Raw genomic sequence first — 72,089 nt, 5'->3', positions numbered from 1 at the left:
TTTTGTTCTGCTTAGTTGTAGTCTACTTACCTAATTTTCAGTTTTTTTTTTAGTATTTGTGTGCCACAACAGGACATATGAATACAAACGGGGAGAATAGTTGCCAAGCGGGCCACTCAAGAGGTGGTGTTTTTCATCAAGATGACATTGATGATGCTAATAGTGTTTGCAACTCTGCCAATATGGGTGAAAGTTGCATGCCAGAAGCTGACGGAAAAGTAATGTTCGAAGTTACCAGCGCAACACTCCAACTCATACACTCACGAGGTTTATTTGGAGGGTTAGAGCATGAAGATCCGCACGAACATGTACGAAGCTTTGTGGAAGTGTGCACCCCTTTATCATTCAAGAACCTATCTCAAGAATCCATACGGTTTTGCTTATTCCCATTATCATTGACTGGGGGAGCTACTAAATGGTTGGTTGAGCATCCCAATAATTCCATTAAATCATGGGAGGAGCTGGTTATGGCATTTCACGAAAGATTATTTCCTCCATCAAGAATGATAAAGCTGAGAGATGATATTTAGAATTTCAAGCAAAAGGAGGGTGAACCAATTCATGAGTCATGGATAAGGTTCAAGAGATGTTTGTGTAAGTTCCCAACGCATGGACTGCCAGGTGAATTGTTGCTCCAATACTTTTACTGCAGTCTGGACTCAGTTAATAAAAGGATAGATGATCAATTGGCGCAAGGAGGAATAATGTTACAATTTGAAGTGGCCTCATTTCTCCTAGATGGTATGACTAAAGTAAACCAGGCATGGTATACCAAAGATGATCAAGTTTCCCCACTATGTTGCTGGTTAACGCAAGAACAGATTGAAAAAGAAAGGGAAAGGGACAAAAACATCAAGAAGATGTTATCTCAAATGGAAATCCTACAAGAACATATGAACGGGACACGTGGAGTATTTTGAGTTGAGGAGGGTTCTTCTTCCGGTTACTCAAGATCGGGGGAGAATAAGGTTGGAACTCCAGAAGATACAAGGAGGGTTTCCACCCACGCTATCAATCGCCGGGTGGAAATCAAGGTTGGAATTATTATAGTGGTGAAGAAACAAGGAGATGTTGGCAAGATGGGGCTGAGCGGGATGATCAAGAAGAAGACCATACTTATTTGAGTAGCCCAAAATCTAAAGGGAGTGCAACTAGTCCTAGGGTAAATCATTTGTTATCGCGCATACTCGATAAAGTTGAGAGCTCTGATGATTTTCGAAAAGGGATGAAAGATGACTTTTCATCATTGAACTATAAAGTGAATTCTCATGTTGATGCTATCAAAATGCTGGAAGGTAAATTGAGTCTATTATCAGCTCAATTAACGTCCAAAACACCGAGGGACTATAGTGAAAGAGAGATAGATGTGGTTATCCGTAGCGGTAAAGTGACAATAGGGAATGTGATGGGAGATGAGGATCCTCAAAAGCATGAAGAGGGTCAAGGTGTGGAGGAACAAGATTTACCTATTCTACGAAACCTCACTAAAGAACCATAGGAGGAAGCAGAGCAACAAGTTCAAGTTCCAAAAGTCATACACCCTTTACCCAAGATACCTCCACCATTTCCCCAACGTTTGAAAAAGAAGAATGAAAATGAGAAGTTCAAAAAAAATTATCAGTATTCAAGAGCTTATCTATTAACCTCCATCTGGTAGAAGCATTGTTGGAAATGCCGGGATATGCCAAATTCATGAAAGAACTGGTTACAAAGAAAAGGAGGTTGGACAATGAAATGATTGAGGTGCCTCGTAGTTGCAGTGCAATTTTGACAAATGATTCAATCACTAAGAGAGAATATCCTGGGGCATTCACAATCCCGTGCACAATTGGCATGCTCCAATTCACTAAAGCCTTATGCGATTTAGGAGCAAGCATCAACCTGATGCCCTATACAATATACAAGCAACTTGGTTTGGGTGAACCAAAGGCAACCCCAATGAGGCTCATTATGGCTGGTCGATCAATCAAGCACCCAGTGGGGATACTCTATGACATATTGGTGAAAGTGGATCGGTTCATCTTTCCAGCTGATTTTGTGATTCTAGATTGTGAGATCGATGCTGAAATCCCCATTATTTTGGGTAGGCCATTCTTAGCTATTGGGAGAGCATTGGTGGATGTTGAAAGCACGAAATTGATGTTCTTTATGAATGATGACGAAGTGACTTTCAATATTTGTAAATCCATGAAGCAACCAAGTAATATCCATGTGGTGTCTACTCAGGATGCGATAGATGAGGCAGTGGCAAGTGTAAGTCATTTAATGCATAAATATGAACCCCTTGAATCTGTACTTACCAATTATGAGGAATCCGAAGTTCAAGGTTACGAGGAAGGGGTAGCTGCTTTATCAGGATTAGGAGAATATTCAAGGAATCCAATCAAGTTGGATATCGACCTAAACAATAGAGAAAGTCCCCCTGCAAAGCCATAAACAGAAGAACTGCCAAATCTGGAGTTAAAAGCCCTACCATCTCACCTCAAATACGCCTTCTTAGGAGCCAATAATACTTTACCGGTAATTATCACCGCCAATCTTCTTGAAGGGTAGGTGAAATTTCTCAATGAAGTACTACGGAAGCATATAAAAGCTATTGGATGGACAATAGCCAATATAGTAGGAATTCCTCCCGGCATCTGTACTCACAAGATTCGGCTCGACAGTGAATGAAAACCTAGTGTAGAACATCAACGAAGATTATACCCTCCAATGCAATAAGTGGTAAAAAAGGAGATCATCAAGTGGCTAGATGCGGGAGTGATCTACCCTATTGCAGACAGTAAGTGGGTAAGTCCGGTGCAATGTGTACTGAAAAAGGGAGGTATAACCATAGTCCCAAATACAAAAGGAGAAGTTGTGCCAACAAGACCAGTGACTGGGTGGAGAGTATGCATGGACTATCGAAAGCTTAACTCATGGACCGATAAAGACCATTTTCCAATGCCCTTTATGGATCAAATGCTTGACCGATTATCAGAAAGAGGGTGGTATTGTTTTTTGGATGGGTATTTCAGCTACAACCAAACTTTTATTGCACCGAAAGATCAATAGAAAACCACTTTTACTTGCCCTTATGGAACATTCACATTCAAAAGGATGCCATTTGGGCTATGTAATGCCCGAGCAACATTTCAGTGTTGCATGAAATCTATTTTTGCAGATATGGTCGAAGACTCTATGGAGGTGTTCATGGATGACTTCTCAGTCGTAAGGGATACATTCGAAGAGTGCTTGACTCACTTAGGATAGGTACTCCTAAGATGCGTGGAAATGAATCTGGTTTTTAATTGGGAGAAATGTCACTTTATGGTAAAATAAGGTATTGTTCTTGGGCATAAGGTGTCGCAAAAGGGGCTGGAAGTTGACAAGGCGAAAATTGAGGTCATTGAGAAATTACCCCCACTGATTTCAGTAAAGGGTGTTCGCAGCTTCTTGGGGCATACAGGATTTTACAGAAGGTTCATTAAAGACTTCTCAAAGATTGCACTACCATTATGCAAACTCTTGGAGAAGGAAGTGAAGTTCCACTTTAATGATGCTTGTGTAGCTGCATTTCAATGTTTGAAAGAGAAACTAATATCCACTCCGATTATCATCAGCTCTAATTGGTCCGAATCTTTTGAGTTAATGTGTGATGCTAGTGGTATGGCACTGGGGGTTGTGTTGGGGAAAAAGCGCAACAAACTATTCACCCAATCTACTACGCAAGCAAGACTCTAAATAGTGCCCAGCAAAATTATACAATCACCGAACAAGAGTTGCTTGCAGTAGTTTATGCATTTGAAAAATTCAGGGCATACTTGTTAGGCACCAGAGTGATCGTGCACACTGATCATGCTGCACTCCAGTAATTGGTGGCAAAGAAAGATGCAAAACCACGATTGACCCTACTATTACAAGAATTTGATTTCGACGTAAAGGATCGAAAAGGATGCAAAAATCAAGTGGCTGATCATTCATCAAGGTTGGAAGCAAGGGCGAATGTTGATCATGAGTTTGACATAAACGACTCTTTCCCCGATGAACGGGTGTTTGCAATATCCCTCAACATATGCCGTGGTATGCAGATTTTGCAAATTACATTGTGTGTGGGCTGATGCCAGATAAGTTGACCTTTTACCAACAAAAAATATTCATGTTTGATGTTAAAAAGTACTTTTGGGACGAACCATACTTGTTCCGAGAGTGTGCTGACCATGTCATCAGAAGATATGTTCCAGAAGAAGAAGTGGTAGAAATTCTCCATGCTTACCATACATCTCCAGTGGGAGGTCACCATGGTGGCATTCGCACCACTGCTAAAGTTCTCCAGAGTGGATACTACTGGCCATCACTCTACAAGGATGCACATGAGTTTGCAAAGAAATGCTCTAAATGTCAGCAGCAATGCGGAGTGTCCAGAAGACACGAATTACCTCTCACTCCTATTTTAGAGGTCGAGTTGTTCGATATATGGGGGATCAATTTCATTGGCCCATTTGTGAGCTCGTTTGGAAATAAGTATATCTTACTGGTTGTAGACTAGGTTTCCAAATGGGTGGAAGCCATCGCACTTCCAAACAACGAAGGAAAAAGCGTTGTCCAATTCCTGAAGTGCTACATCTTCGCAAGATTTGGCACTTCGAGAGCAATCATTAGCGATAGGGGATCTTACTTGTGCAATAAGTTGTTCTCAATGACACTGAGTAAATTTGGGGTGAAACACAAAGTGGCAACCTTATGTCATCCCTAAACAAGTGGCCAAATAGAAGTGTCAAATCGGGAAATAAAGAGCATCTTGGCAAAGACAGTGAATGTCAATAGAACTGACTGGTTTAGGAAACTCGATGATGCACTATGGGCATATCGAACTGCTTACAAAACACTTATCGAGATGTCTCCATATCAGTTGATTTATGGTAAAGCTTGTCATTTGCCTGTAGAGTTAGAACACAAAGCATTGTGGGCACTGAAAGCTTTAAATTTAGACTGGTCAAAAGCTTCAAGGGAGAGAGTAGAGCAGCTGAACGAACTGGATGAATTGAGACTCAGATCATATGAAAGTTCAGTCATCTATAAAGAGAAGATGAAGAAATGGCATGATGCTCGGATACTCAAGCGAGACTTCAAGGTAGGAGATTGGGTTTTGCTATACAACTGGCGACTTAGACTTTTCCCCGAAAAGCTCAAATCCAAATGGTCTGTACCATTTAAAGTCACGCGAGTGTTCGTCAATGGTGCCATAGAAGTTGAAGATCAGGAAGGACCTACATTTACAGTGAACGGTCAACGTTTGAAATTGTATCTAGGGGATTGTCAAGAGATTTCGTTGGTTGAAGTGGTATATTTGGAAAACGCCTGAAAGAGTTGATGTGTCATGTCGCGATGTTAACCAATGCGCTGTTTGGGAGGCAACCCAAAATCTCTTTAATTACTTTATTTTTATTATTGTCAGTACTTATTTCCTGGTAATAGAATGGTATGTTGTTGGTGCAGGTGAAAGTACGCGAATGTTTGAAAAAGGAAAATAAAGGATGGCAAACAATAGATCCTATCGACTAGTCGCCGAAGGTGTCAGCGAATCCGACCTTATCCGCCATTTGACTCAAGACATCGTCAACACTGTAGCCTGTAAAACTTGACAATATTTAGAGATTATCTGTGAATCGCCGTTTGGACCATCACAATGACTGAAGACTCTGTAAAACTCGGCGAGTCGAATGCTCACTTATCGAATCGCCAAGATCTTCGGCGATCAGAACTAATGTCACCAAGTGAGCAAAAAACTGTATCATCTTTGCTAGCCAAAGAGAACCAGAGTCAGGAGAGGAACACACCGGGCATTGATTCCCAAACACATGGAGCGACGGCTTAGTCAAGATTATCTCCATATCTCTCTCTTTGTCTTCCTTAAATTATCATGATAGATACTTATTACTTGCATTTGAGGAAAAATGATTTTATTTGTGGTGGGGCGAGGCCCACCTTGCCTACTTGTTATGGATATTTGTGTTGTGTTTACATTTGGGTTGTTTTGTTTTTAAATTTTGTCAACACTGTTTTTCTGTGGATGTTTGAGCTCATGGCTCCCTTTTGTTTTTAATTACAAATGATTTTTGACCCTTTCAAAAAAAATTAAAATTTTCGCACATTTTTGCCACCCCTCGTGAGCTGAATGTGGTTGTTCTTTTGCAAAAATTTGAGTCTCAGTTTCGATCAATACCGATGACTTGAATAGTGCTCTCAATTGAACGAACATGAATAAGTGCCTATGACGAGACCAAATGAAGTTGCATAAACAATATGTGAACTCTTTGCATCTCGTTGTGATTAGCCATTTATCAAATTGATTCTCTTGTAATGACCGTTGCACACTAGCGAAAGTGTGTAGTCTTGTTTGACTCAAGTGTCAATGCCTTGTGTGATTAGCTTGCTTTGATCCATGCATGAATAAACCTAGAATTTGCCCCGTTAGTCTAATTGATTAGAAAGGTGTCCTCTTGAGATGATCTTAGGCAACTTTAAAGAGTGTGAGCCAAATTTGACATATACCTCTTTTGTGGCCTACCCGTGAGCGTGTGAAACTCTTTTGAACACCCTTTGACCCTTACCTTTCTTTGGAAGAACCTTGATGAACCCTAGACCTTACTTGACCCACTACCTATAATCCTCTTGATTTGTGGTTTAAGCGAATAGCCAACTTAGGCCAAAAGCCTAAGTTGGGCGTATGGTGAAAAGGAAACGGAGAAGTCAAGAAGTGCAAGAAAAGTCCCCTTACTCATGGTATTGCATAAAAATGGAACCCCTTCAAAAAAATGTGGAATAAAGTACGAAGGAAATCGAGTTTCAAGCAATCCATGGAGGTGAATAAAAAGGTGACTTAGAAGCACTAGAAAAAGAATTGATAAAGGAAAAGAAGGGAATGTCTTGAGAATACCTCATCTCACGAGGAAAAGTCACTGAGTCTAAATGACCATACCTTTTCACTCATCCCAATTACAAGCCTTAGAAAGACCTTTTTGATCTTGAGTAAGCCAAATTGAAAGTCGATTGGAAAATAAGGGCAAACATATGGGTGAAAACATGTATTGTGTTCCCTTTTTTAGTGTGAGCATTGCATCTGATTCCGGATCTTGAATTGAAAAACCTCTGTGTGTGGATATGGAATCATTCTTTATGTGAAGGCATTTAGATACATTTTGTTGAGCTTGAACTTGCACAAGTAGCAAGTATTGCGAGTATGAGAATCTTTGGTAATGGTGTGCCACAACTTGAATCTTTGAGTACACAATTGATCCTTGCATAAGTAAATTGAGTCTTGCTGTGTGCATTCATGATTGAGTCTTGTGTAGCACTGTTTGAGACACCCTTTTTGAATGGCTGAACTTAAGTTTGCTTGAGGACAAGCAAATGTTTAAGTTGGGGTGTTGATGAGTCCACAAATTGGACTCATTTAGGGCTTTATTTTGATAGAAATAGTGTCCTCGAATGCTTATTTTATCTCAAAATCTGATGAAAACTCTTAAGTTTTAGGTATTTGAAGTTTTAGCGGAAGCATGAACACTTAAGCGCAAAAAGGAACAAAAAGACTGAAAAGAGAAGAAGTTGAAACATGAACTCTGCCAAGCACACTTGGCGAGTCGCCAAAGGGACAGATCCCGCCCTTTGTTCCAGTACGCGAAGCCCTGAAGGAAGAGGATCAAAAAGGCGATGAAATGAGAAATCGACGCTTCGCCAAAAAGTTCCTCGAAGCAGTACTATACCGCCTAATGGTCCAAAACATGAAGATGCTGAAGGCAAGCACGAAACAGTAATGAGACAGAAAAAGGGCAAGTCGCCGAGTCATTCGGCGAACTCGACTAACTTCGCCGAGCTATCCGCCAACACTAATTTATGATGGCTATAAATACTAAACTCTTTATTATGTTTTATGAGCTGGAATCATTATTAATAATTTACAATAGAATAGAACGTTTTTGGAATATTTTTCTCTCAAGTTTGGAGAGGGATTATGGGGAGACTTAAAGAAAGAAGGATTGCATCTTCCCCAAGTTGGAAATGGGTCTTCTCTATTCTTCTTCCTTTGCTTAAATCAAGGTTTAATTTCTTATACCCAGTTGATTTCATTATCATGTTAGGTGTATTTTGTTATTTCTTGATGTGTGGCTAAAAACCCCCATTCTTGGGGTGTAATTTAGCAAATATGTGTTGATATTATTGTTGGGTCTTGCTTGCTGATAAGTTAGATATATTTTAATGGTGATTTCACCTAGTGGTTGTGGTTTAATTTAATGGGTTTGTAGTTGCAATTACAAAACCACCCATGTGTTTTCGGCTTGCCCGATAGGGAGGTCGCGAAACCAAGACCGCTAGACTGATGGCCTAAGGAATGGGTCACATGAGGTTCAGCAATCAGCTCGAGAGAGTGAGTGGGGTAAGCCGTAGCCTGGCCTTCATGCAGAAAATGCGTATCCGAGCGAGCCCTCATCCTGGCTGGTCCCCAAGCGAACCCTCATCCTGACTGACTACAAGCGGAAGACTAACTTAAGCATGCAACAGCTTAAAACTGAATAAAATTCAATAAACTCAACTTTTCAAAACTTTAACTCAAATGAACAACTTATAATAATATAATATATTCAACTCGCCATAAAATAGGCAACTTAAGTCTTTAAAACATTTAATAAAATAAATGAATAATACATACTTCTCAACTATATTGACTATCTATGAAGACTCTAACTGTTAGAGATGGAAATCGGGACAAGACCCACGGCATCCTGACTAAACTGAAAAGTAAATGAAATCCTCCGAAAACAAGGAGGCTCACCATAGCTAACTCGAACTTCCAGATGTATCAACGAAGCTCCTGTTGATAACCCTGAATACATGTGGCTGCATCATGAGAAGATGTAGGCCAAATGGCTCAGTACGTGGAATGTACGAGCATGTAAGAGGAATTCTAAACCATAAACATAAGCTTGAATCTTGATAGAAAAAAAAAAGAAACATACTTACCTTTTCTCAACTCACTCAACCCAAGAATAACATACTTAACTCAAAGATTAGATACTCGACTTCAATGTTATGATACTAGACTCAAAGATTAGATACTCAACTTCAAAGATATGATACTCGAATTGAAATACTCAACAATGGATACTCAACTCATGAATACTTAACTGAACTCATTTCATTATAAAGCAATTTAAAACAAGTGCAATATAAAGAAAAGGAAAATTGTTTAAAACATGATGTCAACTCATAATCATAAATTAATAAAAGACATACCATGCTCCCTCTCAAAGTCTACCTGTGCAATGCATGAATGAAATCCCATACACCCATTCATATTAAGAAGAACCCCTTGAGGAACCATGCAATTACTGTTGTGGGAGTTTCTCTAACCGACAACCATCACTTAAGAGTTATAATGATGATACAACGATCTACCTCATGCTGCCAGCGCATCCTATACCCGGCCAAAGGTATAGGACCTGAACTACTAAGTGGATCCACAAGTCTATGTGAAAAGAATTCATCTAAAAAGTATAACCCTTTTCTACCCATGATGGCTACATGGTTTATGGGGGCTGATAGTTGTATGAACTGTTCCCCATATCAGTGCTCAATACTACTCCCAAAATATACTAGCTCTTTATGTTTTGAAAACATACTCTTTTTGTGATTTGAGATTAGTGCTCAAAAACGTAGCTCAAAGGCTATCTTGGAAATCAAGGTTTTCCTTTCTTATTTAAATGTGAAAACATTTTAAATCTCTTTGGGAATACTTAGTCCCCAAATACTTTTGAAGAAATAAACTTCAACTTTTACTCTTTACTGAACTCAAAACTTAAGTCTTAAAACAAAGTTAATATATTTGTAAAAGACTTCTAAAAATATGGTTCATGCCGAATTATGGACGTGAATGACTCGATGCAAAGTTTTCAATAACCATAGATAGATCTCAATACTTGGAACTCAAGAACTTCAATGATACTACTAATTTCAAGAATGCTCAACTCAGAGTGTTCATGCGGAATTATGAATGTGAATTACTCAACTCAGGGACTCAAAGATACTTCTTATCTCAAGATTTATCGACTTATAATGTTCATTCGGAATTATGGGAATGAACAACTCAACTCATGGACTTCATGGGTAATAGGTAATAGTCCCATGATTAGGATTATAATCTCGGAAGGGTTAGGAACTCGATACTCAAGACTTAGAACTTGAAGATACTACTTTTTTCAAAGATACTAAACTGATGGAGTTCATGCGGAAGTTATGGGCATGAACGACTTGACTCAAGGGTCAAAATATCTATATGGAACTTAGGTATACGACTCTTGTCATTCTCATTCATATAGTTACTTCGCAAAACTTAACTCAAATCTATGGTGGATATCAAAGGATTCACAATTGAACTCAAAGACTTTCTTGAACTCTACTCTTAACACTCTCTTGAATGTGAATTATGAATTCAAGAGTTATGGTTTATTATACGAAAGATCTAGGCGATAGTGTAGACTCATGAATACATTATTCTCACTCTCATACTCACTTTCTTAAGTCTTGAAACAAGTTATTAGAATTTGTAGAAGACTCCTCAAAAAGACAAAAAGGGATTTTCTAAAAAGTATTTGAAAGAAGTCCCAAAACTTGACTCTCAACTCTACCTTGAATGTAATTTATAAATTCGAGGTTGTGATTTGTGATAGGAAAGGTCTCATGATGTTTTGGAATGATTTTAGATAGTTAAACATGAGAAACGGTTGAAAGACACTGTCTACGGAGCAAGTCCGCAACGCGGAGATGATTTAAAATGTTTGCTGGAAATAATTTTTGAAATAGTGGAGTCCGCGACGCGGAGAGAAAAATTTCACCCTGAAGGAACAGGTCCGCGACGCGGAACTGGTACCTGTTCCTTGTCCAACGTTTTCTTCCTCGCTTTCTAACCCCAATTCGCCTAGAATCGAACGATTTCTTCCCCAATCACTTGGATTCAATTATTTAACATAAGTACACTCTAACCTACTCAATACTGCCCTCAAAAACTCACTTACATATCAAGAAATAATCAAAACCCCAACACAACAAGATTTAGAATGAACTTCAAGAACACCTATCAAGAACTCATCAAGAACTCTAATCTTTCAACTTCAAGAATGAAATTTGCGCTGAAAATAACAAAATTAGCATGTGGGTGAACAAACCCAGAACTATGGAAGCTTACATACCTCTTAGGGATCAAAACCATCGCGAAAATCCACAACAACGCACAAGAATCTCGACAAACGCTTGATTCTCTCCTCTTTTCTCCTCTTTTCTCCTCTTTTCTCTTCTTGAACTCTCAACTAAAACCCTAGGCGTATATTAGGATTACAAAACTAAACCTAATAGGATTAGACCCCTAAAATATTACTAAAAACGAATTAAATCTGATTGGGTAAGGAAAAGACCAAAATAACCCTCACTATTTTCGGCTAACTTTCCTTAACTAGGCAGCCTAACTTCAAAAGGCCATATCTTACTTATCCGAACTCGAAACAGAGCTAACTCGGTGGCGTTGGAAAGATAATTCGAAGACCTTTCCTAAGGTATCTGGTACAACACATAAATATTCCTGAGATGGGAGTTATGGTTGTCTGAAGTCGACCTAAAACTCTTACTAGAATTTCAGATTTTGCTATTTCCAATTTAGTTCATTTTGGAACTCAATGTGCTACATCTAGTGACCTGACCTTAATACTTAATAAATTTTTAATTCCTTTCAAAATCTCACTCACTACGAAGAACGGTTCGAGTCTTAGTTTGACAATTTTTCTGGGGTGTTACAATATCTCCCCCTTGGGATCATTCGTCCTCGAATGACGACTGGACTGGGTATGGAACGAGGTTACTCTTACTAAGGTCTGAGTATAATGGTATACTCTTTCTATATTCAGTCTTAACCCAAATCCTTAGATTCGGATTCAATACCTCTCTATAAGGAATCTCATCCCAAACTATTACTCTCTACCACCATATTGGGCTCATATCAAGAACCACCAAATATTTAACAACACCACATTCAAGATTTGTACTCCAACAACTCCATGGACTGCTACTAACCAGCTCCTTAAGGAATTCTCAACACTTGACTTGATTTCTCATCTTATCATCTCCCCCCTGGGTCTAAAGCTAACACTTGAAGGTTATGGAACTATTCCACATTGACAACTCAATTATGCTATCTAGGCACACATGGAAAATTATAACTTAATTGGAACCTCATCTGGTAACGTACCATCTCGGCACACTTCTTAATGCTCTTGTTAATCTTGTGACTTAGCCAAAGTTCACTGCCCTTATCTGAACGTTAGGGTCTCTCTTGTACCACCCATATATATTGCACCTAATCACCTTGATTTATTCAAGTCTTCTAGATCAAATCTTAAGACTAACATCATCTCCCTCATGTTACCATTCCTTTTATCATGGCACTCATCTCAAATTCAAGGTTAATATTTATGACTAAACCCGAATATCAATATGATTGCTTGCTTACTATACTAACTTACAACTACTAGTACAAATTCAGAAACACTCATCCACTAGGACCTTATAACAAATTGTCAATCCTTACCTCTTAGTCTTCATACTTACAACTACTATCACCTTCGACTTCATAACATAAGTACTATTCACTCATTCATTATATATCAATGCCTAATTAGTCTTATTACACTTTGTATGTTATCGGTTCTCCCTCAAAATCATAACCCTAGCTTAGATCTATAACCTCATGAATACTGTTTCTCTTCTATTCACCACTTACACTTAGTCATTTCCTACACAATGACACTTCATCACCAACTCCTTTCTAGCTACAACACACTCTACCTCCTATGATGGAATCTTCACAACTCATCACTTCTTAGTCTACCCATAAGGGAAAACTCCTCATTACTAACTTACTAGGTACATTACTATAGTAACATAGCTTGTCACAACACTATCTCCCTTACTTAGATTACTAAACCTCTACGTACTTTCCTCTAACTCTGGGCTCTTTCACTACTACTGCTCATGATCTTGTAACTCATGCTACCTTTTCGGTTGAAAATCATACCCAAGCTCTAAACATAACTCCTCATAAGGATCTCAGCTGAAAAAAAGATAAGGAAAACAGTACAACTCACTTTTACCTCAAATGCATGATTCAAATGAATATGGGTGCATTCTTCTAAAATTGAACACTTAACTTACTCTTGGACTTCCCTTAAGCCCCTCTGGAGTCTCATGAATTCCTCAAAACTCTTGCTAAGAATAACTCATCGACAAAGAACTGACTCTGATTTTCAACCACCTCTAGTATAATGGGTAGTCGAATGATTCTGAGAAACACATGAGTATGGATAAATCTCTATGACTTAGCTCTATGGCACGATTAAGAGTATGAAAAAACGAAAGCTTTTCTTAAATGTCTGCAGTCTCTCACTTATAAAAGTGGGGCCCTCACAACCATAAACAAGATCCTACTTGACATGGCTTCATAGACACCGTAAGACACTTGAACTCTGTGCTTTGGTACCAAGTTTGTCACGACCCGAGTCTACACCCTGGACGTGGTCGGCGCTCAAGAACCATTGTTGGTCCCCAAGCGAACTCTCATCCTGGATGACTACAAATGGAAGACTAACTTAAGCATGCAAAAGCTTAAAACTGAATAAAATTCAATAAACTCAACTTTTCAAAACTTCAACTCAAATGAACAACTTAGAATAAAATAATATATTCAACCCGCCATAAAATAGGCAACTTAAGTCTTTAAAACATTTAATAAAATAACTGAATAATACATACTTCTCAACTAAACTGACTATATATGAAGACTCTAACTGTTAGAGATGGAAGTCGGGACAAGAACAACGACATCCTAACTAAACTGAAAAGTAAATGAAATCCTCCGGAAACAAGGAGGCTCACCATAGCTAACACGAACTTCCAGATGTATCAACGAAGCTCCTGTTGATAACCCTGAATACCTGTGTCTGCATCATGAGAAGATGTAGGCCAAATGGCTCAGTATGTGGAATGTACAAGCACGTAAGAGGAATTCTAAAGCATAAACATAAGCTTGAATCTTGATAAGAAAAAAAAAGAAACATACTTAACTTTTCTCAACTCACTCAACCGAAGAATAACATACTCAACTTAAAGATTAGATACTCGACTTCAATGTTTTGATACTCAACTCAAAGATTAGATACTCAACTTCAAAGATATGATACTTGAATTTAAATACTCAGCAATGGATACTCAACTCATGAATACTTAACTGAACTCATTTCATTATAAAGCAATTCAAAACAAGTGTAATATAAAGAAAAGGAAAATTGTTTAAAACATGATGTCACCTCATAATAATAAATTAATAAAAGACATACCATGCTCCCTCTCAAAGTCTACCTGTGCAATGCATGAATGAAGTCCCATACCCCCATTCTTATTAAGCAGAACCCCTTGAGGAAACATACAATTACTGTTGTGGGAGTTTCTCTAACCGACAACCATCACTTAAGAGCTATAGTGATGATACAACGATCTACCTAATGCTGCCAGCACATCCTATACCCAACCAAAGGTATAGGACTTGTACTACTAAGTGGATCCACTAGTCTATGCGAAAAGGATTCACCTAAAAAGTATGACCCTTTTCTACCATGATGGCTACATGGTTTATGGGGCTGATAGTTGTATGAACTCTTTCCCATATCAATGTTCAATACTACTCCCAAAATATACTAGCTCTTTATGTTTTGAAAACATACTCTTTTTGTGATTTGAGATTAGTGCTCAAAAACTTAGCTCAAAGGCTATCTTGGAAAATCAAGGTTTTCCTTTCTTATTTAAATGTGAAAACATTTTAAATCTCTTTGGGAATACTTAGTCCCCAAATACTTTTGAAGAAATAAACTTCAACTTTTACTCTTTACTGAACTCAAAACTTAAGTCTTAAAACAAAGTTAATATATTTGTAAAAGACTTCTAAAAATATAGTTCATGCCGAATTATGGACGTGAATGACTCGATGCAAGGTTTTCAATAATCATAGATAGATCTCAATACTTGGAACTCAAGAACTTCAATGATACTACTAATTTCAAGAATGCTCAACTCAGAGTGTTCATGCGGAATTATGAACGTGAATTACTCAACTTAAGGACTCAAAGATACTTCTTATCTCAAGATTTATCGACTTATAATGTTCATGAGGAATTATGGGCATGAACAACTTAACAAATAGACTTCATGGGTAATAGGTAATAGTCCCATGATTAGGATTATAATCTCGGAAGGGTTAGGAACTCGATACTCAAGACTTAGAACTTGAAGATACTACACTTTTCAAAGATACTAAACTAATGGAGTTCATGTGGAAGTTATGGGCATGAACGACTTGACTCAAGGGACAAAATATCAATATGGAACTTAGGTATACGACTCTTCTCATTCTCATTCGTATACTTACTTCGCAAAACTTAACTCAAATCTATGGTGGATATCAATGGATTCACAATTGAACTCAAAGACTTTCTTGAACTCTACTATTAACACTCTCTTGAATGTGAATTATGAATTCAAGAGTTATGGTTTATGATACGAAAGATCTAGGCGATAGTGTAGACTCATGAATACATTATTCTCACTCTCATACTCACTTGCTCGAGTCTTGAAACAAGTTATTAGAATTTGTTAAAGACTCCTTAAAAAGACAAAAAGGGATTTTCTAAAAAGTGTTTGAAAGAACTCTCAAAACTTGACTCTCGACTCTACCTTGAATGTGATTTATAAATTCGAAGTTGTGATTTGTGATAGGAAAGGTCTCATGATGTTTTGGAATGATTTTAGAGAGTTAAACATGAGAAACGGTTGAAAGACACTGTCTACGGAGCAAGTCCGCAACGCGGAGATGGTTTAAAATGTTTGCTGGAAATAATTTTTGAAATAGTGAAGTCCGCGACGCGGAGAGAAAATTTTCACCTTGAAGGAACAGGCCCGCGACGCGGACCTGGTACCTATTTCTTGTCCAACGTTTTCTTCCTCGCTTTCTAACCCCAATTCGCCTAGAATCGAACGATTTCTTCCCCAATCACTTGGATTCGATTACTTAACATAAGTACACTCTAACCTACTCAATACTGCCCTCAAACACTCACTTTAATCTCAAGAAATCAACAAAACCCCAACACAACAAGATTTAGAATGAACTTCAAGAACACTTATCAAGAACTCATCAAGAACTCTAATCTTTCAACTTCAAGAATGAAATTTGCGCTGAAAATAACAAAATTGGCATGTGGGTGAACAAACCCAGCACTATGGAAGCTTACATACCTCTTAGGGATTAAAACCATCGCGAAAATCCACAACAACGCACAAGAATCTCGACAAACGCTTGATCCTCTCCTCTTTTCTCCTCTTTTCTCCTCTTTTCTCCTCTTGATCTCTCAACTAAAACCCTAGGCGTATATTAGGATTACAAAAGTAAACCTAATAGGATTAGACCCCTAAAATATTACTAAAAACGAATTAAATCTGATTGGGTAAGGAAAAGACCAAAATAACCCACACTATTTTCGGCTAACTTTCCTTAACTAGGCAGCCTAACTTCAAAAGGCCATATCTTACTCATCCGAACTCAAAACTGAGCAAACTTGGTGCCGTTGGAAAGATAATTCGAAGACCTTTCCTAATGTATCTTGTAGAACACAAAAATATTCCTGAGATGGGATTTATGGTTGTCTGAAGTCGGCCTAAAACTCATACTAAGCTTAACTTGCAAAATTTCAGATTTTGCTATTTCCAATTTAGTTCTTTTTGGAACTCAATGTGCTAAATCTAGTGACCTGACCTTAATACTTAAGAAATTTTTAATTCCTTTAAAAAATCTCACTCACTACGAAGAACGGTTCGAGTCTTAGTTTGAAAAATTTTCTTGGGTGTTACAATATCTCCCCCTTGGGATCATTCGTCCTCGAATGACGACTGGACTGGGCATGGAACGGGGTTACTCTTACTAAGGTCTGAGTATAATGGTATACTCTTACTATATTCAATCTTAACCCAAATCCTTAGATTCGGATTCTATACCTCTCTATAAGGAATCTCATCCCAAACTATTACTCTCTACCACAATATTGGGCTCATATCAAGAACCACCAAATATTTAACAACACCACATTCAAGATTAGTACTCCAACAACTCCATGGACTGCTACTAACCAGCTTCTTAAGGAATTCTCAACACTTGACTTGATTTCTCATCTTACCATCTCCCCCTTGGGTCTAAAGCTAACACTTGAAGGCTGTGGACCTATTCCACATTGACAACTCAATTATGTTATCTAGGCACACATGGAAAATTATAACTTAATTGGAACCTCATCCGGTAACGTACCATCTCGGCACACTTCTTAATGCTCTTGTTAATCTTGTGACTTAGCCACACTTCACTACCCTAATCTGAACGTTAGGTTCTCTCTTGTACCACCCATATCTATTGCGGCTAATCACCTCGATTTATTCAAGTCTTCTAGATCAAATCTTAAGACTAACATCATCTCCCTCATGTTGCCATTCCTTTTATCATGACATTCATCTCAAATTCAAGGTTAATATATATGACTAAACCCAAATATCAATATGATTGCTTGCTTACTATACCAACTTACAACTACTAGTACAAATTCAGAAACACTCGTCCACTAGGACCTTATGAAAAATAGTAAATCCTTACCTCTTAGTCTTCATACTTACGATTACTATCACCTTCGACTTTGCAAAATAAGTACTATTCACTCCTTCACTATATATCAATGCATAATTAGTCCTATCACACTTTGAATAATCTGGGCTCTCCCTCAAAATCATAAGCCTAGCTTAGATCTATAACCTCATGAATACTCTTTCTCTTCTATTCACCACTTACACTTAGTCATTTCCTACACAATGACACTTCATCACCAACTCCTTTCTAGCTACAACACATTCTACCTCCTATGATGGAATCTTCACAACTCATCACTTCTTAGTCTACCCATAAGGGAAAACTCCTCATTACTAACTTACTAGGTACATGACTATAGTAACAAAGCTTGTCACAGCACCATATCCCTTACTTAGATTACTAAACCTCTACATTATTTCCTAACTCTGGGCTCTTTCACTAGTATTGCTCATGATCTCGTAACTAATGCTACCTTTTCGGTTGAAAATCATACCCAAGCTCTAAACATAACTCCTCATAAGGATCTCAGCTGAAAAAAGGATATGGAAAAGAGTACAACTAACTTTTAGCTCAAACGCATGATTCAAATGAATATGGGGGCATTCCTCTGAAACTGAACACTTAACTTACTCTTGGACTTCTCTTAAGCCCTTCTGGAGTCTCATGACTTCCTCAAAACTCTTGCTAAGAACAACTCATCGACAAAGAACTAACTCTGCTTTTCAACCACCTCTAGTATCATGGGTAGTCGAATGATTCTGAGAAACACATGAGTATGGATAAATCTCTATGACTTAGCTCTATGGCACGATTAAGAGTGTGGAAGAAGGGAAACTTTTCTTAAATGTCTGCAGTCCCTCATTTATAGAAATGCGGTCCTCACAACCATAAATAACATCCTACTTCACACGGCTTCATAGACACCCTAAGACACTTGAACTTTGTGCTCTAATACCAAGTTTGTCACAACCTGAGTCTACACCCCGGAAGTGGCCGACACTCAAGAACCATTGGTGGTCCCGAAGCGAACCCTCATCCTGGCTGTCTATAAGAGGAAGACTAACTTAAGCATGCAAAAGCTTAAATCTAAATAAAATTCAATAAACTCAACTTTTCAAAACTTCAACTCAAATGAATAACTTAGAATAAAATTATATATTCAACTCGCCATAAAATAGGCAACTTAAGTCTTTAAAACATTTAATAAAATAAATGAATAATACAAACTTCTCAACTATACTGACTATCTATGAAGCCTCTAACTGTTAGAGATGGAAGTCGAGCCAAGACCCACGACATCCTAACTAAACTGAAAAGTAAATAAAATCCTCCAGAAACAAGAAGGCTCACCATAGCTAACTCAAACTTCCAATGTATCAACGAAGCTCCTGTTGGTGACCCTGAAAACCTGGGTCTGCATCATTAGAAGATGCAGTTCAAATGCCTCAGTATGTGGAATGTACGAGCATGTAAAAGGAATTCTAAAGCATAAACATAATCTTGAATCTTGTTTAAAAAAAAAGCATACTTAATTTTTCTCAACTCACTTAACCCAAGAATAAGATACTCAACTCAAAGATTAGATACTCGACTTCAAAGATTAGATACTCGACTCAAAGATTACATACTCAACTTCAAAGATATGATACTAGACTTGAAATACTCAACACTGGATACTCAACTCATGAATACTTAACTAAACTCATTTCATTATAAAGCAATTTAAAACAAGGGCAATAAAAAGAAAAGGAAAACTGTTTAAAACATGATGCCAACTCATAATCATATATTAATAAAAGACATACCATGCTCCCTATCAAAGTCTAGCTGTACAACGCATGAATGAAGTCCCATACCCCCATTCATACTAAGCAGAACCCCTTGAGGAACCATGCAATTACTGTTGTGGGAGTTTCTCTAACCGACAACCATCACTTAAGAGCTATAGTGATGATACAACGATCTACCTCATGCTGCCAGCACATCCTATACCCAGCCAAAGGTATAGGACTTGTACTACTAAGTGGATCCACTAGTCTATGCGAAAAGGATTCACCTAAAAAGTATGACCCTTTTCTACCATGATGGCTACATGGTTTATGGGGGCTGATAGTTGTATGAACTCTTTCCCATATCAATGTTCAATACTACTCCCAAAATATACTAGCTCTTTATGTTTTGAAAACACACTCTTTCTGTGATTTGAGATTAGTGCTCAAAAACTTAGCTCAAAGGCTATCTTGGAAATCAAGGTTTTCATTTCTTGTTTAAATGTGAAAACATTTTAAATCTCTTTGGGATTACTTAGTTCTCATATACTTTTGAAGAAATGAACTTCAATTTTTACTCTTTACGGAACTCAAAACTTAAGTCTTAAAACAAAGTTAAAACATTTGTAAAAGACTTCTTAAATTATGGTTCATGCTGAATTATGGTCGTGACCGACTCGATGCAAGGTTTTCAAGAACCATAGATAGATCTCAATACTTGGAACTCAAGAACTTCAATGATACTACTAATTTCAAGAATGCTCAACTCAGTGGGTTCATGCGGAATTATGAGCATGAACTACTCAACTCAAGGAATCAAAGCTACTTCTCATCTCAAGATTGATCGACTTATAATGTTCATGAGGAATTATGGGCATGAACAACTTAACAAATGGACTTCATGGGTAATAGGTAACAGTCCCATGACTAGGACTATAATCTCGAAAGGGTTAGGAACTCGATACTCAAGACTTAGAACTTGAAGATACGACTCCTTTCAAAGATACTAAATTGATGGAGTTCATGCGGAAGTTATGGGCATGAACGACTTGACTCAAGGGTCAAAATATCAATAAGGAACTCAGGTATACAACTCTTGTCATTCTCATACTTACTTCTCAAAACTTAACTCAAATCTATGGTTGATATAATAGGATTCACAATTGAACTCAAAGACTTTCTTGAACTCTACACTTAACTCTCTCTTGAATGTGAATTATGAATTCAAGAGTTATGGTTTATGATACGAAGAATCTAGGTGATAGTGTAGACTCGTGAATACATTATTCTCTCTCTCATACTCACTTTCTCTAGTCTTGAAACAAGTTATTAGAATTTTAGAAGACTCCTCAAAAAGACAAAAAGGGATTTTCTAAAAAGTGTTCGAAAGAACTTTCAAGACTAGACTCTCAACTCTACCTTGAATGTGATTTATGAATTAGAGGTTGTGATTTGTGAAAGGAAAAGTCTCATGATGTTTAGGAATGATTTTAGATAGCTAAACATGAGAAACAGTTGAAAAACACTGTCTAGGGAGCAAGTCCGCGACGTGGAGATGATTTAAAATGCTTGCTGGAAATAATTTTGAAACCGTGGAGTCCGTGACCTATCCGCGACGCGGGGAGAAAATTTTCACCCTGAAGGAACAGGTCCGCGACGCGGACCTGTACCTGTTCCTTGTTCGACTTTTTCTTCCTCGCTTTCTAACCCCAATTCTCCTAGAATCGAACGGTTTCTTCCCCAATCACTTGGATTCAATTACTTAACATAAGTACACTTTAATCTACTCAATACATCCCTCAAACACTCACTTACATCTCTAGAAATCATCAAAACCTCAACACAACAAGATTTAGAATGAAGTTCAAGAACACATATCAAGAACTCTAATCTTTCAATTTCAAGAATGAAATTTGCGCTGAAAATAACATGATTGGCGTGTGGGTGAACAAACCCAGCACTATGGAATCTTACATACCTCTTAGGGATCAAAACCATTGTGAAAATCTACAACAACACGCAAGAATATCGACGAACGTTTGATCCTCTCCTCTTTTCTCCTCTTTTCTCTTCTTTTCTCCTCTTTTCTCTTCTTGAACTCTCAACTAAAACCCTAGGCGTATATTAGGATTACAAAACTGAACCGAATAGGATTAGACCCCTAAAATATTACTAAAAATGAATTAAATCTTATTGGGTAACGAAAAGACCAAAATACCCCTCACTATTTTCGGCTAATTTTCCTTAACTGGACAACCTAACTTCAAAAGGTCATATCTCACTCGTCCAAACTCGAAACTGAGTAAACTTGGTGGCGTTGGAAAGATAATTCGAACACCTTTCCTAACGTATCTAGTAGAACACCTAAATCTTCCTAAGCTTGGAGTTATAGTCATTTGAAGTTGACCTAAAACTCATACTTAGCTTTACTTGCAAAATTTCAGATTTTGTTATTTCCAATTTAGTTCTTTTTGGAACTCAATGTGCTACATCTAGTGACCTGACCTTAATACTTAAGGAAGTTTTAATTCATTGCAAAAGTCTCACTCACTACGAAGAACGGTTCGAGTCTTAGTTCGAAAAATTTTCTGGGGTGTTACAAGATTCAAGAGGAGAAAAAGTTCAAAGTTTCAAGCATTAGTTCAAGAAATTTAATATTTCGCCAAGAACCTAGTTTTATGAGGCATGTAAGCTTCCATAGTGTTGGGTTCGTTCACCCACACGCCAATCATGAGTTTCTTTTGCGAATCTATCCATATATATTAAGCAATTTAATTTCTTGATAAGTTCTTGATAAGTGTTCTTGAAGTTTCCTTATCGATTAAGTTTTGATGTAAGATTCTGTCAACTTCAAACGACCAAATCTCTTAGAATATAAAGAGTTACGTGGGCCATAACATATCAAATTAACGGTATTTGAATCTACTTTCTAATTCCACCAATTTCGCCTCAATCCAATTTTTGAATAAAAAGTTATGAATATTTTAGTAACCTGATACAATGCTATTACAAACTAGCCGACGGGAAAACATTAAAAAGCGTCGTTTTTGGTTTTTTACCTCCAAGAAAACCCTAAACGAAATTCTTGACTAATAAAAGACTCAAAACAATCAGATTTTCATATGTTAATCCATCATTCTCTTCTCTCTCAAACCCTAGGGTAAAACCCTAAGGAAAAATCAAAGTAGAATACTCCATTCAAGATTGTTTCAATCTTTTTCAAGATTTTTCCTTTCTCCAAGAATTCCATTATTTTCAACTCAAATTCCTCCATACAATTATGAATCACTAATGAAAATCATAATTCTTGGCCATAGAGATTTCAAGAAACTAATTCAAGAATCTCAAGAAAGGTTTTCTTGATCGTTTACCTTCAAGCTAGGGTTTCAAGGCTTCTAATCAAGTTCTTCTTCAAGATTCTTCAAGATTTTTCAAGAACCTTGTTCTTCTAGGTATGTAAGGCTATCATAGTGTTGGACTAGTTCGTCCTCACGCCTACGTCTTCTTTCAAATCACTAAAAGAGAAATCTAGGATTCTACCCCTAGATTTGAGTATTCTTGAGATAAGTTGATTTGAGTTCTTGAGTTCATGAGTTCATGGTTCTTTTAAAAACTCTATTCCTAATTATTGAGTTTCTATATTTTTATTGAGATCCTTGAACTGATTTGTTCATGTTTATAATTCAGCATGAACCCTATTTTGAGTTATAAATCTTGAGAATTTTTTCAAAGACAACACTTTAGTTTTAAACTGAGTTTTGAGGAAGTAAGTATGAGAATGAGAAGAGTCGTATACATGAGTTCCATATTGTTATGTAGACCCTCGAGTCGAGTCGTTCATGCCCATAAATTCCACATGAACTTTATACATTAAGCATTTTGAAAGGAGTAGTATCTTCGAGTTCTAAGTCTTTGAGCACTGAGTTCCTAATCCTTTTGAGATTATATTCCTACTTATGGGACTAATACATGTTACCCATGAAGCCCTTGATTTGAGTTGTTCATGCCCGTAATTTTGCATGAACCCTATGAGTCGAGCAGTTTAGAGATGAGTAGTATCATTGAGTCTTGAGTTCTGAGAACTGAGGTTCTTTACTGCTATTAAGATCTCTGAGTTGAGCCATTCATGTTCATAATTCCACATGAACCCTATGATTTGAGTTATAAATTTTAAAACGCTTTTTAAAGCCAACACTTGAGTTCTTAACTTGAGCTTTGAGAAAGTAAAGATAGAGTTTTGAGAAAAGAGTTTTCCAAAACATGATTAGTATGATAATTGAGTATGCCATGAATGTATGAGTAGCATGGTATCTAGATATACCATCAATGTTTATGCAGTATGACTTCCCAAGTCATCAATGATCATATTATAATATGATTTTGAAATGCTTTTGAGAAAAAGCAGAGTTGAGTTCATTTTCTTTAAAATGATATATGGGAACTAAGTATTCCCAAGAGTAAATATTTTCATATTTAAAATGAGAGGAAACTGAGATTTCCAAAAGAGTTTTGAGCAGTTTGTGTACCGTCTCTTTTAAGAGAAATATTTTTGAGTAATAATCTCAAACCACAGAAAATGTTATATTTTTAAACATATGACCTAGTATAGTTTGGGAGTAGTATTGAGCATCGATATGGAGGAGAGTTCAGATAACTCACAGCCCCCATAAACCATGTAGGCAACGTGTGTAGAAAGGGTCATACTTTTTTAGATGATTCCTTAATGTTTTTTAGCATAGACTAGTGGATCCACTTAGCAGTAGGTCTTATACCCTGGCAATGTATAGGACAGTTCTGGCAGTGTTGGTGAGACGTTGTATCATCACATAGATCATAGTGATGGTTGTAGGTTAGAGAAACTCCCACAGAGATATTTTGTATTCTTATATACACAGAGTTTACTTTGTATTTTCATATACAAGCAGAGTTTATTGTATCCTTACAAACAAATTGAGTTACTATTGTATTTTTTCAATACATTGAGTTGTTTTCTACTGTTTTAAAAGCTTACCATATATCGCAACTTTTATTGTTGGTTTATCTTGAGTTGAGTATCCAGAGTTGAGTACCTTTGAGTTGAGTATCATATCTTTGAGTTGAGTAACTAATCTTTGAGTTGAGTATCTTATTCTTGAGTTGAGTTGAGTTAAGTTGAGTGAGTTGAGAAGAGGTAAGTATATTTCCTTTTTATCAAGTTCAAGCCTATGTTTATGCTTTATAATTCCCCTTACATGCTCGTACATTCCACGTACTGAACCATTTGTCCTACATCATTTCATGATGTAGATACAAGTATTCAGGATCATCAATAGGCGTTTTGTTGAGGTCATGTGATATTCCAATCAGCTTTGGTGAGCCTTCTTATATTTTGGAGGACTTCACCTTTATCTTACAGTTAGTATTTTTGAGATGACGTGGGTCTTGTCCCGATATCCTTCTGTAATAGTAGAGGCTTCATAGATAGACAGAGTTGAGGAGTTTTTGTATTTACTTTTATTATGAATATTGTACAGACTTTTAAAAAGGTTAAGTATTCGAGTTTATTGAATTTATTTCAGTTTTAAGCTTTTGTATGCTTGAGTTAGTCTTCCGCTTGTAGCCTGCCAGGATGAGGGTTCACTTGGGGACCAGCAATGGTTCTCGCGTGTCGACCATGTCCAGGGTGTAGACTCGGGTCGTGACACATTTGAAGTTGCTTCAGCATTTCTTATTGAGGTAATAAAAATCAATTGTGCATGACACATAAGGGATGATTAAGTGTCTCCCCTCAATATGGGTTTGACAAAAGAGTAATTAGAGAAGAACCAAGAGCGTGATGAGAATAAGGCTAAAATAATGACCCAACTATTTATTGTCAAAGCATGTCATGGGGGTGGATTTAATTTGGTAAATGCAGTTGGTATTAGTAGTGGGTTGAGCCTGGAGGATGCTAAATTTGAAGCTAAGTATGAAGAGGAATTTCAATTCCTAGGCAATTAAATAAGGGGTTCTCGCCCAAGCTACCCAAAGTCGAGTGGGAATCAAGGTTGGAACAAAGATCGAGATAATAGTTGAAGAGATCGTGAATGGGATTGGTGTGATAGACGCACAAACTGGAGAGAGCGTAGAGGTGAGAAAGATTGAAATAGGCTTCCACATGATCGACCTAAACCAAAGGAACAAACATATCTAGAAAATTTTCAGACCAAGAATATATTGGTAAGGATCTTCAATAAAGTTGAAGGGTCTAACAAGGTGTTAAAAGAATTGAAAACTGATTTCCTTAACTTGACTTAAATTGTAACTTCTCATTTAGTGTCAATTAAGCAACTTGAGACCCAGATGTGCCAAATTTCAACTCATTTGAACCCGACGCCAAGAGGAATTTTCATTGTCGCCAACCCAAAGAGTGATGTTTGAAAACATGATCATGTTGTGCCACGACATTAAATAAGGTGCTTCTTGGTAGGCAACCCAAGTTTTTAGTGTTTTTCAATAAAGTGGGTTGAAATGTTCAGGAGGAAGTAAAGTTCCAAAGACCATACAAAGTTGGCGAGACATTGTAACGACCCATTTGGTCGTTTTGAGTACTAGAGATTTTTATTTTATAAAATACTTTTCGATAGATTCTAAATGGGTATTTTGGACTATTCATAATTACATTATGAAATTAGTGGGTAGTTTTAATAATTAATTTAGTTGATGGTTAAAGAAGATAGCATTAAAACTAGTAGTGGGTCACTTTCACCACTCTTATAATAGTCATATAATAATTTGGGTAAAAATAATCCGTAGAAGAAAAGAAAAGAACGGAAGAGGAGAATAACAAAAAGCAGCGTGAACGAAAGAAGAACGTGAGCGACTTGGACTTCAGGTAAATCATCCGCCAAAATTTTGTATTCGGAATATTGGTATGAATTATAGTATTATCATTATTATTATAATGTTGGGTGAAAGAATGATATTGTGGGTGCTATGCGTATTTGTTTACTGTCGTTGCAGTTCTTTACCTTGCAATTCAGTCGGATTCGTATACTAACTTAGTGTTTAATTATTAATGTTTGCTGGAGGAATAGTTTTATCAATTTAATAATTTGAATCGGAAAGAAGTTTAGAATTGAAATTAACAGTAATAATTGAAAGATTAGGAGTAGCGTTTTGGGGTTAGCATTTTGGGGGCAGAAAATTGGTAGTGGCTAATGATTGCCATGATGATGGCAATGATGAGGTAATGATGACTTAAATGTGTGATTATTTAAGAATGTACCAATTTCAATTCAGGCAAGAAAATTTTGTATCCTAGTGTATTGGTAGATTAACGCTAGTGAATATACCCGTCTTTGATGTTGAAATTTTTTTTATATGTTATCCCACTATAATTTCAGTTTTAATTTATTGAGATAGGTCATTAAATATTAGGTGTATCGTATTGTTCAAATACTATAAAAGTTATGATAATTGGAGAAATTAAGACTTACCCTTAGGTTTGAACTTTAGGAAATTGAGTATAGAATTAGGTGAGTTTTTGGATCTAGGCTAGACATAAAATAATACGAGTGTTTATAGACTCGTTAACTTACAAATTATGCACATATACTTGATAGATTGGAAAGGTTCAAAGGCATTGAGGAAAGAAAAAGCATAGGAGAAGTAGTTTGCTTGACTTTGGTTCTTCGGTGGAGGTAGGTTATGGTTTATTCTATTTGATAGATAGACTCCTAATAGAGATTTATATGCATTGAGTGATATTGTGAAGTTCTCTATGTACTTGATTGTGTGATTGTGTGGCTTGGTTGTGTGGTTTGTGATTGTTCTGAAATCCTGAGACCATGAAATTTATAATCTTGAACCCTCTCTATCGAAGTGATGCCTTAAATAAAGAAGGTTTGATGAAATATTGTTAATGAAGTGAAAAGTGGTGATAATAAATAATAAATTAACAGCATTATTGGATCGGGTGTCACAATCCGACACAATATTATTGGACCGAATGTCACGTTCCGACACAATATATTGGATCGGGTGCCATGAGTCGGCACGATATTATTGGATCAGGTGTCACGTTCCGACACGATAACATTAAAGGAAAACATATATATATATATATATAATTGTTTTTTTAAAAAAATAATAATAATAATAATATATATATTTTTTTATTATTTTTTTTTTAAAAAAAAAAAAAAGCAATTTTTGGTCCAGAGACCATTTATTAACTAAAAAAAGTTATCAAAGTAAACAATGGCCCAAGGCCCAAAATAACATTTAAGTTCCTAAAATCAGCTAATGTCTATCTCTATTAGGAAAGTATTATCTCCACCTCCTTTTCCTCAAGTGACGTTCTTTTGCCTGAAACCCATTTTTTTCCTTCTTCTCTTCAAGCTCAATCTTGTCTTGACATGGTAGAAGTTGATATCTGGTATCTCTTTTCCCCTCATTTTAAAGTTGTTTTCATTTTGTTTTCCCCTAATCAATTGTTCATCTGATAGATGGTTTGGGTTTACTCGCAATAGGCTGAAGAAACACTGATTGGAGCTCTCTGTGATGCTGTGAAGGTTTTTGGTAGCCATGGTTCGATCTTCTAACTCAATACTCCCTACCTTCGTGTTTTCGGGCCTAATTCTGTAGCTTCTGTTCTGTATTTTATGTTGTTGTGTTGTAAATAAGCTCATTTCATATTTATTGTTGACATCTTAATGATTTCCTCCATGTTGATGCTTATGTTATCCTCAATGTTGAATATTTATCTTTCTTGTCTTGATTCTTAATGTTGGTATTTGTGCTTTGTCGCTGTTTATTTGTCTCCTGAGGTGTGTTAGTAGATCCCCAAAGGTTGTATACTCTTTTATATTTTGCGATTCCACAACCTCTTTTGCCAGTAGATCTGGCACATTGTTAGCTTCTCTAAATGTATGGATAATAGTAGCATTTAGTCCTTGTAACCTTTTCCTGATCCTTTCCCCTCTTTCCACCAATTTCCATGATATTTTCCATTGTCCCCTTATCATCTTCAGTAGACTCAATGAGTCTGTTTCTATTATGACCTCTCTTAACTGCTTTTCCCAACAATACTCCAATTATTCATAAATTGCTAATGATTCTGCCTCAATATTAGTGGTATTACCCACTCCTACAGCTCTTGCATAAATCAGATCCCCTTGTGAATTCCTTAGGCAGAATCCATATGAACTTGATCCTGGATTACCTTTTGACGCTCTATCTACATTGCATTTCAGCTTTTGCATGTCAGGGGGTCTCCATACCACACTATGATAGTGTAGCTTTGGTTTGTACCTCCTCAGTCTTCTGGCTATATCTGACCATTGGGTTGACTCCAAATATATCCAAGGGTATAACCTTTTCACTAGCTTTTTAACCATATCTTGCACTTGCATCACCATCCCATTGAAGGTTAAGCTCCCTCCATGTTTCAGATTATTTCTCCCCTTTCATAAAGTCCACATGATTATAGTTGGCATAGCCCTCATAACTTCTTGCAATTGTGGTGAGGTTTTGTGTGTCCACCATGCAATAATCAATTGTTGCAAATGCATCCCATCCATGTGTATACCTGCAAAACCAGCAAACTGCTTCCATAGCCTATTGGCTATGGAGGCTGTTAGGAATAAATGAGTCATTGTTTCCTCAGTTTTCTTCTCACAGCACCAGCATCTTGATACTAGCTGAATTTTCATTCTCTTTAGATTATCGTCAGTTGGGACCCTCCTCTTCCATACCCTCCATAGGAAAAAACTCACCTTAAATGGCAAACCCATATTCTATATAAAATCAAAATCAGTTCTGATCTCCTTCTTTTTCCTCCTTATTTGCCAAGCTGATTTTACAGTAAAGTCTCCATGTGTACTGCCCATCCACCAAGCTTTATCATTTTGATCCTCCCTATTAGGAGGAATTATGTTATCCTTAACATACTCCACCATTTCTGTCAACATGTATTCAGCTAAGTTTTCTTCATCCCATCTTTCCTCTATGACAAAGTCTTTTACTTCAATTTTTGCTTCCCTGACTTCCCCACTTTCAGTATAATAAATTGCTCCTAATCTTGTCCAGTTATCAAACCAAAAACTTGATGTTCCTGCCTTTATCTGCCACCAAATATTGTGCTCTACCTCCTCCCTTACCACAATCATTTTCCTCCACACATGTGATGAACACCATCATGTAGCTATAATTGGATGATACTTCTTGCAATACTTGTTCCATATGTAGCTACTTCATAGTGAGGATGTTGAAGTCCTAAAAATCCACCAAAGCTTTGCAAATAAAGCATTTCATACATCATGTAATGATCTAAAATCCAAACCTCTCTCTTCCTTTGGGTAACACAAGCAGTCCCATGACATCCAATGTTTGTTTTTGGCTCCATTAGGATTTCCCCAAAAAAATCTTGCTAGTAGTTTATGCAATTGAGTTATGACACAAGCTGGAGGGTTCATTGACAATAATAAGTACATTGGCATTGACTGTAAAACATGTGCTATTAAAACATACCTTCCACCAAATGTAAGAAATCTATTCTGCCATAGGGCCATTCTTTTTGCTACTTTCTGATCAACTCTTCAAAGTGACCTTTATTCTTCCTACCATAGAATATAGGACATCCTAGGTAAATGAATGGAAATTTACCCTGTTTGACCCCTGTAATCCTTCTTACTTTATTGCATATCCCTATTGGCACCTTTTCATGTAGATAACACACACTCTTGTTAATGTTTATCAATTGACCAGAGACACCCTCATATCTTCTTAGTACTTGCATCATCATCCTCATTGATTTAAGTTGTCCTGAACAAAAAAGTAAAGTATCATCTGCATAAGATAAATGGTTAATTTGGGGGCTCTATTTTGGAAGCCCAAAACCTTCAAATTCAGCTTTTTCAAATAAACCATTTAAGTTTATTGCCAAAACTTCAGCTGCAATAATAAACAAAGTAGGTGAGAGTGGGTCTCCTTGTTTCAGCCCTTTTGATGATTGAAAGAAACCATAAGACTTCCCATTCATGAGTATCGAATACCAATTGTTACTAATCAACCTTACTATCATGTCAATCATTCTTTCTGAGAAGCTAAACTTTCTAATGACTTGAACAAGATACTTCCAAGAGACTCTGTCATAGGCCTTTGCCATATCAAGTTTCACAACCACATTATGTAGTTTGTTTCTCTTGTTAATATCCCTTATGATCTCTTGAGCTAGGAGAACATTTTCAGTTATGCTCCTCCCTTTAACAAACCCCAACTGATTCACTGATATAATCCTTGGCAGTACTTTTGAGATTCTCTCATGTATCAATCTTGAGATGATCTTATTGGCAAAAGTGCTCAAGACTGATTGGTGTTAAATCTCCATAATTCTCCACTACCTCCTTCTTTGGAATTAGGACCAGGTTTGTGTGTGTTATGTATCTTGGTAGCTCAAAACCACTGAAAAAGGCCCTTACCATATTTCACACTTCATCCTTAATGATTTCCCAGCAATATTGAAATAAATGGACTGAGTAACCATCTTGCCCACTCGCACTGTCTCCATTTAAGTTAAAAACCACTTGTTTCACCTCCTCTTTTGTAGGTATCCTCTCCATTTCTTTATTCTCCTCTTCTGTGATCCATTTTGGGATACACTAAAGCATTGAAAAGTCCATTGTCTCTTGTGTTTCCTTAAACAAATACCTGAAAACATTTACTGCTTCCTCTCCAATATTCTTAGGTGAGTTAATAGTGTCCCCTTGTATAGTTTTGATTTTTCTAATGTTCAGTTTCCTCCTTCTCCCTTTAACATATGCATGGAAGAACTTTGTGTTTCTGTCCCCATCTGTGAACCACCTCATTCCTGCCTTTTGCCTCCAAAAATCTTCTTCCATCTTCAGATACCTTTTTAATTCTGCATTAGCCCTGCTGAGTTCAGATATGTTGGCCTCTGTAGGAGCTAATTCTAATTTCACCCTTTAACATATGCATGGAAGAACTTTGTGTTTCTGTCCCCATCTGTGAACCACCTCATTCCTGCCTTTTGCCTCCAAAAATCTTCTTCCATCTTCAGATACCTCTTTAATTCTGCATTAGCCCTGCTGAGTTCAGATATGTTGGCCTCTGTAGGAGCTAATTCTAATTTCACCTCATTTCCTTTAATCACATCCTCCAAAGTTGTAATTTTTTTTAAAATGTTCCCAAATGTCTCCTTGCTCCACTGCATCAGTACTGTTTTTAGTCGTCTCATCTTTGTATGAAAAATGGTAAAAGGGGATCCTTCAACCTGATTCCTCCAGTTTTCCTCTACTATCTTCTTGAAATCTACATGTTTAGTCCAAAAATTCAAGAACTTGAAAAGCCTGCTGACTGGTTCCTGATTAGAATTACACCTTACATGTAGTGGTGTGTGATATGATCCCTGCATTATTAAATGGTGGACCTCACTTTCTGGTGCAAGATTCATCAAAATGTTATTCCCAAAAACCCTATCACGTCTCTCAAAGATGCAACCTTCTTTGATTCTCCCATTCCACCAAGTATATCGACTACCTATAAACTTCAACACATTCAATGCGCAGTTATTAATACATTGAACAAAGTCTTGTGTCTCAAAATGAGACACTGGTAGACCCCCCAATTTCTCTGTGCCATCCACTATTGTGTTGAAATCTCCCCCAACCATCCAAGGTATAATCTGGTTTGCGTTTGCCACAAAATCCAAATCCTCCCATAGCTCTAATATTTCTATCACACTGCACCTCGCATAGACTGTTGTAAGAGAAAATCTAAATTGTGTGCCTTTTAATTTGTAATTCATAGTGAGTTTTTGAAAAGTATCTGTTGAACCTTCCTCTTCCCAATCGTCCTCCCAAAAAACCCAAATCTTATCTGAGCAATTTGCCTTAGCATGTGGTAATCCCAGCTTTCTCCTATAATTTTCCAGTTCGGAGGGACTTTGAAAAAGGCTCTAGTATTGCAATGTATGAATAGTGATGTCTCTTGTTCAAGTCAACTACTCTCTCAAAAACATTTTGAGTTTTAACCGACCTGATATTCCAAAAGAGGACTTTGTCTATCATTGATATGATGATAATGAAGACCCCATCCTACTCATTGTCTTTATTTGTGACGGTTGATTATGCTTGGATCCTCTTTTGTCTCTTCCCTTTAATCTTTCTATCTGCTTTTGGTGATAAGTCTCCACTTCTGTCTATATTGTCAATATTTGCATCCATGTTGCCTTCCTCCTCTGTATCTTGTTGATGTTGTTTTTCCTGTTGCTTAATGGTATGGATTTTGGGGGGTAGCTCTCCCTCCAAATCAGGTGATTTTCCTGACTTTACCCCTTCATTCAATCCCCTTAACCCTTTAAATTGTTGTTGGCTCTTTTCTCTCTGGGAAACCTCTGGTGAGTTATTTGTACTACTCGATGTCCCTATTTCATTTGATTCTTTCTCCTTGATTAAATGATCACCTTCATTCAATTCTTCTCCTGATTGATTTTCCCCCATGATATCATGCTCCTGTCTTTCTTGACTATCTTTTGTCTCCTCTTCATTCTTTTCATCACAATCCCTCTTTTCTTTATTCTCCTCCTCTATTTTACCCCTATCTATCCCTCCTCCACTTTGTGACTCATATTGATCAGCAACTCTTCTTTCCTCTTCACTGATTTTTCCTTCCTCCACTTCTTTTATCACACTGATTTCCCCTTCTTCCTTTTCTTTATTCTCCCCAAAAGCTTCATACATGTTATGTGTTTGAACATTATGATCCTTCACTAGATGTTTCCTTGGATGCCATACTTGTTCTCTCCTTCCACCTCTGTTATGATATTTATCCCCTTCCTCAAACTTCATCCTACTTTGCTCTTTCAAATTATTGTTTTCACCTTGCTTAATCTCTCTTTTATGCTCCACCATATTTTCTTTCCCTTTGGATCTTCTTTCCAGTTCTTCCTTCTTGTCCCCTGTCAATTTTTCAGCATTACTTTCCTTCTCCTCTTTAGGGTATAACTCTGGATGAATGATAAAACATTCATTTTCATTATGTCCTTGTAGCATGTATGTTTTGCAGTATTTTGGTACATAGTCATATTTAATTGCAACCCACTTCTCCACTATTCCCCTGTCTTCTTCCTTACTCCCACGTTGATTCTAATAGGGAAATCTCTCATTAAATCCACTTCTACCTTAACTCTTGCACAACTTGTTCTTGTTTTATTTTGAGTTTTCATGTCAACTTGTAAAGGTCTTCTAACAGCCGATGCCAACAAGAATATTGCTTCCTTCCCAAAGAAATTGGGATAGAGCGCTAGGAACGATATCCACGCAATCGCAATTGATGTTTCCTCCTCCGGATCAAACATTGGATCCCACTTAATTATGGGTCCTCATAGGATATGACCAATAATTTTGTGTGATGTAAAACTGTGGTTTTGACAATAGAGTAACATAATCTTCCAATAGTGTAGTCCTTATTAGAACATACCTATTACTTAGTAAGCCAATGTTTACATCCCCTTTCAGTTCACATTGTTTTGGTATTAATCTCCTTAACTTCTGTATCTCCGGCCACCCGTAGGAAAATTTCCCTATCACCGCGAACTGTAGGTCTTCATTGATGATCATCTGTTCTACTTTCTCTTCTTCCCGCACTATCCTTGGTTCTCCATGTAGATATGCTACTTATTTCATCGGTATAGACTTGTGTTGTGAGTTCCTTGGTTTAATAGTGTTGGCGTAAGTCGTATTCGATGGATGCCCTAGATTATTAATGACTCCCTTAGGTGTTGGAGAAACCTCCAATGGTGGAGGCTGCCCCACGGCCGCCGCCGTCATCCGACGAGTATAGGCAAGTTAGGGCTAAAACGAAATTACCTGAAATATCGAAGCTTCTCAAGGTGATTTTGAACTGTTCCAAATGATATATATATAATGTAATGTACTCAATCTCAAAGAACACAATTCCCAAATGAGCTCGTTGTGGAGGCATGAGTCCTCATGTGTGTTCTTGATATTGTTGATTGATTACGTACTTACTTTAATGTTGTTGTCATTGGTTCATATTACTTGTTGCTTTCCACCTGCTAAGTGTCATAGTTGATTTTATACTATTATTCATTGCATATTAGTTTCTATTTTTGGGTTGACCGATGATACATACTCAGTACATGTTCCTTGTATTGACCCTTACTTGTGTTTTCTTCGTTTTCTGCTGTGGAATGCAGCAAGTGTACCATCGACTTCGGCTCGCCCTCAGCCCAGCACATCAGATTTCAGGGTGAACTATTCCTTCTAGCTCGTGTTGGATTCTCTCAGTCATGGCATGATGTCCTTAAATTTCAGACATAGATCATCTTATTTATTTATTTTGGTGTTTTTAATACTCTTAGAATTGGTATTTTGAGAACAGATGTCCTTGATGTGATGACTTTCAGGTTTTGGGGATAATATGTAATAGACTTTAGAGGTTTATTTGATTGGTTACTCTAATAAGTTTTGAGCTTCCGCATTGTTGTTGTTATTCGTAGTTGAACAATTGATATGATTTGGGATTGAATTCGTTGGTTCACTCACTTAGGAGATTAAGTGTGGGTGCTACTCATGACGAGTTTTGGTTCGACATAGACCCACAAGGTGATTCGCCGAATGCGTTTAGCGAGGAAGATTCAACTCACCAAGTGAATTACAAAGAAACTTAGAAATGGTTCTGTCATTTTAGGTGAGCTCCTGAACATTTGGTGATTCACCCAAATGGTAAGGTGAGTTGGATCGAGCTCACCAACTTAAGATTCAGGGTTTATATTGCGTAAAGCCTAAATGGGAAAGCTAGCTCAATTGGTGACTCGCCGAAAAGCTTTGATGAAGTTAGTCGCTCGCTGACTAGGACCTCAGCGGGAAAACAAAGGGTCTTTTATGCCTAAAATGTCTTTTTTCTTTTAAAATTTCTCATTCTTTCTTCTTCCTAACTATTCAGTACATATTGTCAATTAGTTATTTTGCATTTATACTCTCGTGGAGCTCTTGTGGATAGCATATTTATGGGAAAACAAGCCCCAAACCCTTGTTCCTCTTTGTTTGCTTAATACTTTTGCTAATAGAGGTTGGTTTTCGACACCTCTCATATTTTGTGGTTGATGAGTTTGCTAGTTGTGATTTGGTTATTGATAGTGATTTACTTGGTGCTTAATCATATTGGATATGTGAGTTAATGTGATTGATGTGTTTGCTAGTAAGTGTCACATGTACACAAATGCTACGTGGTATCTATATGTCACTTTTACCCTTGTCAGTCAGGTGTGTTGTGTCAATAGCCCTTTCATGTACGTACAATTATTCCAGTTGAAGGCATGTTTGTAAGACACATTTTCCTTATTTTACAGGATGTCAACTGTCAATCATTATGATACAGTATATGTAAGGTTTATGTGTTCATATAGGGTTGTCGGCCTCACAAAGTGTTGTCGTGTGCATTATTTCAAAAATGTTAAATTGGAACTTAGTTTGGAAATGGCAGCATATGCATTTCATGTTTAGTTCTTATTCCGAAATGTGCAACATATTTCATTTAATTTGACCAATAAACCATTTTCAAGTTTAATTTGAAATATCTAAGGCAATCATTTAGTAAAGCAAATAGTGAAAATTTTATAATTGACATATATAAGACTAATAATTATAAGTTATAACATTATTTTTTATCTTTCAAGTTATATCAAGAAAAAATTGTAGGTTTTAACATTTTAGTAAAATAAAAAATGATTTAAAATATAAGTAAAAATTAATTATTGTGAAAAATAAATAAGGTAAAAACAGATATATTAGTAGTAAACAATTTGAAAAAATTAATGATAATTAATAGGAGGCATATAAATAGGAGATTCATAAAAAAAGAAATATTTGTTTTTCTTTTTTAGCTTAAAATAGTTAAAATTCGTTCAAAGAGATTTCTTTTCTTTTGTTCGAAGGTTTCTCTCTTTTCAATATTTTCTCTATAAGTTGTCACTCTAATCTAATTCATATTCGTTTTTATTTAATATTTTTATTTTCTTGTAATGGACAGCTTCTTATTAGTATTAATAAAGCATGGTGATAGATGGGATCCTTCAGGTTAGTGTTCTTTGCGATATTTTATTTGTATTGGAATACAAACCAAACGCAAAAAAATTATGAACAGTATTACTGAAAAAAAATATATTCAGATTTTGTTTATGTATAATAGTTTTAATTATGGAGTTTTTGGTATGAATATTCATTTTTTGAAATTACATAAAATTTGTATGAAGTTGGTATAGATTTTGTTTTGAACATTCATTTTTTTTTTATGTTTCTGGCCAGAAAATTACATAAAATTTATTTGAATTTGGCATACTGGTTATATCATGTTGGTATGATTTTAGAATTATATTTGAATGATTTTCGTATACTATTTATCTAATAAATGACAATTAATAGTTAGAAGTGGTATTATTTTGGTATTATAGTGGCATGATTCTGCTGTGAAAAAGTGACAACTTATGGCATGAAATAGATATAATTTTGACATGAAATAGGTATGAAAAGTGTGCATACTAATTATATGAAATTTGTATACTGATTTCAGATTCTTTGTTTATAATAATTTTAATTATGGCATTTTAAAAAAAAATGTATACTATTATATTTTGGTATGAACATTGAATTTGTTCATTATTTGTCTGGCCCATTTTTAATTTTTTGGTATGAATCTGGTTAAAAAAAATAGATAATTTTTTTTTGGAATTTGTATATTACTAATACCAACATCTATGACAATCCATAATGTTTTTTGGTACAATTTTTGGTTTGATTGAATTATTTTTTTTGGCATTATATTGTAATGAATTTTGGGAATAATAATCTAATGAATTTGGTATACTGTTTATTTAAGAAATGACAATTAATATTTATAAGTTGGAATTATTTTGGCATTCTAGTGGCATAATCCTGATATGAATAATTGATAACTTTTGGCATGAAATGTGTGAATAAGAATTGTATGAAATTTGCATACTAATATAACATGTGTTTTTACTTTTGTATCCTATAATAACATATGAAATTGTTTTAAAATAGCATATGTATTTCTACTTTTGTATGAATTTTGTACGCATAAAAATGGTATGAAATTTGTATACTGATATAACATGTGAATAAAAGTTATTTGTACTTTTGTATGATGTAATACTGACACAATAATTTATGATGGAATAGGAAAATATGCAATTCAAAAAGTGTCGGAGCATAAATTATTGTCGCCTAGTTCAAAAAGAACTGTATGGAGACCACAACTTGAACGTTGTAAATGGTTTGCTAATGTGAAATTCAATAGGTTTAAGATTACGTGCAGTACATGTCATTGGAAGGGACACAACAGGAAGACATGTTCAAATTACCCTTCTGAAAAAAGACATAATTTATTTTTATTTTGATTTTGATTTGATTGTTTATTGTGACAAACTCATGTTTTGATTTATTTTGTCTTTTATGTTAATGAACTATAATTTAAGAATATTTATTATGTGTGCTAGTTAATCATTTGTGTATTCAGTGTTTTTCAAATGACTCAAAAACTAGGTAATGCTGGTATGTGATTGATATCGAATGAAAAAATTAAGTCAAATCTTAGTATGAAATTGGTATACAATTGGTATCCATCTGATATCCCAATGGTAAAATTGAAAAAAATAACATGTAATTGAGTTTTCAACTGAAATAGCCAACCTAAAACTAGTTAATATTGGATCCAATTTGTACAAATTTGGTATTGAATTGATATCCCATTGGAAAATTGAAAAACCAACATGTAGTTGAGATTTCAACCAAATTAGACAACCTAAACAAGTTAATGTTGTATTCAATTGGTATCCAACAGATATCCTACTTGAAAATGAAAAAATAAAATAAAATGTAACTGATATTTCAACCAAATTAGACAATCTAAAACAAGTTAATGTTGTATCCAATTTATAAACACTTGGTATCCAACTTGAAATTTTAGAACAAAGACAAAAAATAAAAATGTATGAAATTGATATCCAACTGATATAAATCTGGGAAGATTAATTCTGACAATGTAAAACAATGCATATTATATATTGTTGTCAAAAATTGTAGCAAAAGAAATATACACCACCCAAAAATCAAAACATGTAATTAAAAGTCTAAACTGCAATAATTAATACAAGTTCTATATTTTTCTCTCTCTTCAATTTATATTTGGATTAATTACTTGGGTGGATTCCTTTTAAAAGATAATTACTTAATTTAAATATACTCTCTAATTATTACCATTTATAGTAATATATAACAAAACTATGTATTTTATTAAATTTCTGTTTTCTCTCTCGCCTCTTTACATTGAATCAGATTGCGATGCAATTCGCATAATTTCTCTGCTCTCACTTTTCTGTAAACTCAATAGTGTCTTTCCTGTTACTGAATCTATATCCGAAATGAACCTATTTATTAGTGATAAAGCTTGTACTTGTAAGATTCATCATTGACATAAAGTTCAATTTTGCTGATATAAAAACAAGCATTCTACTTAAACCAATTGCAATGTTCTGGACATTAAATGTATGTATTAAAAATATATTATGCATATATTATATTGTATTATAAGTATATTATAAATTACTTGAGTTGTGATCACTAAAAAGAGAGTGAAGTTTGCAAGCCATATTATAAATATATTGTTAATGAATAAAACATGTATTATACATGTCTTATAAAGTGAAGTAAAGCAACACGGTCATATTAGTCATGTTTTTTTCTATGCATCACCAATAAACTATAAAATGAATTAAACTTGAATTAAAAATGTATTACACACATATTAAAATTGAATTAGAAGAGAAATAAATATGAATGCAAAATGTAGCAAACGAAAGAGCAGTCAATGATTCGTAGACTGAATAAAATGTGTATCAATAATTAATTAGACAAGTAATCTAATCGTAACAAATGAAGAAACATAATTAACTGTCAAATGAATTAAACTTGAATTAAAAATATATTACACATATTAAAGTTGAATTAGAAGCGAATTAAACATGAATGCAAAATGTATCAAACGAAAGAGTATTCTCTGATCTGTAAAGTGAATAAAACTTGTATCAATAATGAATTAAACAAGTAATTCAATTGTAACAAATCAATCAATAAACTGCCAAATGTATTAACTTGTATTAAAAGTGTATTACACAAATATTAAAGTTGAATTAGAAAAGAGAATTAAGCATGAACAAAAATTGTAACCAATGAAAAATTAAACAATGATCTATAGAGTGAATTAAATTTATATCAATAATGAATTAAACAAGTAATCTGATAGTAACAAATAATAAACTACAAAATGAATTAAATTTGCATTAAAAGTGTATTACACAATAAAAAAGTTGAATTAGAAGAGAAAATTATGAATAAATGAAAAATGTAATTAACGAAAGACAAGACAATAATTTATAAACTGAATTAAACTTGTATTATTCATGAATAAAACATGTATTATATGTGTCTCATAAATTATTTTGGTTTGTATCATTAGGAACATGAGTGATGTTTGCAATATGTATTAAAATGTAGTGTGCATGTATTATAAGTGTGTTACCTAAATCATTTGGTTGGTATCACTAAGAAGAGAGTAAAGTTTGCAATATGTATTATAAATGTATTGTTCATGATTTTAATACAATTTTAATAAATTATAAAACACGTTTAATACAACTTTAATACAATTGTGATACATTTCCATAAACTTCACCTATTTCGAGTTTCAATCTTATATTTCTCCTAAAATCAATTATAAACTTAACCAAACCCTCTTAAAATAGAGATATACAACATTTTCAATTATTTGTAAGATCAACACATCCAAACTAATCACGAATTCGTAAAATTCATATAATGAATTCAAAATTTGAAGCTTTATAATGATCATCAATGATAAATTCTTGATGCTATAATTTTAGAGATTTGAAATTTCTGTTTGAGAACATGATATTGTATAAATTTTTATTTTTCTATTCCTCTTCGTTGTGTTTTTGGGTAATAATAGTGAAATATGGGCAAAAACTGAGTTGAGAATAATTATTTAAATGAAAATTTTAAAAGAAGTTGAAGAAGAGGAATAAAAAAAGAAGAGGAGGAAGAGAAAGAATAACGCTGAAAGAAACAAAGAAGAAGAAAAATTAAAAGAAGAAGAGGAGGAAGAGAAAAAAAGGGTAGGCGAAGCGAACTAGACTGTACAATTTTTTAATCCAAAAAATTGTTATATTTAGTTACAAAAATTATATTGTCATAGATGGTAAATATTTTTTTAATATAGCATATTTATGTGATTTACCCTTTATATTTCGTATTTAAGTGTGAATATTTTTTTACCATATCTAGGCTAAAATTTAAGAACTCCTTATTAAAGATTTTATGATCTCATATTAATTAATTAATTAATTAATTAATTAATTTTATATATATATATATATATATATATATATATAACAACAAATTTCAAAATTAAATATACTTGTTTCACCCACAAAAAAAGTATTTTAGATATAGAAAAACACACCAAAAACGAGTTCAAAATTTCAGTAAAATGATTTTTTTTCTCAAAACATCAAGTTTCAGATTAAATAAAATAAAAAACGAAATCAAATTTCAAAATTTAGAATTCTTATTTTTTTTTAAAAATCAGATTAAAAAAATAAAAAACAATATCAAAATTAAAAAAAAACCATCAAGAAAAGAAAAAAAATAGATTAAAGAGAGAAAATTACATGTTAAAACATACGGTGATAAATTTATTTATTTTTAAAATTAAAGCCCCCAATAGGCATTAATAAATAAAAAGTATTTGAATAGTAATCAATATATATCTTGGGAATAATAAAATAATCAATATAATAATCAACTAATTAGGAGAAAATCAAGGGGGAGATTTATCTTGTCAATTATAAATTACTGCATTTATGGAAAAGATATTTTGAGAGTAACGTGAGGGTGGGGTGTGGGTTGACATGTGATAAGTTAAAAAATCCCTTAAAGGTGTAATTGATAATTACAAATTGATTCTCTCTCATTAATTATTATTTCTCTCACCTATTAATCATATAACATTATATAATATATATTAGTTAATAATATATAATTAATTAATATATAAACTAAAACTAATCTCTTAACACTTGTAATTAAAATGTTATAGGTAGTAATTAAAAAAGAAGATCTAAAAGTTGTAATATTAACCCTTAAATAAATAGATGTGTGGTGTGATTTTTCCAAACAAACATGCTTCTCTATCATGACAAGAGCTTGGGTTTTCTTTCAATTTCAGCTCTAGTAGATTGAACCAGAATGACATGCTATCGAGACATTTACATGGATCAACAGTATCGGCTCTTTGTCGTAAAAGTCCCTGCAACCCTTTGGACATGTTGTACATCACTCAAACCCCTTGACTAAGTTATACATTAAGCATCATCAAAACTCAAATTGCTTATAGCTTTGGCCAGTGATGCAGCAAAATCTTTGAAGCTAACCTGCTCCCTTGAGAAAATTTGAGATGGTCCAACTGCAAGATCTGCAACTAATCCCATATTGTCTGTCCTCTTCATTCAGAAGGTTCTATCTAATCTAGTGCATATGCATTGCTAAATTTGCTGTGTGAAATAAAAGATACCAAGCCATCTCTAGTGTCCAATCAGGAACTTAGTAGGCCAAAGAATCGACCCAAACCTTTATGTCGGTCAACTGCAAGAATTCATGCCACAGCATCAGCCTGTCTTCTGGTTAATCGAGCATACAAGCCGTCATTGAGGAGAAGCTCTTTGTGGCTACCCATCTGAATGTAGCAAAAGTAAGATCATCCAAGTCAGAGATTACTAGATTGATTAAATCCAGAAGACATACTACATGACCGAAACTTAATTAAGCATTAGGCAGCTCTATTTTTTAGTATAAGATTAAGGTAGATATGAATAAGAATGTGAACCTCCAGGTTGCAAGGTTTCACACTTCAGTTTCAACTTGTTAGATACTAAATGGACAACTATAGACTAATAGCCCTTTTGTTTACAAGTACACAAACTTTGGCGTCATAAAAAAATCCAGAGTAGACCACTCCGATGATGGTAAATGCACTGGTCTTATTGGTTGCTTAATGTGATGCTGCTATGTTAGAACTGCACAGGTTGAATCAGAGAGCATAGAACGGTCGAAACAAGAAAGGAGACTGAATGACTTTGTGATTATTAGCTGCTCTCCCTATGATATGTTTAAAAGCCATAATATCTACCTCAACAACTTTTCCGCTTTCCATCACAACTATTTTGTCAGCAGCTTGTATTGTCGAAAGCCTGTAGATAGCAGTTTACCAGTGTTGTAAAGCTAGTATTCGGTTCTGCTGAAAAGAACAAAGACAACTCACCGGTGTGCAATCACAATGACAGTTCTCTTTGAGTTCAGCTCTCTTCTGACAGCATGAAGCACACCCTATGGGAATTGAAAATGCATATTTAGTACGCAATTCAACAATCTCTATCAGTTAAACGACTTTTAGAAGATCTACCTTAATGTTGTGTTCACTCTCTGCATCTAGAGCACTAGTGGCTTCATCAAGTACTAAAATATCTGGATCCCTAAGAATGGCTCTAGCAATTGCGATACGCTGCTTCTGGCCTCCACTGAGCAAATCATTATCAACAATTGTGTGGTAGCCATTGGGTAGAGATGAAATGAAATCATGGGCAGCGGCCTCCTTGGCAGCCCATTCCACATCTTGTTGATTGACATCTCTACTACAGCCATATCTTATGTTTGAGCTGATATCCATGCGGAAAAGTCTAGGTTCCTGTTCAAAATATCTTAGTAACATGATATTATAAAGCCATACAAAACTCAAATTAGGATAATAGTATATGAGTCTAACCTGCCCCACATATCCAATTCTTTCCCTTAACCACTTGATGTTCAAATCTCTAATCGGGTAGCCATCAATACATATCTTCAAATCCAAAACAAGTAGTTAGGAAAAGAAGTTCTTTTTATTTGAGAAAGCAAGGTGGAACAAAAGGTCACTGCTTTTCTCAAGGCTTCTTAATAGTATGATCTAAGCATCTGCAAATTCCCCAAGAAGGGTCAATTTTGTATATTCATAAGAAGGGAATCTCAATGCACGAAGCATCACGAGTTCACACAGGGTACTGGGAAGAGTGTGTAAGGCAGCCTACCCTGACACAAGCATCAATGGCATTCCACTACTCAAACGGTCAAACCCATGACCTAAGTCAACTTTACCATTGAGCTCCCTTTTGTTTTATATTTTCATAATTCAACAATATACTATTATATCAAACATGACAAGAATTACCTGCCCACTTATTGGCTCATACAGCCGGAGGAGAAGGTTCACCAGAGTGCTTTTTCCACTACCACTTAGGCCAACCTAAACAACAGATGACATTCACTTCTCAGTCATGTTTCAAATTAATGAATAGAGAAATAAAAATATACACAATTCTATACCCATAAAAAATAGTAGGGAGAATATACACAAATCTATTTAATCTGACGGCACACATATATTCGTTCTATTCTAATCCTATCCTTTTCTTGTTTTTATTTGGTTCTGTGTATTCGATTGTGATCATATGGAGGAGCACTTTAGAGAGTAAGGAGTTTTAGGATAAGTAAAGTAGTACAAGTACATGCAGTACAAGTTTAGACATCATGGGAAGAGTGAAATTGAGGCAAGACAAGACAAGATTGCAGTGCCAAAAATGAAAATGAATTTAGATATCTAGACTCGTTTCAGAAGAATGGAATGATAGATGAAGATGTTAATGTAGAATTAAAACAAGATGTTTTAAACGGAGAAATGCTCTTGTAGTGTCATGTATTAGAATGGTGCCTACCAAAGTGAAAGGTATGTTCTACGGAAAAATTATTAGACCAACAATGTTATATGGTAGTTAATGTTGGACCATTAAAAAAAATTCAGTTTCAAAAACTGTTGGGCTGTTACAGTCAAATATATCTTAAAGTTACCTGTTTTTAAAAAAGTCCAATATATCCATGAGATGAGTGTTGACTAAGATCGATGTGTAGAGTCATATAGGATTAGATAAAATTAAAAATGATCACCTTCACCGGAGTGTTCAAGTAGTACAGATTGACGATAAAATGAGAGAAGGTTGTTTAAGATTGTATGGTCATATCTTGTGTTGGCCTATAGCTGCACTAGTCTATATGTATGGTAAGTTAAGGTGTTAAGAAGAGATGAAGTAGAGTCTTCAAAGACCTACAATTTCTTGGAATCAATAAAGACTTAGCTAAAGATAAGGCACAATGGAAGAAAAAAATTGTAGGAGTGATATCTACTAGTTGGAAAATAGGTTTTAAGGCATTTTGACCAAGCTTCCGAAATTTGTTTATTTTGAAATGTGTATTTTGTTCAAAGTGCTTTAAAAAAAAGTACTTTGGAAGAGTAGCAGTTTATGTTTGGCTACTCAATTGGGAAAGTACTTTTGGCAATATTAGAGCAGCAATTTGTGCTTAGCCCATGTTCCAAAAGTGCTTATGGGGAAACTACTTTTTATAGCTTCTGCTACTATTCAAAATCACTTATTTTTTTCCTAAAAGCTTAGTCAAACACCTCAACCTTTTAAAATAAGATGTTTTTGGGAAAAAAAACACTTTTGACTTTCCAGAAGCTTGTTTGGTCAAACAGGCTATTAATTTGGTTAGTACGTTGATTTTGAACCTATTTCTTTTCTATTGAGTATTTTGAACTTATCATAGATTTAAATGTCAGTAAAAATATGGAGATTTTTTAATATATTATTATTATTATTATCATTTATATATATTTAATTTACTTTTACTTTTTATTATATTTGGTATGATGATGATATGAGTTGAATTTAAATGGAAAAAAACATGATCAATGAGGATTCATAGAGGCGACCTCAACTTGTTTGAGATTAAGGACACAATTGTTGATGTTATTGTTGCTGAGGAAAGAAAATAAGGAATTTTTAGGGAGAAGAATTTGGCCCTGACTGATAAACTAACAAAAGGAAAATGAAATGCAACTCATCCGAATAAGACAAATTGGCATAGGCCATAGGTGGAGTTTACTAGCACATAGGTAGTCTAAGTTCCTAAAAAAGGGAGTCTCTGACTTCCACTTAGCTATTCTCTGAGCTTGCTTTCCAGTCTATCTTCAAAAGTAGAGAAGGTTTTGTTGATGTAGGATAAACAAATTCATATGATGCATGCTTGAACTCGTTCCCAGACACGTAATTTGGACTAAGTAACCTGGAAGTTACTCTACAAACCGCAACCATTTTGTGCCACACCCTTGTGGCCATAATAGACAAATTACCTGCTTCTCGAGAAATTATAAAGGAACAAATTTAATCATGAGGATCATAGAGGGAAGCAATTCCACAATTCCAAAGGAAAGGGTAAAATGATAATACCTCTGTCTCTTTTTATGTGAAGGTGTTAGAGGAGACACAAAGTTTAAGAAACAAAAGTTTTGAAACTTGTAGCCTTAAGCATGTCATAGTTTTTTGTGGCAATTCTCGTTAAAGGTAAATTATTTTTAAATATAGAGTTGTCTTTTTTTGGAGCAGATTAGAACAGAAAGTGTCACATAAGATGGGACAACGAGATTATGTCATTTGATCTTAGAAGTTGCATGCATAAATATGGAATCTAGCAGCTAGAATAAAATTCGGATATTCAGATTGGCAGCCCGAAATTAAAGAACTCACAAGTGCTACTACTTCACCGGGATGCACCACGAAGTTAATATGTTGAAGTACCGGCACCTGTTCCGTAGGAAAAGTGTAAGCTTTTCTAATTGTAGCCTTGAAATTCTGTATTCTACAATAACTAAAAAGAATATACATGAAATCAACGATAAAATGAAACTATAAAGATGTTGTTCACAATCAAAATATCAACAGCTTCATACTCAAAATTTTCAAGTGACCAAAGTATAGTCTGAGACAAGGAAATTGTGCATACAATTCTTAGACAAGGTAGGCAGTGGGCAACATAACTACCATATCTATGCACTGTAATTATTTAAGTTCATGTATGCATTCATGATGACAACCTATATAAGAACTGCTGGATGAAAAATCAATTTCAACAGGCTACAAAAGATGCTTTACAAGAAAGAAATGAATAAAGGAACGGGAACTCTAATTTTAACCAAAAACATGCAATTTATGGGTAGTCAAACATTTCCAATTCCAGTAAGCATGAAGTGACCAGCAGTGTAAGCCTTACATAGCATCACTAATCTCTGAGAAAAAATGATGATGCCACTTCCTTTCGGGTAAATTGGTTTTTTGAGGTCCTTAACAAATTTGTTTTTAGTTTTACGTCCTATTTACCAGAGATCTTGCCTTTTACACATAAGAGATTTGAAAAAGGTCATTTTCTCCCATTCAATTTTGTAAATGGCCATAGGAGGCAAGTTGGTTTTTAAACAAAGGAATTAGGGAAATAATGAAGGAAAATACTGCAATGTTGTCAAAGGAAATTATTGCATTAATAATTCAGACACACATTTATAGCTTTAATTTCTAACTAAAACATAGAAAAATATGCTACTAACTTATCTACAAATATCAAATAACAAATAAAGAGGAAACTAACTCCTAAATTCAAGCCACATAGGACACTAATAAAAGCAACTTAAAATCCTAGAAGCTGGTTGCGCGATAAACTGAATTTCTGCAAAAAGTAATCTTTTAGAGATAATGCAGCTAGTTGTTTTATTTCTGCACTCTCTTGAGACATATTTTCAACACTCCTCCTTGGATCCTGAATTATAGATTGGAGTCTTGGCTGGAACTGACCTTGTGAATAAATTTGTCAGTTTATCTTTGGTCTAGTAGCTAGCTTTGATTCATGTATCCAAGTTGCAGCACTTGAATATCAACAAATTCTGGCTTCGGTTCATCTTCTTTAGGATAAAATGAAAAGTTTCTACCTCTCCTTTCAACTCATAAAATCTCCAGCTTAGTGGAATTAAAGATTCAACAATACTTGTCTCAGATAAAAATTTAAATCCTTTTTCCATCCACTAGCCAACACTCAAAAGATTTTTATCAATAGCAGGCACGTAAAAGACATCTGAAATTATTTTTGTACATGAACTTGGACTTTCTTATTTCCATAGACATGAACTCTTTAAAAAGATTTGTGACATATATCATGTGGTTTGTAAAACCACTTTCAATCAATCAAAAATTAGACTTCTTGGTTGAAAAACATGTTGCCACAAATAAGTGGTCATCTTTTTCTTCCTCATTGGTGACTTGGACATCTGCTTCATACTTTTGAGATTTATTTTTTTTGCAAATCACAGCTTTATGACCAAGTGGGTTGCAGCTTTGTCATTATGCATCTGGCCTCTTCAAACAATTAAATGGAGGATTACCTTTTTGCCATAGTGCTGACAAGGTGGGTAAATTTTTCCTTGCATTATTACCTTTGCTTTGAGTCTTGTGGTTGGCCTCCAAGGCTCCTTCAATAATACCACCTTGCCTAATTGCTCTTGTGCCTACAACGTATTTAGCAATTCTTAAGGTAATCCTGTACAGATCTTTTGTGATTTTCAAGGTAGTTATGGATACTTTGAATCTTTCAAGCACTGTAACAAGAATTTTTTCAACAATTCTTGAATCTTTAAATTTTGTGTCAAGCAATGTTACCTTGTTAACAATGCCGAGAAGTCGGTTTGAGTACTCTTTAACAGTCTCAGATTACTTCATCTTTTGCAACTCAAATTCCCTTATTAAATTCAACACCTTCATGCCTATTATTCTTTCATCTCCTGTGTATTCTTTCTTCAAATAATCCCAAAAAATATATGTTAATTTGAGAGTCATAACTCTTCTAAGAACTGTTGCAGACACCCCAGCAAACAGAGTTGCTTTCTCCTTTGATTTACTAATTTTCTTTTCCTTTTGGCTTTTGATCCGGGCCACCGTGAGATTATTGGGCAATGGAAGAACATCATAATCCTCTTTCACGGCCTCCCACAGAGCTAAGACCTCAAGATAAGTCTTCATTCTTACTGCCCAGAGTTGGTAATTCTCCCCCATCAAAAACAGGAGGAGCTATTTGGGAAAAACTATTTTTTGAATCCATCTCACTCACAGGTCCCTCAAGAAAATGGCTTATAAAGTAGTGCAATGTTGTCAAAGGGAATTATTTTATTAACAACTCAGAGACATACATTTGTAGCTTTAATTTCTAACTACAACATAAAAAACTATGCTACTAACTTATTGGCAAGTTTCAAATAACAAAGAAAGAGGAAACTAACTCCTAAATTCAAGCCACATAGGACTCTAATAAAAATAATTTAAAATCCTAAAAATTTAGTTACTGATAAATTGAATTTCGGCAAAAGAAATCTTTTAGAGATAATGCAGCTTAGCTATTTTATTTCTGCAATATCATGGGACACATTTTCAACAAGACCATTTCCCTCTTACTAGAGGCAAAGACAGAGAACATGAATATTTTCATCTTTTATCAGATAAAAAAGTTCTACTAATACACAGATGAAAATAAGAAAAGGTTTTAAGTGTTAGAGTGTATTTGAGTTTCGTCAAGAGGAATAGTTGTTCTCGGATAATGAGCGACAAGCTGAGAGATCAAAAAGATTAGTATACCTTAACTCTTGAAGGATAGTAGAAACTAATATTCACAAATTCAATGCGTCCTGCTAATCCTTCCAACTTGGCTCCTACAACAATCCACAAAGCAGGATGAAAATATGCAGCATTTGGGAAACATTCTTTTCAGAGTATGTGTTGCACAAATGGAGCTATTTCAGTTTATATAAGTTAACTTCATGCTGCACTTGAAGGGCAATTTACACTTCCGATCAAAAGTTTTTATTTAGGTATGTTAAACTGTCGGTAATAAGGTTTGGATGAAACTTTGCATCAAAGAGCAATTAACGTCCTTTATGAGCAGAAGTAAAGTGATTGTACACTCTATCCATCTATAGTTGAGAGCACTCGTTTTTATGAACCCCTAAACAATCTGTACCTCAATACCAAACCACTGCTTCCCCCTTCACCCCCATGATATACACATCGTCACCTTTGAGAAACATCTTCCATAAAAGTCATGTCTTAGAAAAGATGGACAAATTTCATAAAGCTTCTCTAAGAAACATAAGCCTACAGAGGGAATTTATGGTATTTGTTAGGAGTTAGGACTTATCCCTCAAATGTATTCTATTTGCAGCATTGGAAAACAATTTCCTATAACTGAAATACTGAAGCATAAAATCATTCTTTCAACATGATTGGACCCTCTGGAGAAAGCCAAAGGATGAATGCACTCCTACATTGGTGAGTCTATTTTGTGCCTAGTTTCAGTTTACATATACTTTGGGCATTAGAAGATTCAGATTGCCTGAGGGATATGCAGTGTACTAAGGGGTCGTTTGGTAGAAAAATAAGTAATGCAGGGATTAGTAACGCAGGGATTAGTAACGCAGGGATTAGTAATGCAGGGATTAGTAGTACATGATGTATTTTTTATCAAGTGTTTGGTTCATTGCTTCTGACCTCATTTTGTGTTTGGATTAAAACTCTACAAAAAGCTCTTTCCAATTATACCCTTGCATTATTATGAGATTTTCTATTTTATGTAATCGGTCAAGGTAGATAATTGTCGGACAATATTATATTTTTATGGCCTTCTAAGTAGCTAGGAGAAGAACAATTTTGTCATGTTTGCTATTTACTCACTAGAATTATTTGAGGGCAAACAATTGTTATCTTAATAAATTAATCACTTAAAAACGTCAACTTTCAATTTAGAATAGATAGACCATCTACTTTAAAATTGAAAAGGCGGTAAACAATAGTAAAATCAAATGACATCTACATTCACATATAAAAATTGCAAGTTGTAGTTTTAATATGTATGCAATTTATAAATTGTTCAAAATACAAACAGTTAGAAACCACATATAAACCAACAAATAATATATTCAATTAAGATCACAAACGTCATGTGGTGATATATTTGCCTTTCAATTAGTAAATGTTAAACGACTCACATTTTAAATATTGTATTGATATGTATTGCAATTATTTATTAACAAGCAACTCTCTCTAAATAATAAAATTTGTAGGCTAATTTATTTAAATAAATTTACTAGTACAAATATAAAACATAAAATCAAGAAAATAAATAAAATAATTTTTTATTTTGAGAAGGTAACAACTTGTATTCTATTCCAAAACAAAAACCAGAACCTGCCACAACAAATTACAGGTTCCTAATTACAATTGTGGAGAATACCACGAAGATCTTTAATCCTATAGCAAAATTTACAAGGAACCTAAAACATCTTTAACTGATTCTAGATCTACCATGTACTCCTATTTACACCAAAAAAGAAACAAAACTAAGCAGTTCATCTTAATCTTCTCGATGGAATTGCTCTTGTTTTGGAAGCATCTGAGATTTCTTTCTTTCCACACTGACCACCAGATACAAGCTGGAATGATTTTCCATCTTTCTTTATGCCCGGTAATGCTTGCATAACTGCTCCATAACTTGAGTCTACGTAACTTTCCTAGGCATAACCCATTTCATGCCCTTCTGATTGATAAAGACATTCCACAAAATGTTGATTATTCTACAGTGAAGGAAGAGATGGTTGACAGTCTCTACTTCTTCTTCACCACATAGATGGCACCTAGGACTCAGTTGAATATTTCTTTTCATAGATTTTCCTGGGTCAAAACTGCCTGCTTAGCAAGGAGCCAAGTAAAACAAGACACTTTGTAGGGGATTTTAGTTTTCCATATCAACTTCCATGGCCACTCATTCCTCTGACTGTTACAAGGATTAAGTTTTTTGTACGCTCTTCTAACACTGAAATTGTCCCGATTGTGATCCTGCCATCCCAAACTATCTTGTGCATCAATAGTTCCTTTAAACTGCCCCAAGACCTTGTAAAACTCCACCAACCTTTGGATCTCCCAGTCATTTAGAGGTCTTCTAAAGCTCATATTCCACCCTCGATTTGACCATTTCTCTGCTACAGTGGCCCTTTGCTGCTGGTTTAGGGTGAAAATATCCGGGAACAAGGTTTTTAAAGGTCCTTGTTCTAGCCATCTATCTTCCCAAAAAGAGGTTTTTGTACCATTCCCCAATTTAATACTGCAGTTTTATTTGAGCTTTGGCCAATGGTTTCTGATGGCTCTCCGATGGCTTGATCCGTAAGTGCTAGTGACCGTTTTAGTTATCCAGGGATCCTCCATTTCATATTTGGCCTGTATTACATCTTTCCACAGAGCTTGCTCACTGGAAGCAAATCTCCACAGCCACTTCATCATAGGGCACTGGTTTTGAATTTTTAAATTATGTATCCCCATCCCCCCTGCCCAGTGTTTTGGACGGCGAGAGGCAACAAAAGGCGACAAGGGCCTGCCTCGCCACGCGGCAAGGCGAGCGGCGAGGCGCTCGCCTTTTTGAATTGAGGCGCCAATTAATACAAAAAATGTAAAATATTTAATTGCATATATAAATATCCAAAATCTCAATAACAATAACATTCATTAGCAATGTCCCTCTTTTTGTTAGCATCTCACGTCTAGTGTTATGAAAGGCGATCGCCTTTCGCCTTTGGCGACAAGGCAAGGCGAGGGGTCATCGTCTTTTTCTGGCGAGGCGAGGCGACTTCAAAAAGGCGTTCCATGGCGACGAAAAGGCGTAAGATGACGTGGTGTGGCGATGCAATAGGCGTCGCCTTTTTATTATTTTTTTTTTTTTAAGGTCTGACTTAATAAAAGCCAAAATTAGGGTTTTTTTGCAAACTTGACCTTCGCAAGACGCTCCTCCTCTTCTCCTCCTATTTCGCGATTGCTGCTCCTTCGTGGAGACTTCTTCTTCGCGAATCGCAATCGCGACTGCTGCTCCTTCTCAAGTACAAAATCTTATCTCTAGTTCTTCTCTTCTAGTTCTTATCTTCTAGTTCTTCTCTTCTTTTCTTCTTCTTCTCTACTCTCTACTCTATTTTTTTTTTGGTGGAACTACTCTATTTTATTTTTTTTGGGTGGAACTACTCTGTTTTTCAGTATTTAGAGTTTGAGACTATGCTTGGTTCTGTACTTCTGTGGTAGACTGTAGTGCTCTGCTCACTGGGCTGGAATCTGCCTATATTTTTTTAAAAAAAATTGATCCTTCTTTAATTATTTTATACTAATTAATATAGTATTTATTTGTCCATAAATAGTGAATTCAATGACGTGAGATGCTAACAAAACAAGGGACATTGCTAATGAATGTTATTGTTATTGAGATTTTGGATATTTATATATGCAATTAAATATTTTACATTTTTTGTATTAATTGGCGCCTCAATTCAAAAAGGCGAGCGCCTCGCCGCGTGGTGAGGCAGGCCCTTGTCGCCTTTTGTTGCCTCTCGCCGTCCGAAACACTGCTCACGTCATTGAATTCACTATTTATGGACAAATAAATACTATATTAATTAGTATAAAACTAAATTAAGTAGGGAAGAAATAATTAAAGAAGGATCAAATTTATTTATTTTTAAATATAGGCAGATTCCAGCCCAGTGAGCAGAGCACTACAGTCTACCACAGAAGTACAGAACCAAGCATAGTCTCAAACTCTAAATACTGAAAAACAGAGTAGTTCCACCCAAAAAAAATAAAAAAATAGAGTAGTTCCACCAAAAAAAAAAATAGAGTAGAGACTAGAGAGTAGAGAAGAAGAAAAGAAGAGAAGAACTAGAAGAGAAGAAGATAAGAACTAGAAGAGAAGAAGAGAAGAAGAGAAGAACTAGAGATAAGATTTTGTACCTGAGAAGGAGCAGCAGTTGCGATTGCGATTCGCGAAGAAGAAGTCTCCACGAAGGAGCAACAATCGCGAAATAGGAGGAGAAGAGGAGGAGCGTCTTGCGAAGGTCAAGTTTGCAAAAAAATCCCAAAAAAACCCTAATTTTGGCTTTTATTTATTAAGTCAGACCTTAAAAAAATAAAATAAAATAAAAAGGCGACGCCTATTATATCGCCACAGTACGTCATCTTACGCCTTTCCGTCGCCATGGCACGCCTTTCTAAAGTCGCCTCGCCTCGCCGGAAAAAGGCGATGACCCCTCGCCTCGCCTTGTCGCCAAAGACGAAAGGCGAGCACCTTTCATAACACTGCCCCTGCCTGTTTACTCTCAATCAGAGTATCCCACTTTACCAAATGGAATTTCTTGGTTTCACTATTTCCTTCCCATAGGAAATTCCTCCTCAAAGCATCAAGTCTGTCAATAACACCATCAGGAATAGGGAAAAGTGACATCATATATGTAGGCATAGAGTCCAAAACACTATTGATGAGTGTTAATCTTCCTCCTAAAGAAAGGTACTGGCTCTTCCAATTCACCAACCTTTTTTCACATTTTTCAATCACCCCATTCCAAATGCCTATAGATTTGCTTTTGGCTCCCAAGGGCATCCCCAAGTATGTAGTTGGTAGATCTCATGTCCTTCAGCCCAAAATCCTAGCAAGAGAGGGTAAATCAGGGACTCCATTTACTGGAAACAAGAAACTCTTGTTCCAATTGATGTGAAGCCCAGAGATAGCTTCAAAAAGAACGAAGATTACCCTTAAAATCTTGAGTTGGTTCTTGTTAGCATCACAGAAGACAAGAGTGTCATCTGCATATTGTAAGTGAGTAATCTCCAGATCAGCCCCCACTCTACTGGATACCCTAAAACCTCTCAGCCACAACTTTTCTTGAGCGATTTTCAACATATCTTTTAGCCCCTCCATAGCGATAATAAAAAGAAAGGGAGAGAATGGATCTCCTTGTCTTAAACCTTTCTGTGAAGAGAAAAAACCTGTAGGAGTGCCATTTATTGAAACTGAGAATTTCACAGTGCTGATGCAAAACATCATCCATCTTAACCATCTACCTCCAAAACCCCTTTTAGAAAGAGTCTCCAACAGGCTTCCAATTGAGGTGGTCATAAGCTTTTTGAATGTCCAGCTTACATAGGATGCCCGGGGACCTGCTTCTAGTTCTAGCGTCAACACACTCATTTGCCATAAGAATGGCATCCATTATTTGTCTCCCTTTTATAAAGGCCAACTGTTGGGGGTCCACCAGTTTGTGCATAACCATTTTGATTCTCTCGGTGAGTATTTTGGAGATGATCTTGTACACGCTACCAATTAGGCTAATGGGTCTGAAGTCATGAGCTCCTTAGCACCCATTTTTTTTGGAATTAAAGCCACATAGGTAGAGTTGAAGCTTTTCTCAAAGACGCACCTCTCATGAAAGTTCTTGATTGTAGCAATCACATCTTTTCCAATAACCTCCCAACAATGGGTATCGAAGACCATGGTAAAACCATCAGGACCAGGAGCTTTGTCACTAGCACAAAGTTTGACACTATCCCATATCTCTTGATCCTCAAATTCCTTCTGAAGCATGAAGTTATCTTCAGCATTAATTTTGTGATTCATCCTGCACCCACCTGAAGGTCTCCAAGTTTCTGTTTCAGAATATAAGTTCTGATAGAAAGCTATAATTTCCTTCTTTATGTCTTCTGGATTCCTGACTACTTCACCCCCCACATTTAACTCATCAATATTATTGTATCTTCTGTGTGAGTTGGCAGTTCTGTGGAAGAACTTGGTGTTGTTGTCGCCCTGTTTCAGCCAATTGACCCTTGATCTCTGTCTCCATGCAATCTCCTCATATTTAGCTATATTTTCAAACTCTAGCAGAAGTTCAGCTTTTAAGTGGATCTCCTCTTCCCCAACAGCTCTTTGATCCTGGACTTTCTCAAATTCAGCAAGTTGATTGACTATGTTCTGTTTCTGTAAAGCCAAATTTCCTTGTGCTGATTTGCTCCACTCTCTCAACTTAACTTTAAGTGCCTTCAGCTTAAAGGCTAAGATGAAATCTGGCCTTCCTTCACAGTCAAAAGACCTCCACCATTCCTTGACTCTATCCAAGAAACCCTCAGTCTGCAGCCACCAATTTTCAAATTCAAAATAGGACCTCACAGGCTCCCAATTCCCACATTGTAATAGAATTGGAGAGTGATCAGAAGTGACCTTTTGCAGGATTGATTGCTTGATATTTTTGAAGCCTCCATTCCACTCATCAGACACTAGAAACCTATCTAGCCTAGCAGCAATGTCATGTTTGTCCCCTTTCCTCCATGTGTACCTTCCTCCTGCTAATTGAAGGTCCAACAAGCTCATATCTTCAATGAAATCAGAGAGGTCAGTCATCGAATTTGTGATTCTTGAACAATTTTTCTTCTCAGAGGGGAATCTAACTGTGTTGAAATCCCCACAAACTGCCCAAGGGCCATTGAACAGACCTCTAGCTGACCCAACTTCCCACCAAACTTCTTCTCTTTCTTCTCTACTATTTGGAGCATAGTGCCAGTAAGTAACCAAGTGAAGTCAAGACTTTTACCTGTGAACTTGCAGGATATAGAGTATGCTCCCACACTGCTAACCTCTCCTGTCCAAACTTTCCCGTCCCCAAGAATTAGGATGCCCCCTCTAGTACCACTAGCTTCAAGTTGACAAAATTCAACTCCTCTGTTTGCCCATAAATCTTTAATAATGTTTCTCACATCCCCTTGGATCTTGGTCTCTTGGAAGCAATAAACATCAGCCTTCCACCCTTGGATTAGATTCTTGATTACACACCTCTTATTTGCCTGATTCAGGCCCCTCACATTCCATGAAATTATCTTGACTGTCATTTATCACTAGCTAATGTGTAACCCCCCCTGCTTCTGGTACCATTACTTCTGAAGTTGCTCCCACATTCTAGACTCTTAAGTTCTTTTGAGCCTTTAACTACTGAAGTTGAATTCAAGTTCTTCCCCCCCTTGTCAGTGTTATTTTGTCTCATACTATCGATCTTCATGAACAGCCTCGTAGCTTCCTCTTTGCATCCCTTAATGTTTACTCCGAAATCCTTGGCTAATTTTATGATGTTCTGATGGATCCAAATCGGCACGTCAAAATCTGAATCATCTTCTTCCTCTGGACTACATTGGTTTAAAGGGACTACATCTTCAATTGTTGTCAAAGAGTTGTTCTCTTCACCTCTCTGTGAGTTAAGTTCTTGAAAGCAATAGTTTTCCAAAGGTAAATGCGAATCAGGGAGGTCTGGGCACTTGTCTGACACTTCCACTGTTTCTCTATCAACATTATCTTCTGTATCAGTTTCCTTCTCCATCGCATTTTCTTCCAGTTCTGTCCCTTTTATTTTTATGCACCTTGAAGCTGATGGAGGAATAGAAATGGCTTCAAGTTCTGCAGTGATTGGATCATTTAACTGAGTGAAGGGGTTTTCAATGAGAGGCCCACTTGAAATGAATTGTGCCAGCAGATCCGGGCCCATTTTTCCGCCCTTTCTTACATGTTTGGATTTCTTAGGAGTTGTTGAACGTTGCAAAGGTTCACATGCTGGTACAGCAGGTTGTTTCAAAATTGCTGGATTGTACGAGGAACCCACGTCTGTAAAGCCTAAAAGGCTCTCATCCCCTCTATACCCAATCAAAACTTTGGACCTCTGGTTGTTTGGGACAGCCGGAGTTCTCTCATCGGAAACCACCCTCGCAGGCGTCTCCACCCAAATCTGAACTTTGAAAGTCAAACCCTCATGAACCAGCTGTACTGAATTAGGGACAGAATCACCATCACCTCTCTCACCTTTAACCTTGCCCATTTCAAGTGATTACGAAGCTGTCTCTTCTTCAGTACGAATCCAACCTCCACAGAAATTCCCGATCTCTCGGAAGACTTTCTGGGACCAAAGTTGGAGGGGTAAACCCACTACCCTGATCCAAATCTGATCCGGCTTTTCATGGATGGAGTTCGAAGTCGGCGACCACCATTGAAGATTGAAGTCGGCGACCACTACATGGAAGGTATTAGTAATACCTCCTATAATACCATGTAGGGTGTATAACTAATCCATGGATTAGTTATACTTAGGCCCAAAAATTCTACCAAACATAGTACTAAATAATACCATGCATAATACATGGACTATTTCTCCTAATACCTCCTACCAAACGACCCCTAAAAGTACTGTTAAAACCAATTAATAGCTAAAATTTTATAACTGAGACAATGTAGCCAACAGATTATAAGCAACCAAAGGAGTAAAAAGGGAAAGCATAACAAATGAAGAACAAGCATTGGAAATTCCAATCCAAATGTGCAAAAAAGTGACATTTTAAAATAATTGTACTACAAAAAATCAATGTGAAATTCCACATCGTAGTTTGTCTTTTGAACCATCTCAAGATAATATCCCTTTCACAAAACAGAATCAGTTATTACTTTCTATTTAATGCTATATCAACTGAAATGTTCTATTCTCATCACATTTTAAATGTTTAAACATACAGGACTCCAAAATCTAAACAACAAAAGACAAAAAGGTTTATACATTTATTTCTTGCTACCATTACAGAATGTATTTTTAAACTTATTGGGTGAATATGTCCTGTCCCACCAAGATACTCGTATATAAATACAGAGTGTACGTAAGTGAAACAAGAAGCTAGTTTGGAAAATACTTTTACCTTTGTCAATGAATTTACCACTAGAACCGAGATCCATTAATTGAAAAACCTTCTCACTTGCCCCAATAGATTGCATCAATGACGAAAAATTGTCCCCTACCCACCATGTAGAATAAATCAACCATTCACTGTATAATACGAATTTGGTAAGTTGTTCTGCTGTAATATGACCAGCCAGGATAGATATTCCTCCTACCAGCACAGCAATAACCTAAAAAATTCAAAGCATAAAATTGGAGTTCACTTTAAACAATTAACTGGAAAACCTTATTTTGTATTTCAAACAAGTAGAAGCTGCAGATGATGATAATGAATAAGTCTCTAATTGAAAATTAGAAGCATCTATCATCTCTTTCTATCGTCTATCGAGAACCATTCAAATGAAATTGTTTTGTTAGAATCCTGTGAATATTTTTGAAGGCAGAATACATAGATAGACATCTTAACTTGGAATCTTGGACTCTACTTGCAGTTGAACACCCCAACTTCCATTGTGACCATCTAGACACTTCAACTTAACAGAGGTGCATCCCATGGAAATTTAAGCGTGTGAAAGCCCTAAAAAGAAATTGTTTTATTTTTTTCATGTGGACCTCACTTTCTTCTTCCCCATTAAACAAATTGCCATCACCACCCTCACGCAACCACCCCAACAAGGACAACACTAAACTCACCCTCAAACCCACAATTCTAATAGCCATGGATACCATTTGAATTTCCTCCTTGGAGTAATTGTTTCAAGCTGACTAGTGGGTCCTCCTAATCGCCGGAAATCGACCGGAGGAGGCTTTGATCAGAGCTGGCAAATTCAGGCAACAAATTATCCAAATCTCCAAATCCAAGAATTAACTCTAGCGACTGAAATCTAAACGGAGCGTCAAAAGAAAACCTCAACTGGAGAACCCAACTTGAACTTGAACAGAGAATCAAAGTAGTTTGTCGAAAACCTCAAGAAAATGACGATATTAAGAAATCATAGCCCTGAGTTCTTAGAGTAAGAATTCTCAATTTGGGGGACGGATAACAGTTTGTTTTAGCTGAAAAATAGGCATGTCGCGAGACTGCTCGCAACCTACTCATACAAGAACATGTTTCATTGCATATTTGGGGGGACACTATACTCATATCTTGTGATATGATTTACCGTATGACTTAATCCACCATTTAAAGTCAGATTCCACACTTTGTTTTGTTTTCTCAGCCACCCTTGTTCTTTCTTTCACCATGTGTCTTTTTGGAAGCACTTGTTTGTCCATAAGACCACTCCAGGAAACGAAAAATTGGCTCATTGTGCTCAAAAATGTGTATTTCTTGGTTTCTTATGGGTACATAAGCAATACTGATGCTACTCACCTAACCTCCAATGGTACCTTATGTTCGCCAAAGCTACTTTCTTTAACGATTACCCTACTTTACATCCTCCTCTGCTGAACATCTAGGCATTTATGAGGTTTTACAAATTCTATTTTTTGGGGATTCCGCCATTGTCTTTCCTTCCACAGCTCCACCTCCACCACTTTTGACTTATCATCGTCGACTACACCCTTCATCTTGCCTAGACAATTCACACCCAACACCAAATTCTTTGCTTGATGCAGACTTGTCTCCACAAAGTTCTTCTATTACCCCTTGGAAAGGTATTTGTTCTACATGTAACCCTAATCATATGTATATTTATCTGAGTTATCATTGTTTATCACTAGCTCATTATGTCTTTATATCATCTATTTCTATTCCACAGACTACAGGTGAAGTCATTCTCACATAGGCTGGCGACTAGCTATGATTGAGGAGATGTATGGCTATACTTTAAGGGTACTAGGGAGCTCGTTCCTTTGCCTCCAGATAAGTCTGTAGTTGGTTTTCTTTGGGTATATGCGATAAATGTTGGCTCTGATGGACAGGCAGGCTGATCACCTAAAACATGACTAGTTGATAGCATCCATGTCGGCCTACTTGCAGGGGCGGAGCTACGTGGTAGTCAGGGGGTTCAGCTGAACCCCCTGACCGGAAAAATTACACTGTATATATAAGGTTAAATCTTTATTTTAGGTACATACATATTATAAAATGAACCCGCTCAACAGACTTGAAGCTTGGTTCAGCGGTCAAGGGGGTTCAAATGATGCCAGAGGTCTCGGGTTACATTCCCGATCACAACATTTTTTAAACTTTTATTTCCCTTTTTTTTACGTATGATTATTACCCACGTGCCACAACCATCTTACAAATGGATACAAATTCTTGTGAATCGTGAAGCATTAATAAAAGTAAACGCCCTCACTTAATTCTGTCTTCTTTGTTTTATGCTTAACTATGGTAAAGTATTTTTTTTTATTTGTTTAAACATGTCAAATTTAATTGTCATAACATGTTTGAACTTGTAATTTTTTTTCTCTACACAATATTTAAGTTTATAAAATGAATTATGAGTTGTATATGTAGCAAGCATGATACATATGATTTTTATGAACCAGCTTAAGGGGGAATATTAGAATCCAAAAATATTCTAGAAGAATTGTAAATATAGGAGTACAGCAATAGTATACTCAGTGAGATTCCACAAGTGGTGTATGGGAAGAGTAGAGTGTATACAGACCTTACCCCTATCTAGTAAGGTAAAAATGTTGTTTCTGATAGACCCTCAGCTCAAGAAAAATATTTCAAAATAGGTTTGAAAAATACAAGGTGAAAGAAGCTCGGAAGGAAATACTAAGAAAGGAGAAATATTGACAACAAAATAGTAAGATAAACAAACAAAAGAACAACAGTAGTGATAAAATTGAAGAATAAGATAATAATAAAATAATAATGATAATACAATATAAATATAGTAGATTGCTTGATTTACTCTTATTGTAATTATGTAGTGATTTTCTTTCCTTTTTAGCACATGTAACATAGTTATTTAAACCCAATAGCTTGAGGGAATAATCAAGTCATAGTCTCTCTTATTACTCTTCCTTTTCACAGCATTCAGAACTTAGCACCCTGATATTTGAAATGTTTTTATGACAAAAAGTTCTTCATTTATTAACTCAAGGAAAAAAAAGATGGAAGGTACGAAGGGTGAAGAAAGATACTCCAGTGCTAAACAATGGAAAGAGTTTGACCTGAGTTGAGTGATAGAGTGTGTTGAAGCTAAAGTTCCAATATCCATAAGCAGCACTTTGACGCAAGGTTATATCAGCTAATTTCCCCATCCACCGTGCATACCTGTTCTAGAAAATGGTTATTTTCGAGTTCTTGTAAATACTAAAAAACTGCATGTAATTGTATTTTGCATATGTTCATATGTTTACTCCTAACAGTATTAAACAAAACACAAAAGGAAAAGATCCGTTCTTCGAGTAGTTACCTTTGCAGTTCTTGTTCCTCAGTTCCATATACTCGTACAGTCCTCATGAGAGAGAATGTCTCTTGAGCAACCTATGTCACATAAATGGATATAATTGAATATTAAACTTATAGCATATAGGGATAAAATGGACCAATCAACTTCTTAAGATTACTTCATTTGCACAAGCAGTGTACTCCTGAATTAGCTTAGCTGCTTTCTTCTGGTATCTGTTAAAAGAAACAGGCACAAAGAGAGAGAGTTAGAAGAAGTAGAAATCATAAATTGCACCAAGTCTCCAGTATAAGTTTTCTTCACCTACTTGAACAAAGTATTCTAGTAGACTCATTTGCTACTAAGAGAGGGTAGCATAATTTATCAGGTACGCTAAATAAAAATGTGATTTAAAGAAGAGAAGTTCGAAACCCCTTGCCAGCGAAAGCAAGGGGTTTGCCTTCTGGGTCGAGCTCGTCGCACCGGGCTTGCCTAGTGCGGGTTACCTCTCCTATGTGGTTTGCGAGCTATTGCATAGGAGCGGGGGTTTTACCCTGTGTGCACCAAAAGGGTAACAGCTGCGGGTTTCCCTTGTCATCAAAAAAAACTAAAACAAGAATTCACATCATTGTGGATGGTAAGTACTCCATGTTCACCAAAGACCAACTTGGCCCTTTCTTTTTGGGAAAACCGAGAATACTAATTACTCCAAGGACAAGGATGAAGCTTTGAAAGCACCAAGAAGGCCATTCACAAGGTCTCTAGCTAAACAGATGCAAGATAAGGTGGCTGGACTTCAATGGGAGATTAAAAAGGTACTTATTGTGGAAGAAGAGCTCAAGTCTTGTGGAGAAGAATTGGCTACGAGCTACACTTATTTTATGGTCTATGTCCAACATGGGCTCCAAGAACTAGCCAAGCGAAGTGCCTAAATTTAATCAGCCCACAGAGGGAGGAGGATTCACACCCCAAGACGTGGAAAGGAGCAGCTAAAGTTTCCTAATTTTTGTTTCTAGATGGCTATGGACAATTTATATGCTTTCCTAGTTTCCTAGTCAAAGTTTCCTTATTTCATTTTAGGAGTTATTCACATGTTTTCCAAGTTTACTATTCAAAGTTCCCTTATGTCTTTTCATAGTTAGGTTTAATTACTTTTCCTTTACCTAAAGGACTTGTTATCCAAAGTAGTACAGGATTTGAATCATAACCCTCTTGGGAGAGTGTTTACATGACCCATTCTAGTATAAATAGGAGCGTCTTTCATTATTTTTGCTACACATTATTATCAATACAATTGTGAGAGTTTCTCCTTTTTACACCTTTGAATGCTGCCTAATTGATATTTATCTTGCAACCTTACAAGAACAATCCTTTAAAAGGTAAGATTATTCTTTAAACTTGATATTTTGGTTCTCATTTGTCCAACCTTACAAGACTAAGTCTTGTAATTATTGTTGTCTATAATTATTCAATTAGGGGTCTGGATCACTTTTGCTATCTAAGTGCTTGATTAAAACCTAGTAGTAACATAATTAGTCTTAATCCGATAATTTTTGTGTACTACTATCAATTAGGGTTCTTAGCCTATCATCTTCGGAATTCTTGAATTCATTCTAACTTTACTTTGTTTTCTTTAATTTCACTATTTAAGCTACCACATATTTATTCATCTTATTCTCGCAACTAACTCAATTCTAATCAAGTGGTATCTGAGCTTCTATCAAGATTTCATACTTGGGAGTTTCTTGAGCAAGAAGCCAAAAAAAAAACGTCAAAAAGTGAAATCTGCCTGAAGTACAAAAAAATTTTAAAATTGTGATTGCTCCCAAAAAAAGCTAGTTACTTGTGCCTAAAGAAATCTTTATCAAGGTTCAATTGCATAAAGATTAAGCGACGCGACTTTGCCGAAATTCAGGTTTTGCGAATCTTAACTTAAAAATTAAACTACATTTGCAATTTTACGGTCTGTTTATGATTCTTGATTTCCAACATCAAGAAGGAAATTTTTTTTAAAAAAAAGGAGGGGGGTGGATAATTTTATTGATTTTTTACAAATTGGTCTTATTTCTAGTCTTGCCAAACCTAATCTTTCTAGCACTTGGTAAAATTTATTTCTTTCCATATTTTTACTTCTAAAAGGCTGTTATTAGTAGGTTTATATATAAATTTGAGATTGGTAACTGTTTCTATTTCTTTAAATCAGTACATGGGTTGTACTGAAAACCATATTTATATAATGAACTCTAAAGGCACTGTCCTATCCCTATAATGAGTCTAAAACATCAATGATAGAGACAGTGTCATTAGAGTAGATCTGATTACACCAAAAACACAGTTAGGATACATTCAATTTTACTTGTTGCATATTACTCTCCCTATTCTCAAAAACTCTAAGATTTCTCTCTATCCAGATAGTCCACCAAATAGTAGCAGGAATGATTCTCCAGTTGCTTTTGTTCTTTGCTTGTAACCCTGCTTCTTCCCAACTGTATAAGGCCTCTGCAATTCTACCAAGAATTGCATGCCTGACCCATGAGATGTTTTTGAGCCTTAGGAATAGATTCCACAATTGGCCAGTGACCTTGCACTGGATGAACAAGTGTAATTCCCCTCTTCATCAAATTTTCCTGTGTCAACACCACTTCCTTAGCCAATAACCACACAAAACAGGCCACTTTGTGTGGGATCTTGGCCTTCCAAATGTGTTTGCAGGGCCATTTGGGTGCCTGCGTAATTGGATGGTTCAACTTCCTATATGCTGCACTTACTTTAAAAGTCCCTTTACAGTTCCTCAACCGCTGTAATCTGTCCTTCCTTGTCTCCAAGCCACTAAATTGTTCAATGACGCTGAAGAATTTTGTGACTCTTGGAATTTCCCAATCATTGAGGTGCCTTCTAAATATAATATTCCACCCATGAGGTGTCCATAGTTCAGCTATTGTACTTTGTTGTTGAAGAACCAGAGTGTGTATGTCTGGGAAAAGTGTCTCCAGATTTCCTGCTTCATGCCAATCCTCCTTCCAGAATCTAGTTTTAGCGCCATCTACCACTTTAATCTTGGTGTTTGGTTTGAAATCATCCCATAGTGATCGGATGGATTTCCATAAACTAACATCATACGGAGTGGTAACTTCCTTTGTCATCCAATTCTCACTTTCTTCATATTTTGCTTTTATGACTGAGCCCCATAAATTCTGATCATCATTAGAATACCTCCAAAGCCACTTCATTCTCAAAGCATTGCTTTGATTCTTTAGGTTCTTAATCCCTAAACCCCCAACTCTCTTATCATTGATCACTTTTTTCCATTTGACTAAGTGGTACCCCTTCCTTTCCTTGTTTCCTTGCCACAAAAACTTTCTCCTGATGCTATCCAACCTATTAATGACACCCAGAGGAATAGGACATAAAGACATCATATATGTTGGAAGTGCATCAAGCATAGAGTTGATCAAAGTCAGAGCCTGTTTGGATGGGCTTTTAAGCTAGTCAAACTGGCTTAAAAGTCAGTTTTTGACTTATTAGAGAGTTTGGCAATTATCAAAAAATGACTTATTTTAAGCCAAAAGCTAAAAGCTAGGTGAAGCCATTTAAGCCAAAAGCTAAAAGCTAGGTGTCCCTAATTATTACTATTACTATTACTAGTGTTACTATTATTATTATTATTATTATTATTATTATTATTATTATTATTATTACTATTATTATTACTATTATTATTATTATTATTATTACTATTACTATTATTATTATATTATTATTATTATTAATTAATTTGGTTTAAATTTTTTTTAAGTATAAAAACCTTAAATTAATCAACTTTTTATCATGTTAACAGCTATAAGGGTATTTCAGACATTTTGATAAAAAAAAGTGTTTACAAGCACTTATTTGCCAAACACATCAACAACTTTTTTTTCAACTGCAACACTTTTATCCAACACATAACTACTTATTTTAAAAATAAGTTCCAGCACTTTAAAAAGTTACTTTTTTTAAGTCAATCCAAACAGGCTCTCAGTCTTCCTCCAAGTGAGAGGTACTGAGACTTCCACCTTGCTAGTTTCATCTCACACTTCTCAATCACCCCATTCTAGATTTCCAAAGACTAGGATTTGGCCCCTAAAGGCATACCCAAATAAGTAGTTGGAAGAGCACCCACTTCACCACCAAGAATTAACTTCAAATTACCCATATTTGGCACTTCATTAATTGGATACAAGAAGTTTTTTCTCTAGTTAACATGAAGTCCAAACATTCCTTCAAACAAGACCAGAATTAGTCTCAAAATTTTGAGGTGGTTCTCTTCAGCATCACAGAATATCAGGGTATCATCTGCATATTGTAAATGAGTTATCCTTAGGGATTCCCTTCCGGCTCTAGCTACTTCAAAACCTCTTAGCCATTCTTCTTTGTTTGCATTCATAATCATATTGTTGAGTCCCTCCATGACTAATAGGAAAAGGAAAGTAGGGTTATATATAAATCCTAAAAGAACAACAGCGAATTGGCCAAAAATGGCAATAAAGGGTGAGTTCAAGAGAGGGGATAAAACAAATTGAGAAATAGTGATGAACGATGGCACGTAGGGAGGCCGAACTAAGCAAACAAAATTACACCAACTTGAATGAGGTGCCTTGAATAAGGACCACGACCACCCTAGTGGACATAGGGAGGACAAGCGCAGTAACATAGTCGAGTAGAGGAGAATCAATCAAAACCTGAGGCCTCAAGATAGAAGACAAGTTGTTTGAGCTCCTCGTATCTAACAAGAGGAGCAATTTAGAGACAGTGAGGATGAATTTGAGAAAGTTTACCAAAGAAGGTCTGGAAGGAGGGAACCACGAGCTAGAGCTGAAGATGACAATCTTAGAGGTATCAAGAAGAAGATATGACTTTCAAGGAGACCAAGAGATCAAGATTTGTACCTTGAACGAGAGAGAAAAGTTGAAGTCATCTTCGATTGCCATAATCATTCTAAACGTAAGAAAGTTAGACTTGTTGTGATTGAATTTACTGACTATGATGTAATTTGGTAGAAGAAATTTAGTATGGATTGAGAAGACCTGGAGACCTGCCTCATGCTACTTACGCCGAGATGAGAAAAGTAACGAAGAAGGTATTTTTGGCATCACACTGATAACTAGATCTGCAACAACGCCTTCAAACTCTTAGATAAGATTCTATGTCCATAGATGAGTATTTTGAAGTTATGGATATGACTATGATCCAAGCTTATTATAATGAGAATGAAGAAACCACTATGGCTAGATTCCTTAATTGTTTAAAAAGAGGGATAGCTGATGGAATAAAATTACAATATGTAAACTCAGTTGGGTTAGTAAAATTGGATGTAAGAATAGAAAAGAAAAATAAAACAAGGTAGGTCATGACGAAATCAACCTACTACTACTCCAAGGAGGAATTGACTGAACAAGAAGAAAAAACTACTCCTAAAACTCAAGATGATAAAGGCTAAGGGAAAATTGAAGTTCAAAGATGGAGGTAAGCCTTTTAATTCTTGATCCTTTACTCCTTCTAGTTGTAACATTTAGTACTTCCGGGCTAAGTTTGAATTCTTTTAACGTGGGTTACTTAACCCATGCTCCGTAGAAAATCAATGTGCGTAGGTAAAAAGTCGATAATTATAGATTGGAATGGTAAAATTACGGATTTGGATTCAAAAGAAATTGAAACATTGAGTCCCCAAGGCCTAGCTCGAGTGGCAAAATGTGGAGGATTTGTGGCTTAGGTCGCAGGTTCAAGCCCCACATCATGCAAAGTGGAGAAGGGTAGAGGGGCGGGACCATTATCGACCGAGTTAAAAGGTTGTGATTGGTCCAAAGGGCGGGTCACAGACAGATTTCTCAGTTATCCAAAAAAAAGAAATTGAAACAATGAAAGTTTAGAAAATAGGGGTAAAATATAGCCAAAATTGCAGCCACATCAGTGATATGTGGGCCGCATGTGGTGATGAAATGTTGAGCTTCAGTGATCGAGATGTGAAACCCACATACGGACCACATGCTAGACATGATTTGCATGTCATACTGTATGTGGAGTTCTGAGGATGTTGAAATTTCATGCTACAAGCGTTCATATGCGAAATAACATATGGGTCCGCATGTTACACTGTATGTTGAAGTTTAAAAATGGTCTAAAAATATGAGCTACTAGTAGTGCCCGCCCGAGGGTAAAGAAGATAAGACGGCTACTTTAGGCCCAAAAGTTGGGCCCCAATTTTGTGTAATATAGTAGACTTTGAGGTTAAAATACACTGTACATAGAAGGTTAATAAAATAGAGTTAAGATAATTTTTTTGATATTGATTAGCATGTTTGACCTATAAATGGAAAAGGTTTCCGTGAATGTAAACATTTTTTGTGTTAAAGAATGACAAAAGTCTCACATTGGTGATTAATGAGATGGATGGACTCCTTATAAGGCTTGGGCAATCTTCTTCGCTTTGAGCTAGTTTTTGGGGTGTGAGTTAGGCCTAAGACCTAATTTAGCATGGTATCAGAGCAGGGCCCATCTCACCCAATATTGGGGCCCCCAAAATCAAAATTGCCCACGCACTAAATACTAAGCACTGCGCGTAAGGTGGGATGTTAAAAAATGACAAAAGTCTCATATTGGTCGTTAACGAGATGGGTGGACTCCTTATAAGGCTTGGGCAATCCTCCCCCCTTTGAGCTAGCTTTTGGGATGTGAGTTGGGCCTAAGACCTAATTTAACATTTTGCTTTTAGGTAATTGCTTTTTTGACAACTCTTACACTTCCTTCTTGATTTGAATCCAAAGCCCCCCACCCCACCCACCTCTTTTTTTACTTATGTATGCTGCAATTTAATTTTTATACTCCTTTTCTTAATTTTTCCAAGCTCAAATATTGGTTAAGCTATTACATATACTCCCTCCATCTCATATTAGTTGTCCATTTATCCTTTCACATACCCCTTAAGAAATCATTAATAAGAAGGATAGATTTACTAATTTAACACTTGAGAATTTTTTCGGAAGTTTACATATAACTTGTTTTCAGTTTAAAAAAGAATTAAATGTAAGGGTGAAAGGGAACAAATATAATAAATTCTATCTTGGTTTTGTAAATTGACAAGTAATTTGGGACAACTATTTATAGTAAGGTGGACAATTAGTATGTGACAAAGGGAGTACATAATATTCCGTTAAATATAAGAGTTGAAGAATGCCATTTAATTAAGGAGTTGATTTCTTTGATGATCAGTCAACTAGAAGTTACAGTTACTTTTCTACAGAGACACATTTCTTTTTTATTCCAATTTTCTTCAGTAAATATGACTTCCAAAAATAATAACTATTAGTTGAGTCATCATTTGAGAAATCACCTCTTTAGTGAAGGTATTGGGCATTCTTTTGATGTTTTCTCATGTTTCAAGTATTACAACAACTATGTTGAAGCAACTAATGGTTATATCTTGATATTAAGTATTCAACTTCTTAAATATAAACTCATTATTTTTCATCTAAAATTTATTATTTTATTTAATTCTAACGACTTAGATCCTTTGCCTAATGTTGTTTCTAAAATTTTGCAGGATTATGTTGATGTCTTTCACGATGATATTCCTAAAGGTTTACCATCTTTAAGAGGAATAGAACATCAAATTTACTCATTGTCTGGATTTCGATTTCCTAATAGGCATGCATTATTACATTGAGACCCTATTTATAGACACTACATTAGACTTCTTTTCCAACTAGGACACTACATTACAATACTGGGAAAAGTAGGATTCTATATACTTTTCCTATTCCTATTGTTATACTTATTCTAAGTAGGATGATATACATTATTCTTGTTTCTATTCCTATTCTAACCGTCTAAATAATCTGGTCCTTACATTAACTCAAAGCAGTAGTGACCAAAAGTCTTTAGTAAGAACCATTATTCTTGGAACTTCTCATTTATAATAGATTAAAACCATGCATATTCTACTGATTGTCTAACTCCATCTCGTAAATAAGATTCTAAGATATAATATTATACAAGTAAAACACCAAGGAAAACTTACTGGCCGTATAATAGCATTATCGTGAATAGTGCACAGCAGATAGCCAATGTGCACAATCCCAATGGCCAGGACAAAAACAACAAATAAACTAAAGCACCTGTTCCCTGAGAAGGATAAAAGTAAATTACCAACTCAAAAATGAACATCTGAAAACATTAGACATGTTAGGAAATTTTACCTGGAGAACATTGCGTAAAATCAGATTTAGGTCATTTCCAATTACACGAGACACTTGTTGACAATCTGCCCCTAGCCTACTTGTCAAATCACCAACTGTTTCAGAATCAAAAAAGGATATATCCTACAAAAAAGGTAAAGCTACTTTTCATATAGAAGTGATGTCACTTGTTCCTTAGAGAAAAAAAGTAATGGGTTATTTATGTTTAAGCGAAATAGGATTCCTGAAACCTGAAGAAGAAGAGTGGAATATAATTTTTCCCTCATTCGCTTGACCTGCATAGGAAGATGAAGTACAAGGCAATTAAACAAGCTATCCTGTTTCTTGGAGACTTTTAACGTTAAAAAATATTAATATATATATATTTGATTAAATGGCTTTAGCAGTGAAGAAAAAAAAGATAAATTTTATAGGCAACTAAAAGCAGGATTTGTTTAAGTGAATAGAAACAAGACTGACCAGGATCATATTTGCGATGCCAAAAAGGCAACCTCGCACACCACTGGAGATGAAGAAAAATGTTAGAAGGAGACTTTGAAAAATATATAGAAAAAAAGTAGTAGTAGTGTTGACCTGCATATTGCGGAAATGATGCATAGCACAACCAAGATTCGCACATTCCGGTGGAACAGTGGGGTAGTGGTACTTTGTGCCGTAAAGATGGATGCTGTGAGAAAATGCGGTATAGAAATTTCTGATAACTGATGAAAGGAAAGGATTAGGATGATTTGAAAGCGTTAGGATTATCATTTTGAAAGGGTTAGGAATTAGAAGAACGTACAGCAGTAACAATGAGAGCAGTAAAAGCAGCAAAAATGAGGAAACGATCTTCAGCTATCAATTCCCACATTCTGTTAAGAGCACGTACAACAGTCACAGGCTTTGATGTTCCTCCAACATCTACATCTTCTGATGAAAGCTTCCACCAATTTCCACCCGGAAATACATTTTTAATAAATTCCACCAACTTATTCCGAGAATCAACTTCATTTTCTGAATATTCACCCGAGTACACGCATCTCAATCGCTGCCTCTGCTTACGCAAACACAATTGGGTTTTGAATTTTGGGTTTGGGTTTGGGTTTGAGTCCCTTTTCCAAACAATAATGCCCTCTCGATTTTGCCTTTTTCCTACACAATATACAATTCTTACTCGAGGTTGGAATTGCACACTTGACACAACCAATGCCATACTAATATATTAACTAACCCAAAAAAGAAAAAGAAAAATCTCTCTTCGTTTTTTATGAATGATGATATGAATACTCAATTTTAGTCTCATGTTCAGATTTTACTTCTGAGGCTATCATCCACGCAAAACTATATCTATCGACCATGGGGCCCACAATGTTGTATTTCCTAATTATTTGTTCATTTTTCTTTTTTAGTTGTTCTTAAATACTTATAAATTTGTTTTACCTATTATATCCTTAATTAACTACTTTAAAAAAGGTAAGAAAAATTGAAAATTTTAAGTTTTTTATTTATCTATTTCATAATTAATTGGGGTAAAATGGTAATTCACTAAGTCAATTATTGTTTTCTTAATAAATATGTCAATTCAACAGTGGATAAATAATTTGTGACAGTCGGAGTATCCACTTTTGATATAATTATTAGGAGAAAAGGGTCAAAAATATCCCTCAACTTTCATTTATTAATTGACTTAACCCTTACCATTAAAATAAAGTTGTTCTTACCATCACCCGTCTATAAACTTATCAGTCGTGCCCCTCAATTGGATGGAAAACCTCAATTCAATAAAAATAACTCAATTTTACTTAAATTACCTAATTTAAACTCAATCCGACCCACCTAATCGTATAACCCACTCTTCTTTATCTTCATCTTTAGCCAATTCCAATAGAGTAATTGTTGCCGGTGAAACTGATGCTAAACACGTCGGAGCTCTAGCCACGATACCAAAATCAATGTCAAAAGGTTCTTATCGATGAAATGTACCCCACTATCACAAAAGCCTCATCTGAATCTGGTCAGTGTTCCTAGAATTTAGGAAATAAGGCTCAAAATCGTTAAAAATAGGAAAAATTTAGACAAGGAAGTTAAACCAAGGAGACTTGAAATTACCAAGCTCAATTGATCCATCATGAAGCTGGGAATTCTTCTCCTCAACAAAATTCAAAAGATGAAGCATTCAGCCCCTTGTTGGCTGGAAAAATGGTAATTGCCGTCATTGCACTGCCATTGGTCGATTTTCACTCCCATCATTTAAGGAGCAATTACAATTGTTAGAAGCAAAATTTAACTACTTCTTAAACTGTATAACAAAGAAAACTAATAAATCATTACTTAAATTACATGATATAGCATAAGTGACTTTGGCAGATTCACAAAG

The 72,089-nt window shown here is 35.7% G+C and overlaps 3 protein-coding genes across 3 annotated transcripts; 1 reads left to right on the top strand and 2 right to left on the bottom strand.

Moving 5' to 3' along the window:
* The first annotated feature begins 4,876 nt into the window (after positions 1 to 4,876).
* Positions 4,877 to 5,544, top strand: LOC125812751 (uncharacterized). Its single transcript, XM_049492227.1, has 2 exons — positions 4,877 to 5,323; positions 5,479 to 5,544. Exons 1-2 carry the CDS (start codon positions 4,877 to 4,879, stop codon positions 5,542 to 5,544), a joined length of 513 nt encoding a protein of 170 aa, XP_049348184.1.
* A 27,092-nt stretch (positions 5,545 to 32,636) lies between these two features.
* Positions 32,637 to 33,868, bottom strand: LOC125812750 (uncharacterized). Its single transcript, XM_049492225.1, has 2 exons — positions 33,761 to 33,868; positions 32,637 to 33,656 (listed from the first exon to the last, which is right to left on the bottom strand). The coding sequence occupies exons 1-2, from the start codon at positions 33,866 to 33,868 to the stop codon at positions 32,637 to 32,639; spliced, it is 1,128 nt and encodes a 375-aa protein (XP_049348182.1).
* A 7,876-nt stretch (positions 33,869 to 41,744) lies between these two features.
* Positions 41,745 to 71,013, bottom strand: LOC125812727 (ABC transporter B family member 26, chloroplastic). Its single transcript, XM_049492206.1, has 19 exons — positions 70,515 to 71,013; positions 70,307 to 70,434; positions 70,193 to 70,235; positions 69,964 to 70,008; positions 69,734 to 69,856; positions 69,556 to 69,659; positions 61,681 to 61,735; positions 61,527 to 61,597; positions 61,282 to 61,384; positions 58,169 to 58,379; positions 49,226 to 49,299; positions 46,301 to 46,357; positions 43,891 to 43,965; positions 43,450 to 43,524; positions 43,090 to 43,371; positions 42,949 to 43,013; positions 42,817 to 42,877; positions 42,258 to 42,363; positions 41,745 to 42,155 (listed from the first exon to the last, which is right to left on the bottom strand). The coding sequence occupies exons 1-18, from the start codon at positions 70,923 to 70,925 to the stop codon at positions 42,283 to 42,285; spliced, it is 2,064 nt and encodes a 687-aa protein (XP_049348163.1). The 5' UTR covers positions 70,926 to 71,013; the 3' UTR covers positions 41,745 to 42,155; positions 42,258 to 42,282.
* Between the last annotated feature and the right edge of the window lie 1,076 nt (positions 71,014 to 72,089).

This window comes from Solanum verrucosum, unplaced genomic scaffold, assembly GCF_900185275.1.
Source record: "Solanum verrucosum unplaced genomic scaffold, falcon-dt-bn FXZP01000033.1, whole genome shotgun sequence".
In the NCBI taxonomy this organism is placed as follows: domain Eukaryota; kingdom Viridiplantae; phylum Streptophyta; class Magnoliopsida; order Solanales; family Solanaceae; genus Solanum; species Solanum verrucosum.
The sequence above is the reverse complement of the archived record's forward strand: the minus strand, read 5'-3'. Positions and strand labels throughout refer to the sequence as shown.

What these genes read in the sequence shown, in the direction of transcription:
- LOC125812751 (XM_049492227.1), top strand. Translation starts at nt 4,877, where the DNA reads ATGTCTCCATATCAGTTGATTTATGGTAAAGCTTGTCATTTGCCTGTA. An exon ending in AGATTTCGTTGGTTGAAGTG is followed by an intron (nt 5,324 to 5,478) that starts GTATATTTGGAA and finishes TTGTTGGTGCAG; the next exon opens with GTGAAAGTACGCGAATGTTT.
- LOC125812750 (XM_049492225.1), bottom strand. Translation starts at nt 33,868, where the DNA reads ATGTTTGATCCGGAGGAGGAAACATCAATTGCGATTGCGTGGATATCG. An exon ending in TATTCTTGTTGGCATCGGCT is followed by an intron (nt 33,657 to 33,760) that starts GTTAGAAGACCT and finishes TTTCCCTATTAG; the next exon opens with AATCAACGTGGGAGTAAGGA.
- LOC125812727 (XM_049492206.1), bottom strand. Translation starts at nt 70,925, where the DNA reads ATGGCATTGGTTGTGTCAAGTGTGCAATTCCAACCTCGAGTAAGAATT. An exon ending in ATGAGCCAATAAGTGGGCAG is followed by an intron (nt 43,525 to 43,890) that starts GTAATTCTTGTC and finishes TTGGATTTGAAG; the next exon opens with ATATGTATTGATGGCTACCC. An exon ending in AAAGCGGAAAAGTTGTTGAG is followed by an intron (nt 42,364 to 42,816) that starts GTAGATATTATG and finishes TGCTACATTCAG; the next exon opens with ATGGGTAGCCACAAAGAGCT.